The sequence below is a fragment of the Esox lucius genome, chromosome 1 (assembly GCF_011004845.1).
Source record: "Esox lucius isolate fEsoLuc1 chromosome 1, fEsoLuc1.pri, whole genome shotgun sequence".
Taxonomy (NCBI): domain Eukaryota; kingdom Metazoa; phylum Chordata; class Actinopteri; order Esociformes; family Esocidae; genus Esox; species Esox lucius.
This window is the reverse complement of record NC_047569.1, coordinates 30,627,880-30,699,968: the sequence shown is the minus strand read 5'-3', so window position 1 is coordinate 30,699,968 and position 72,089 is coordinate 30,627,880. Positions and strand designations below refer to the sequence as shown.

The 72,089-nt window shown below is 40.7% G+C and overlaps 1 protein-coding gene across 6 annotated transcripts; it reads right to left on the bottom strand.

The window, feature by feature from the left end:
* Positions 1–20,404: 20,404 nt before the first annotated feature.
* gpr4 (G protein-coupled receptor 4) lies at positions 20,405–61,041 on the bottom strand. 6 transcript variants are annotated; one of them, XM_020050301.2, is made up of 3 exons: positions 60,951–61,034; positions 36,793–36,869; positions 20,405–23,647 (listed from the first exon to the last, which is right to left on the bottom strand). In XM_020050301.2, exon 3 carries the CDS (start codon positions 22,418–22,420, stop codon positions 21,326–21,328), a length of 1,095 nt encoding a protein of 364 aa, XP_019905860.1. In that variant the 5' UTR covers positions 22,421–23,647; positions 36,793–36,869; positions 60,951–61,034; the 3' UTR covers positions 20,405–21,325. The 6 variants fall into 6 exon arrangements, with proteins under 6 accessions (XP_019905860.1, XP_019905851.1, XP_019905861.1 ...); XM_020050292.2 differs by lacking the exon at positions 60,951–61,034 and adding an exon at positions 57,794–58,475; XM_020050302.2 differs by lacking the exon at positions 36,793–36,869 and having other exon boundaries at positions 60,951–61,041.
* Positions 61,042–72,089: the final 11,048 nt, after the last annotated feature.

The following is a 72,089-nucleotide window of genomic DNA, read 5'->3' as shown; positions in this document are numbered from 1 at the left end:
CTGCATTGACAGATAATGCAAGTTCTTGTGCTTATGTTCAGACATCGATGAAGGGTATTTTCTCTGACTGTTTTAATACTATTTTCATTGTAAAGCACAGTGAATTTCTTCTATGAATGAATTGTGCTATATAAATAAACTTGCTCGCTTGCTATTGTACATTCTGACGGAGTGATTTACAGGTAATGTACCAGTCACGATGCAAGGTGATTTGTAGGTCGCTCAATCGCCCTCAGGTGCTTCAGTCTGTTCACACATGGCCAGGATCATCATTTCTAAACCCTGAGACACAACATTTGCAAAGCAGCCTCGACCATGGCGTGGGGTACGAAAACTGTAATGTAAAGGAGAAGCCTGAACCACACTTAAACTCCAAAGAATAACTGTAGGCAGAGCAGCAAAACCACTTATCTATTAGAAGAAAAAAAAATATTAAAGATTCCCCAAACCAAAAATATTGCAGCAGTATTCAATCATTTTAGGGGCAAGCAAATTATTACGGAAAAATAACTAGCCTTGATTTGATCACTAGGTTTAATTCATATCTACAATTAACCTAGTCATTTTCCACAAGTATAACAAATGTACATTTGCCACACGTTTATTGTTTGAAATTTTCAACCCGTACTAGTGGATATAAATTAATTTGTTACGAACTCTTCATTCTTGATTTACGAAGGAAGACTTTTCAACAAGGGATCCATTTTCAATCCACCAAAACATTTAACTATCATATTGATGTCCTTGCTATAAGACCTCTGCCTATGAGAGTAATCTCAATCTTTCCTTTGGGACCTGGAAACTGATGTTGTTGGCTGTTGGAGGTGATGTTTAGAAGTAGACTTTCATTGAGAATACTAATGTGCAGCCTACATTATTGTTTTAAAACATAATTTTCTCTTTTAAAAAGGCAGATTTAAAAGGGGCTGTGACAGACTTTCATTGAGAATATTAATGTGCAGCCTACATTATTGTTTTAAAATATAATTTTCTCTTTTAAAAAGGCAGATTTAAAAGGGGCTGTGACAGACTTTCATTGAGTATACTAATGTGTAGCCTACATTATTGTTTTGAAATATAATTTTCTCTTTAAAAAAGGCAGATTTAAAAGGGGCTGTGACGTCTGTTAAATCTGCCTTTTTAAAAGAGAAAATTTAAATCTGCCTTTTTAAAAGAGAAAATTATGTTTTAAAACAATAATGTAGGCTGCACATTAGTATTCTCAATGAAAGTCTACTTCTAAACATCACCTCCAACAGCCAACAACATCAGTTTCCAGGTCCCAAAGGAAAGATTGAGATTACTCTCATAGGCAGAGGTCTTATAGCAAGGACATCAATATGATAGTTAAATGTGTTGAGGCAATAAAGTGCTTGTTTACAACTATTGGAATGAAAACAAGCTCATGTTTGGGGTTCTGATGGCAGTTGAACTAAGTTCATGAGTCATTTATAATGTATAGGTTTATAGGTACAATCATTATGGTGAACTATTAATTCAAAACATTAAAAACTATGTTTCATGTGCAAATCATCAACACGTGATACATTTGTGTTACTTTTAGATGATTGTAACAAGACCCCCAAAACATTTTTAAATGGGACGTGTGTTGAGAATTTAATATAGTACAGGACATTTGAGAATTGAATATAGTACAGGACAATAAAACAAAAGCCTGGATTGCGATCACAGTTTGTCTGTAGCTTACATGGTAAATAAGGAAAAACCATAGGTAATTTTGCAACCTTTAAAAGTCTAAAACATTGACACATTTTTTTCTTCTTATGAATTCAGCTGTCATTAATAATTCAGTTGATTATAAAAAATAATAAAATATTCAGGGATATTAAGTGACATCTCTGTTGATATCATGTGCCATAGTCCAGGGCTGCCACGGTAACGATGAAGTCAAGTATTTGCTAGGTACATGTCTGTACACTAGGAGGAGCTCTTGTACCTTCTCCTTTGACAATGTTATGAACTTTGATTGTCGTGAATGTTTTTTGTACTATATTTTCAAATTTGTCTATAAAGATGAGAACAACATTGAAACAAGTAATTTCTAGATGTTTAGGATTTGTTTGGTTTTTAAAGGCATTGTTGGATCTATACCATACAGTATATAAAGGCAGATTCAAAAGTGTTTTGACGGATATAAAATGTTGTTTTGGCTCTGTAATGTATATTTTTTTACATTGGGTTCAGAAATTGCGGTAACCTTTGTACACAGGGAGTAATATGTAATTGACAAAATTCTGAATATGTGTTGTCATTTTGTAACATTTCTGTAACAGTATTGTAGCCCTCCACTCTCCAAAAGTGACACACAAGGGAAACAACTACTTCAAGGTCACATGCAGTTGTTTGACTCAACCTCTGTCCTGGTCTCAGCATCCAATTCTGTTCATGAGAACCAGTCGTTGGGCACATTGCTCGATCCAGCACCAGCTCTAGGTCCACTGATCAGTTTTGTCCTGGATTCACTGGATCTCTCCCTGTTCTCAATATTGACTGAAAATATGCTTGCACAGCCACTTCCAAAAGCCATGGCATGACTATGAACTGTCCTGACTCCTGACATTCATGGGGCAACAAGTGGGATGGGGGGGTGGGAGGGGGGTTCTCAGTTATATTGTGTTTCGTACATGTTGGAGAAAGCCCTTCCTAAAAACCAGAAGAGAAGTAATGCACCAGACAGAGGCAACCTCTGTGTGAATTTCTGCTGAAGCAGGTTGTCCACCAACCCCAGACTCTGTCTGACGTTATCACTCTGCAGAGAGCAGCGGTGCTCTGGGGGTGGGCTTTTAATTGGAAATTGTACACTCTGCCCCACAACCATTTCAACACCTCTGCTCTTCCAACAGTCTGTTGCCAGGGGCGACTGTCCGCTGAGCTGTGTCAGCTGACATGGGTCGGCCAATCATTGGCCCAGTCTGAGGTTAGAGAAGCCCCCTGCCTTAGAGAACCACAACTCCACAGCTGTTTCAGGAAGGGGGCAGGTTGTGGCAATCTCTAAACGCTTGTGCGCCACAGGGACTCACAGACTGGCACATCCACCACAAGTTGCTGCAGCTCTTTTTCATTAAGTGTCTTGGCATTTGGTAATGTTCATAATTCCAGGATAAGGGTCCAGGACTCGAAGTATCAAAATAGCTAATAGTAAAATGTCTCCATTTTACAAGCATCCCTGATAAATTGCACTGCAAATTGTGTGATTTTTCATTGTTAACTATGTAGCTTTGGTGTTCAAAAAATAATGTGTGTCTAATTAACACACCACTGTATTAACAGAACCCCACTATTGGTGTTAATTGTGTTGATTTTGTTTGTGTTAATTGTGTTGATTGAACTAATTGATTGAACAACTGTTGATTGTGAGAATATGATTTTGTCAAACTAACCAAAGGATAACACAACACTATAAAACATTCCCAGAATGCTATGTTGCAAGCTGATTTTGAGATTTTTTTATATATATATATTTGGTTCTTCATGCACATACATTTATTTTTTATGTGATATTTTAAAAAGCAATTAATAATCTTTATTTTTCTAACCTAATCCAATCTGTAGGCAGATTTATTGCATCCATTACTAAGACACTTTTTCCAGATGACATGGTTTTTCTAGTCTTCTTCAGTTTTGCATTCCTTGCAGTCGTTATGAAATCAGGTTCTAGGTGATACAAATAGCGCTGTTGTTGGCTATCCTCCAATTTATGTTAGATAACATATCACAAACCTCCTTACTGTGTGGTTCTTGACAATTATATTAATTGGCGTAAACTAAAAGCCATGAAATGTACCATCATTAATTTACTGTATTTGCTGAGTATTAAGCCACTTGGCGAAAGTGTGAGGGTTGTGAGGTATTGAGTGCAACACTGTCACTAACAAAAACACTCGCGTGTGGGTCTCTAGCTACCCTCTAAGCAGTTTATGGAGAAGGTTTACAGGATATAACTAGTGATGAGGCCTAAATACTTATGTTGAAGGAAAAGGGACATGTTAAGATAGTAATATGCCGTTGTCTTGCCTAGCTTCATCTTAAGATGATCGCACTAATTGTAAATCATTCTGAATAAGTGTCTACAAAATTACTGAAATGTCAGATCTAATCGTTTCTAAAGAGTTTCTTTAATATATCCATTTTACTGAAGCAATGTACTGTCTGTATTCAGTGAGAGTAAACATAACTGGTGGTAATGTAGTATCTGCCGTGGCAAAACAGGAGGGGTAGGACAGCAGGGAGTTTTGTCTCCAGTTTTTAGGCTTTTCATAACTGCTTGATTATTAGGGGAAAAAGGAAATTCACAGGTTTTAGCATCTTTCCGAGATAGCTCACAAGATGTTGTTTTCAGTGTGAGGCTAGTGAAGCTGAGTGGGCAGATAGTCAAGGTAACCATCTGCAGATATCAGACAGATATCCATACTGCCAAAAAACACTAAATGCTTGCTAAGATTAAAGTTAGGGTTAGGTTTAGAATTAATGTTAGGTTTAGGTTTAGGTTTATGAATGAGTGTTAGGTTTAGGCTTAGGTTCATGAATGAGTGTTAGGTTTAGGTTTAGGGTTAGGGTTAGGTTTATGAATGAGTGTTATGTTAAGGATCAGGGAAAGGGTTTGGGATACAATGAGGTTTAAGGTTGGGGTGTGTAGATAGTTAGGGTTAAGGTTAAAAAGATAGTTAGGGTTAATAGTCTGTAAAGCATCTAAAGATGAACTGTCCTAATGAAGTGTTAACACATTTTGTAACATGAAAATAATATTTGTTTGTGCTAAAAGGGAATAAGGGAATAATGTAGCCAAATGATCAGTTCCTTTCACCAGTCCGATTCTGTTTACCAAAAAAAAGATATTTGTAATTTGTTTGCAACCGACCCATTACTACCAAGCACAATATTCCCCTGTTCTAGCATGTTTCACTCTCTGAAGTGCAATTTGGTTTTCAACTTTAGCAAAGAAAAAAACCCACAGTCCACCTTGTTTTTAACACAGAAAAAGTTGTTGAGAACAGGTGTTCCATCCATGAGAAAAAGAATGGTCCCTGTTCCCTCATCTGCTTCTACTGCCTGTGAAGAGTGAAAATGCCAATGTGATGCTTCAGATTTATACATTGGTTGATCTAATAGGAAAAATATCTGAAATTCAGCCATTTATTTACTTCCTCAGTCAGATTAACTGGAGAATAACGGTTTTATATCTCTGTGCCATCTCAAGGAAGTTTCTATCCAGCATTGGTATGATTTTTAATTTATTTTTGTTATTTAACTGTTATTCAATCATTTTATCAAGTCAGGTCTTAAGAACACATTTCATTTGGCATAAATTTTGAAAGTCTAGAATGGTAGATGTTACTGTAAACATCTTTATGCTAAGCTAACAAGCACTTCCTAACAAAACACCATAGAAATGGTATCCAAAAGTTAATCTGACTCTGGAGAAGTATATTAGTTTAGCATTATGCCAAAATTCCAAACGATCCTTTAACAGAACTCAATGAAGCGGCAAATTACCCAATACTTTACTTCTGTATAATACTTTAGTCTGGGTCAATCAATCAATCAATCAAAATTTATTTATAAAGCGCTTTTTACAACAGCAGTTGTCACAAAGTGCTTTACAGAGACACCCGGCCTTAAACCCCAAGGAGCAAACAACAGTAGTGTTGAATTTCAGTGGCTAGGAAAAACTCCCTAAGAAGGTCGAATTTTAGGAAGAAACCTAGAGAGGACCCAGGCTCAGAGGGGTGACCAGTCCTCTTCTGGCTGTGCCGGGTGAGATATTAAGAGTCCAATTGGAATAATAAATAAATTTCTCTTGGCTAAATCCAGAGTATATTTCATTTTAGACTAGGTCAGAAGTATGACCAGGTGGACAAGGACAGGAACAGCAACGGTCCCCCCAAACCAGGTAATCCGCAGGTGTGGACCAGGACCTCATCTCCTTCTAAAATTTAAAATTGGAGGAAACTGAGAAAAGTTAGTAGTACATCCCTCATGTCCCCCAGCACAATAATATAGCAGCGTAACACCTTGGAAACTGAGACGGGGGGGTCCGGTGACACTGTGGCCCTACCCGGGGGAGGCCCCGGACAGGGCCCAACAGGCAGGAAATCAATCCAACCACATTGCCAGGCATCAACCAAAGGGACACCCACCAACCGCAACCCCCCTGAATGAGGGCCGAGTATTGCTAGTAGCGTACAGCCCAACTGCACAAGTGCGCAATAGAGAATCAACAACAAGCCAGTGACTCTTCCCCCGAAGGGCATTGGAGGGAGGGCATCCCAGTGGCGACGAGAGCCCACCTGGCAAGACAGCAAGGGTGGACAGTATCAAGCCTACTGGTCACCTTCACGCCCCCGGGCCAGGCTACACCTAATTATAAACCGTGCTGTAGAGATGAGTTTTTAGTAGACACTTGAAAGTTTGCACTGAGTTTGCATTTCTAACCTTAATTGGCAGATCATTCCACAGGAGTGGAGCTCTATGAGAAAAGGCCCTGCCGCCAATTGTTTGTTTAGAAATTCTAGGTACAATTAAAAGGCCTGCGTCTTGCGATCTAAGGTTACGTGTAGGTATATATGGCTGGATCATTTCAGCAAGGTAAGTAGGAGCAAGTCCATGTATTGATTTATAGGTTAAGAGTAAAACCTTAAAATCAGCCCTAACCCTAACAGGCAGCCAATGTAAGCATGCCAGGACAGGAGTAATGTGTTCAAATTTTTTTGTTCTAGTTAGGATTCTAGCAGCTGTGTGCAGCACTAATTGAAGTTTATTTATTAATTTGTCTGGATAACCAGAGATAAGAGCATTGCAGTAATCTAATCTAGAAGTAACGAAAGCATGGATTAATTTTTCTGCATCAGTTTTTGATAGGAAGTTTCTAATTTTTGCGATGTTTCGAAGATGAAAATAAGCAACTCTTGAGACATATTTTATATGTTCTTCAAAGGAGAGGTCAGGGTCAAGGGTAACGCCAAGGTTTTTTACAGTTTTTTGGGATACGACCATGCAGCCGTCGAGGTTCACAGTGAGATCTGCTAACAACGCTATTTGTTTTTTGGGTCCTAAAAGGAGCATTTCTGTTTTATTTGAGTTTAAGAGCAAGAAATTCTCTGTCATCCACTTCCTAATATCTGAAACGCATGCTTCCAAAATAGCTAATTTAGGGGCTTCTCCATGCTTCATTGAAATATATAACTGTGTGTCATCAGCATAACAGTGAAAGTTAATATTGTGATTTCGGATTACATCGCCCAGAGGGAGCATGTATAGTGAGAAAAGTAATGGGCCCAGAACCGAGCCTTGAGGAACTCCAAAGCATACCTTTGACTTGTCAGAGGATATGCCATCCACACTAACGAACTGATATCTTTCAGATAAATAAGATTTAAACCAGGCTAGAACATGTCCACGTAGCCCAATATTGGTTTCCAGTCTCTCTAAGAGAAGGGAGTGATCAATAGTGTCAAAAGCAGCACTAAGATCAAGAAGCAACAGGACAGATGCGGAACCTTTGTCTGAGGCCATTAGAAGGTCATTTGTTACCTTCACGAGTGCAGTCTCAGTACTATGATGGGATCTAAAACCAGACTGGAATATTTCATAAATGTTTTTTGTCTTTAGGAAGGCATTCAGTTGTTGGGAAACACATTTTTCTAAGATTTTTGAGAGGAACGGGAGGTTCGATATTGGCCTATAATTGTTTAATATGTCGGGATCTAGATTAGATTTTTTTAGAAGAGGCTTAATTTCCGCAATTTTTAGTGAGTTTGGTACGCATCCGGAGGAAAGGGAGCAATTTATTATGTTCAGCATTGGCTGACCTAGCACAGGAAATAACTCCTTAAGTAATTTTGTAGGAATCGGGTCTAGCTGAGAGTTTGTGGGTTTAGAACTCATTACAAATTTTGTAAATGTGTCGAGCGATACGGTATCAAAAAACTCAAGTGTCCCCATTGACACCTGATCAGGGAGGCTCCGGAAATTTTCCGGACAACCGAGATTTTTAGGACCATAACTATTTAGGGATTCAGTTATTTGTTTTCTAATGGTGACGATCTTTTCATCAAAGTAGTTCATGTATTCATTACAACTAAAGTGAAGACCCACTTCACATGCTAAGCTTTGCTTTTTTGTTAACTTTGCAACTGTATCAAAGAGAAATTTTGGATTGTTTTTGTTCGCCTCAATCAGGTTGGAGAAATAAGCTGATCGAGCAGACGTGAGTGATTTTCGGTATTGTACTGTACTGTCTATCCAGGCTAGTCTAAATACTTCCAACTTGGTGGAGCGCCACTTTCGCTCCAATTTTCTGGAGGCTTGCTTAAGTGCTCTAGTATTGTCGGTGTACCAAGGAGCAAGTTTCTTGTTGCGTATTTCTTTAGTTTTTAGTGGTGCAACTATGTCTAATGTATTTCGCAGTATTGAGTTTAGATCCTCGATTTGATCGTTTACAGATTTATTTACTCTGTCATTTAAGAGCGAACTAGTAAGAATATCAAGGAATTTATTTGTAATCCGAGAATTTATAGTACGGCTTTTGAAACTCATTGTTTGGGGGGCAAGTGAATTTCTTGTTTTAACGGTAAATGTAATAAGACAGTGATCCGATAATCCAGGATTTTGGGGGTAAATTATTAGATCTACAATATCTATTTCTCGTGACAGGACTAAATCTAAGGTATGATTGTGGCAATGTGTTGGACCTGAGACATGTTGGATGAAACCCATTGAGTCGATTATGGCTTGAAAGGCTTTTTGAAGAGGATCATGGGGGTTTTCCATATGGATATTGAAATCGCCCAAAATTAGAATACTATCTGCCATGACTACAAGGTTAGACAAGAATTCTGGAAACTCATTGAGGAACAATGTGTATGGCCCGGGGGGCCTATAAATAGTAGCTATGTAAAATGATTTATCGGCCTGGTTAACTTTCATGAGTAAAACTTCGAAAGAATGAAACTCTGTGATATGTTTGAGAGTAAGTTTATATTTACTGTCATAAATATTTGCGACACCCCCTCCTTTTCGGGATGCACGAGGGATATGATCACTAGTATAGCCAGGAGGAGAGGCCTCATTTAAGGCAGTGAATTCTTTAGGCTTTAGCCACGTTTCACATAAACCAATAGCATCTAGTTTATGATCAGAGATTAATTCATTTACCGCAACTGCCTTTGGAGCAAGAGATCTAATATTTAGGAGTCCCATTTTGAGATGCGAAGTGATACAATTATTTTTATTTTTGACCGAGGTGGAGGAAGGCTTTATCTTAATAAGGTTGTTTTTGTTAGCACTACCTTGTTTAACTTTTCTCAGCCTGGAACGAGTCACAGTGGCAATAGGTAAAGCTGTACTAACTACTCTGGCTATGCTATTGACAGACTCCACTATGCTAGCAGGCTGGCTAACAGCCTGCAGCCTGACCTGCACCCTATCTCATGTTAAAGCTATAGGAGTGAGACTCCTGTCAATGTTCCTAGACAAAAGAAGAGCACCACTCCAGCTAGGATGGAGTCCGTCGCTCCTCAGCAGATCAGGCCTGGCCCTATTTCTGGGAGAGTCCCAAAAAGAAGGCCAGTTATCTACAAACTCTACCTCCTGCGACGGGCAGAACTCCGTTTTCAGCCAGCGATTGAGTTGCGCAAGTCTGCTGTAGAGCTCGTCACCACCCCTAGCTGGGAGGGGGCCAGAGACAATTACTCGATGCCGACACATCTTTCTAGCTAATTTACACGCTGATGCTATGTTCTGCTTCGTAACCTCTGACTGTTTCATCCTAACATCGTTGGTGCCAACGTGGATAACAATATCTCTGTACTCTCTATACTTGCCAGTTTTAGACTTCGCTAGCACCAACCCCAGATTTGCGGCTACGTCGGTGGCTCTGCCCCCCGGTAAACAATGTACGATCGCCGGCTGATTCTTTAGTCTAATACTGCGTGTGATGGAATCGCCAATGACTAAAGTTTTCAGTTTTTCAAGTCCACCGGTAGAACATGCCTGCCGACCATTCCCCTCCGAAGACGGCTCGGGTCTTGACTCCGACTCCAGTGGGGAAAACCTGTTCAAAGTCTCAGTTGGTTTTAGCAACGATTCAGGTTTAACTGGTCGACGGCATTTCTTCCCAGTGACCAAGAGAAAGTTATTGCCCGGCTGCAGGAGCTGTGCCGGGGGGCTAACAAAACTATCGTTTCTACCTGGTGGCACTGACGCAGATTTTTCTATTTCTACACTAGCATAATCCTTGCCTGGCATTTGCGTCAGAAGCCGAGCCTCTAACTCTGCTATCTTTAACTTAAGACGAACATTCTCCTCCGTGTTGTTGCTACAACAATTACAGTGAAAAGGCATTGTAATGATACTTAGCCTCGGGTTTTCAGGGGTGAGTAGTTCTGTTAATTATGTCCAAAAAGAGTCCCGGTGTAGAAAAGTTGGGTAAGAGGTCAACAGATAAATATTGCGTTGGTAAAACTCTAAAATAGAATTTTGACCAATTAGTTTATATCGAGTAAATTCGAAAAAGTTTGGCAGGTAGCCAGGTAGGTAACAGCAGGCAGGGTACAGCACGTCAACAATGCAATGGGTAATGCATAAGTTATTGGTAAGACCCAAGGGAAATTCATTTAGTCATGGGTTTTAGGCAACATTCTTGTTAATTTGACAGCAGAGTGACATTTGTTTTTACTCTTTTGGGTATCAACTATGATAACACTAGACGATCATACAGGTAATTAAAGCAAGCAAAGAAAACAAAACAAACAATACAGCCCACAGATCTCTAAATAAAGGCCATTTGTGTGTGTAAAATATGTAATTCAATTAGGTTTGTGCCGTGCACTAAAATATGTACCGGGGATATTGTTTGTTTTTCTGGCCTATCATGTTTACGGGTACCGACGCCAGCCTGTGGCAGCCATGTTCACTGCTTCTGTTCTCAGTCTTCTTCTGCAAACTTCCCTCCCCCAACCTAAAGTGTCCAATCACAGCAAGACCCATCACTCGCCGCAACCTAATCAGGAGGATGTGATCATCGGCGATTAATTGCAGTGGAATTTTATATGTGATCTTATGGAGATCATTGTGAAATCACCATCAGATTTCTCCAAATGTAGTCAATCTGTAATGTAGGCCATGCTATGCAGTACAGTGCATGGTACCAGGCAGGAAATAGCACAATGAGAGGTCCCTCCCATCTCCGTATCGGTGATGTGTGCTGGACAGCTTTTCAAGAGGGACTCGTGTTTTCACATTCGCTCTCAACATACAGTAATTACTCATAAACGTAAGCACAACCTTCAGAGCCTGTTGATAACAAAAAGGCAGTCATGTCAAACCAGTACATACAAAAAACCTTTGTTTAGGGATGAACCATCCATCATTCGCCCTCTCTCTCTCTCAGCCCACCCCCTCCCTCCCACTCTTTATATCTCAGGCATTCATGGAGTTCTTGGAGGGTGTGTTTACAGTGGGGATGGGAATGCTGGATACATGAACTGGATCCCTGGACTCAACACCGTGGGACAAGCCTGAATCACCAGTCTCCAGAGTGAAACTGCAGTGTGATGGACCCAGACCCCAGCTGTCGCAATGACACTACCAAAATTAGGGCTTACTTCCTGTTCTTTTACTTTGGCCACATGTCTTACAGAGACCACCAAGATTGAATGGCCTATAATCTGACTCTGAGGCTGAATGGCTTTAAGGGGCAATACAAGCTTGGCTGCTAATATACAGTACATTGTAAATAAGTGCATTTAGCTCATTGATTTGTATACCATCAAACTAAATCACAATGAATAAAGCGGAAATAATAACAAAAAATCAATAGCTGGGTAAAGGCTACGTTCAGTTATATGACTAGAGAATTACATTTTCTGTCAAATTATTTCACAATGCAGTTATGAAAGTAATATTTTTTTCTAGCTGAATATCAGCTTTCGGGGAATGGTTAAGAATAACAAGCCTTTGATTTGAAAAAAAATTGTCATCTGGTGAAAACAACACGGTTTCCATAGATACAGCACTGTTATCTTTTCCCAGAATCCTCTCAACAGTACATTTAGGGAAGCAGAGCCTTGGAGCAGATTGACTCAAAGCCCCACTTTTATTTTACACAGTAGCTATATCCCAAAAGACAGATCCACACACTGAAAAAATAGATCCAAAACTGAACCTTGATTGCAAGGACATTGCAAAATACTACAATGAAGACAGTAATGAATGTGAAAACTGAAGCCAGCACAATGACAGTAATTACATTTGAAAAGCTAATAGGTTGTTTCTAGTGCTGGAAATTCACAGTAACACATAACTACTGTGTAGTTAACAGACTCACATGGAGGCCTAATTTATTTTCTCAGAAAATTCCTTAATTTAATAAGAGCATGTTGAGACCAAAATAACACACTAAGTACTATATTTTCATCCAGAATTAAGGCAGCGCAGTTCTCGAACACACACTTTTTGGTTAATTTCAACCTGTTGAAGACAAGAGTTCTATTTTGCAATCATATATACAGCTCCGGAAAAAATTAAGAGACCTCTTATGCAACCAGATTATTGTAAGGTTTTTATTTTTCATTTGTCCCCCTCGAAGATTTCAGTTTGTTTTCAATTGAATTGTTCACATTATAGGTCACATTAGAAGTGGAAAACGTTCTGACATGATTTATCTTTGTCTCATTATTTTACATCACAAAAACCTGGCATTTTAAAACATTTAAAAAAAAAAAAAGTTATTTTCAAAAGTCTTTAAATAGCTTTTATGGAAAAGGTTACATCAGCTACAACTACTGTTTAAGAATGTCCCATATTACGAAAGTTTGAAGCTTAGTCATAGACTTCCATGCAATATGGCAGACTGGTTTTTTTTGGGGGGGGGGGGGGGTGGTGGTATTGCGCACAAACTGCCAGAACAGGGTTTGAAATGGATTTCCAGTCAGAGGGCCATTACAAAATCCATGTATTAAGACCAAAGAAGACCCAGACATTAATAGTGTCCATTTAGATAGTTTTGCATGACAATAACCATATTAAATGTAAGTATGTTATGCCCCAAAATATCTCATTTCAGAAGATCAACAATAATGGCAGCATTTGATCTTAAAAGTGTAAAATACAAATATACATTTTAATAGACATAATAGACATATTAACCCAAACCTAGTATTGTTTGTGTTAATTTCATTTTCAAGTTTTATTATCCTTGTTATATGGTGGTAACATCCAAGATTTGCATGAAATGCTATTTAGGACCCATCAGCTATTTCTGGAGATGGGTAAGTAAGTGCGATCTGGACGACAGTTTCAAAAGGTTTATAAAACACGATATTTGGGGAAAGTATAACAGTGAGCGGAAATTGTCCCCCATCTCAACGCATCTTTGTCCAACTACTGTGAAAACACTCCATAGTCTTCCTTATTATATTTAAATAATACATACCGTAAGCCTGCAATGTTTTCTGAAGTCGCTTATGAGGACTTCGCAAGCAGTATGGAAGTTTATAAAATGACAATAGATTTATTTTCATCCGAACAATTTGTCCGGTGGTATAATAAAATGTATCGGCCCTGACAAACACAGATCTATGCCTGCACATTTTGCCAGACTATAGGACCCAAGGCATTCCATGGCGTAGCCTCTAGAATGACCTGGATATTTGTCTAGACTCCTGGAAGAATTGTTTTACAGATGAGTCAACAGTAGAGCTTTCTGGACAACATGGTCAAGTCAAACACTGCATTCCACAGTTAGAATCCCACATCAATGTTCAGGCATGGTCTTGGTAGTGTTAAGGTTTGGAATGCTTTGCTGCTCATTTCCAGGGGGAACTGTCATCATTGAAGGAACTATGTATTCTGTTCTATCAAAAATTCTTAAGGAGAATGTCCAGTTAAAGCTGCAAACTTTCTGAGTATGCAAAAAATCGAAATTACATGTGGAAGTCCAAATCAGAATGGCATAAAAGGAACACATTTACAGTTTTTCAAAGACCTAAAACAAATAGTTCAAGTTCAAAAAGTCCACAAATGTCAACAATTCCTTCAAAGTGATGTGAAAGACTGATTAAGCATTTGGTTGCAGTAATATGCATTTTGAAAAGGGGGTACCACTGGCAGTACGTTTTACCATGGTGTTAGGTCTGCTAAAATAGAGCCCTAAAAGTAGAGTTGAATTTAAAACACCATACAAAGGTTCTTTGATCAATGTTCAAAATTCATTGAGGCAAAACCAAATCTGATTATGTTTGCACACCTGTTAATCATGACATCATGAAAACAAGTTAAAATAAAAAAAATTCAAATGTACCCCTTTTGGAATTGGTTTATTTACAGGTAGGTGATATCCAAAAGTAATTTCAAGGAGAGAATTAGCATGACAACGTTATTTCATGCTGTTGGGTCCTCTGCATTGCCGCTACATAATGTCTGCTATTCGTGTATCAGTTTAAAGCTAGCAATTTGGTTGGAAGAAGCTGGACCACATTATTGAGTGCAGTGTAATATTATAAATAAAAACGTATTTAGCATCAAAAATATTTAGCATAATAATTTATTTATGAACCATGGGACAATGTCTTGAAATACAGGAAGTTTGCTGTTTACCCACCACAAATGTAATAATAATAACAATACTGTGAGACATTTCACTTGTGAAGGATGAACAAGTGTTTATACCAACATTATTCTCAGTATTCTCAGTTTGTTGGAGGGATGTTGGAGGGATGCTATTAAACTTTGGAGAGGCTTGTTTGAGTTAAGATCAATTAAAACTACATGATTTATCCCACTGACTCCAAAATGGACTCACAATAGCCAGAGGTGGGATGTCATGTTACCGGTACACAGACGTCATAATAGAAACATCTGTTTCTTTTGTACTACTGAACTTCAGAAAAAGCCTGTCAAAAACACAAACAAACATCTCTAGAATGGAATCGTCTACGTCTGTGATATTTCACAGAAGGTTCTTTACCCAAATATTTAATATTATTAGAAGTATCATTCTGTACTACAGTCTCCAGTCAAGCCTAAAATAAAATGACATGAGTTTACCAAACCCACACCCATCCTTTCCATGGTCAATTCCAAGTGGATTAACAGAATAGTTCTGTTTTTCAATACCTGTTTTTAAATGTGCATTGGTTAAATATTGTTATACTGTGCTAAACATACATTAAAAACTATCTAGAGGAAACCAGTTTGCAAGTGTTTAGACTGAACCTGTCACTGAGAAGGCTGCCTGTCAATCATTTGCATTGCAGGTTCCAGCAGGTGATAAAAAAATGAAAATGTTGGATACCCTCAATCTGAACAGACTCAAATAGGAATTTCACATTAAGGAAATAATGCATTTGTTAAACAAAATCAACATAAATGTTCACTGTACAATTTTATTGAAACTAACTGCAATAGGACTGAGTTTGCTCAAAAAAAATCCTATGGAACTTGATTCATTGTACAATTGTAGGTCACGAATCAGATATGCTTATTCATACAGTTATGAGACTCAGAAACCATGTTAAGATATGGCTCAATCTAATTTAGCCAGCCATTTCTAGGTCCACGTCGGCATAACAAAGTAGGTCACCAGGCTCACTTAAACACACATACATAAAGCAAAACATAACCTGCCTCTAGGAGATAAGAAGCCCATTGCGTTTGGACATTTAACCATAATCGCTTCCATGTCATTGCACAATAACTGTGGACCATGAAGGCAAGTTGACATGATACAGAGATGTTTCCAGTCATCTGAGAAACCTCTTAGAGGCAGAGCTGTGACCACAGCTGATTATGATTATCACTGGCTCATCATGCAGGTCTTGTGATGTCAAATACTGTGCAGACTGTTGCAAATGGCACTAGTTCATATTAAGCAGTTGTCATCTTAACTGGGGAGGAGGGGCTCAAATTAAAGAGTGGCATATCAAAATGGATGTCATGTATTTAATAGCATTCCATTCACTTGATTCCTGTAATTATGATGAGCTATCCTCCTCTCACCAGCTGTCGTTGAACGGGTTATGTTTCCCTGATATCTCAAGAACGGCCAAACACATCGGCAAACCTGCATCAGCCAGAGTCTGGGGGACGGAGGAATTACCCATCATCCTCAGCAGGGTTGCAGAGTGGGGTCTGATGATGAGGGGTGTGAAATTCAGTTTGCGTGTAATTTTTCAGATAACAGAGACACGATAAATGTGGTAATAGCAACGTTAATGAGTGTTGAGTGTTAGTTATCCTGTCAGGTCAGACAGGGACCAATTGTAGGCCAAACTACAGAAGCTTCAAGAGTTTCTATAGCATTCAACATCTACTGTACCCTGGGCCACACATTCTACATCACATACAATACGTGGCCCATGTTCTGTTCAGAACTGTTACAACAGACAAAGCAATAAAATTATTATACACATTTATTTCCCCATGAAATTGTTGACCAAAGACACAAACTGCTTCCACTCCGAACATATGATGTATGTACTATAAAGACACGGTTCAACTTACAAACATCCTACGCTTCACTATTCATCACATCTGTGCGCCTAAAATGACCGTAGTCTTTACTTCCTACTGTCTCATACCCATGATCCTTCTTGATGTGATTATATTCAACCCAGGCCGTGGTTCCACATTTTCTGGAGGCCAATTTTTGTGAGTGCAGGATTCTTTATACACAGTCTCTGCTCTGTTGGCTAACATGTAATGAATGAAGAATGGTGCTTGTTTAATAAACAATCAATGTCTGCAGGGTTAGAAGATGGTAGTCCACATAAAAATCAAACATAATAGCATTGATTTGATTGAAACCAATCTACCAGGACAACATATTTAATTAGCTAAATCCTGTCGACCAGTTCTCTTGATCTCACCACTGTTGTGAACACTGACATGACGTTAAGACTGAAACTTCAAGGAGTTTCAGTATTCTCCGTGTGGAAGGGTTAGTACTTTACTTTCACTGCTGGCCCACCAGCTTAAAACCGCCGTACATTTCTTTATAAATAGTGATGTTCTACAGTAATGTATTAGGCACAATGATTCCCTACTTAATTCAGTGTTATCTTTCTCCATATGAACCATAATCGAGTCAATCGTGGATTTTCTGCAACCAGGAAATGGCAAGGCATTTTGTTCTCTGAGGTCTGCCAGTGTTCGTCGGTTTACTTCAGGAGATGAACACCTCTTAGAGACACTATGCAAGAGAGGGAGGATGCAGCGTTTCCACTGGACAACATAAGCCGATACAGCTTTGTTTGTTCAGTGGAATGTCTGCTTGCTATGGAATAGGCAAGCAATTTAGTTCACTGACAAAACACTCCCAAAGCTGCTGGTCCGGATTCCTTGTGGTGTCTTCAGAGTGCGTGCCGACCAGCAGTCAGTTGTCCGCGTCTTAAACCTGTCCCTATCCGAGCCTGCACGTCCCGCTTGCTTCAAGTAGGCCATCGTGATCACGGGGACTTTCACAGAGCTCCACAACTGTGGAATGATCCGCTGATTAAGGTGAGAGACTCAGTCTTAACCTTTAGGTGTCTACTAAAGACTCCTCTCTTCAGCAAGGTCTATGATCGCGTTGCCCGGTGTAGTTTCACACAGCGGTGTTTAGGTGAATGGAAAGGCACTCAATTTACCAGCCACCCTTGCTTTCTTTCCCTGGCGGGCTCTCACCCCCACAGGGATGTCCTCTCTCCAATGCCATTCGGGAGCGGAGTCACTGGCTTACTCTTGTTCCCCCATGCCGTCCTTGTGTGATGGGAGTGAACTCTGTCAGGCAACTCTGCGGTTGGTTGGGTTCCCTTTTGGTCTGATGCTTGGCAAAGTGGGTGGAGTTACTTCCTGCCTGGTTGGCAGGAAGTGGGGTTACCTTCTGATAAGGCCCTAGTGTCTCTGGACCCCCCATATCTTAACCTCTAATTTTACACCGCTATATTATTGTAGCGACCTTGGTAGGGCCGCTCAAATGGGATATCCCTATTTGGAGCAGTGGGTAGTGCACTCGCCTGGGGAGCCAAAGGTTGCGGGTTCACGACACTCCTGTTTGGTGGGGGTAGTGTAACAACCTTGGTAGGGCCACTACTCGCCCCTCCAAATGGGATATTCCTGTTTGGAGCAGTGGGTAGTGTGCCCGCCTAGGGAGCCGAAGGTTGCGTGTTCGAGACACTGCCCTGCCAGATGCTACAATATTGTGCCAGGAGACTAGGGTCAGTCTGTCCTGTCTTAAGTCCCAAATGTTGCATTCGTTTATGTGATAGAGGACAAGGGTCAGTTGGGAAAGTATAGATATCCTTTTGGATCCAAGGAATGCTCTCTCTGACCTTTTTCACCTTAGGAGGACATGAGCCAATTGTCAATACCTCAGGACTACTTGGCCTGAGTGACTCACAGCCGTCCCCATCCAAAGTCATTCAGGTTGTGTTACAGATAATGTTGCTGCCTGATGATTCCCGCAGCCACTGCCCAGACCCCACCTGATTGTCCCTTTCTTTGTCCACCTGGTTATAGAGCTGACTTGGATTCTGTTTAAAGACTATGGACTCAGCCCATCAGCCTTTACTGACCTGCCTGTCATCTGAACATGCAAAAAATTTACATGACCCTAAATGTAATTTACTCTTATAATTTTCACCCAGCACGGCCAGAAGAGGATTGGCCACCAGTCTGGTTCTTTTCAAGGTTTCTTCATAAGCTTAGACTCTACTAGGGTGTTTTTCAAAGCCACTGCACATCAACTCTGCTGTTTTTTATTTTGTTGCTCTTTCGGGTCTCAGGCAGGGTGTCTTTAAAAGCACTTTGTGACAACTGCTGATTTAAAAAGGTTTTAGAAAATACATTTGATAGATTATTAACCTTTGCAGACGACACCACGGCTGTAGGCCTGATAACTGCGTCAGCAAAACAATACAGATAACTGTTGCCTTTAGGAAGCAGAGGAAGGAGCAGTCCATGCTCCCACTATAGAACGTACATCCCAAACAATGCCTGACACCAGTCTGCAACATTACCAAGGTTTTATCTCTGGGAGTATTCTTCTAGCATTGTCAAGCAGGAACCTGCAGGAATGGTAACATGATCACCCCCGTTTAAATTGGCTAGGCTCCCACAAACTCCCACTGATTCAAGTGCTCGGTAGATTTAGAGACGCCAATGTAACAGACATTCAGTTGAACACCTGATGGAGGACAAGTAAACTACTAGTGAGGAATAGGCCAGACTTGCAACTATTGGCTCAGCTTGTTAATCACAAGAAAGCGTAGCCATCGGACAAAGCCATTCCAACACTTGGAGTACCCGGACATTCTTGCAAGGAATAAAATTTAGGGTTTTCACAAAATTCAATCTCAAAATGTATCTCAACCTTGTATAGAAGTGACTGTTCCCCATCTTTGACATCATCATCAGTCCCAATTAAAGTAGACTGTCCCTGTTCTAATAGGCTAGAATAGGTTGCCACATTTATCTTCTAAACAAATGATTTGTTGGCAAAGTGGAGAATTTTAGATTTTTCGTTTTCAGAGGGATTGTTATGTGACCGTTGTTCTCTCACTGAATTAGAGAACACCTGGGTTCCTCTGGAAAAGACTCTCTGCTAAGTTACTTAAATGTGAAGTCTGAGTTATTGTGAACTAACAAACTCTTAAGATTCAGATTCAAGAAAATGTCTACTTATTAAATTCATTGTGAAATGTAATAACAATCCTATTATTGACTGGCCTTGAAAATGTTAATCTGTTCTTGACTAAATAAATCACTGCCTATGTTTTGAACCAATCAGTGGGCTACAGTATGGTCATGTTCTGGTGGAGGAGGGTCACAAAGCCTACAGACACACTGGCTATGATTTTCAGGCCTGACACTGGGAAGACATGTTTCTGAACAACATGGCATGCTTTGTAAAGGAGCTTTGTCGTATATTTTGCGAAACCTGAAGAAGAAAAACATTTGTAGAGTATCAAAGAAGGCTCCCGCTATTTAGAAATAATGACTCTCTCCTGGACCCCTCACTTAGTTTCTATTCCTTTTTTTTTGTTCTTTTTACATTTTCTGTTCTGTTCCCTGAACTGGTTCCAAATATTAATTACGCATATATAATGTAATAAATACTAGACTACAGACAATGTTCCAATTGTAATATTTAAGTACCTATTTTTTACATAATACAGGTCACTCCTTCTCAAACAGTATGCAAAAAAGCATAAGAAATGTGAACGTTAATTACCACTTTAAGAGAAGTTCTATTCATAGGCCTTCCCAATGACATGCAAAAGATGATTACATTCTAAAAGATGTGTATAATGTTTGTACGCGTAGGTGCAGAATGCTCTGTATATTCCAAAAGACCTGGGTTCCTGAAAATATGAAACCGCAGACAATCAGTTTATCAAACACAGTATATCAAACATAAAATTTAAATCACAGTTTACCATATGAGGTACATAACATGAGGTGTCATCCCCAAAATGTATGAAACAGCTACGACATTTTAAATGATAGTTAGAAAAGAATTGTCATCCTTTTATCTTCCTGTATTAACTGAATGAACCCACTTCCTTATAGCCAACTGTAGTCACTAATGGCCTCTAGATTTTAAAACCACAAATATGCACTAAAATCATCCGCAAAGCTGCTCTGAATTGCAATCATCATCAGCAACAGTTTCAGGATTATATTTAATTTCTGATTGAAACAATAAGATTTCTCCCCCCACATCTTGTCTGTCTTCTTATCCTTCCTTACAAGTGAAATAGGTAATTTATCTCAGTCATTTACCACAGTAAATAAACTATGTGCAATAAGCCATACTCTATACATTTATGAAAGGACAATATTATGATGTAAGGTAGCTTTTTTGTTTCCAATTAATCTAATCTGTTATATTATTGACAGGGGGAAAACCAAACATTCCTGTACTGTTGTCAACGCAACTGACAGTTGAAACATTGTGTTGTACTTTGAATCAAAGTATATTGTATCGTAAGTTGCAAAAATGATATTATTTGTTTTATTGTGTTTGTGGTAAGGCTGGCAGTAACATTTCCTAATCTTCTACAATGTGATAACAGTCAATAATAAACCTTTATATTTCAGCAGGTAACAATAACAATATACCATGCCATTTCCACTGTCCAATATCATGACATCTTGAAACAAGTAACAGCTTCAGATCAGCTGGTCCAAGAGTTGAATTCCATTTCTTTGGCGGGGGAGTGTTTTAAGAAATCCAGTGGCAACCTGCAGTAGCAGGGCAAGTTCAGCATGTTTGTAGCAACCGAGCAGTCTTGTCTCATGTTAAGACCCAGACACGGATAAACGTTCATTTTTTAACACTGAGTATGGTCATCTGAAGGCACTCCTCTTTGAGCGCTACCAGCTCAGTCTTGTAGGCGTTGGCCTTGACATCGCTGTCTGGCTGCTTCTTCGTGGACAGCGGTGTTTCCGCGCTGACAGATCCGGCTGTCAGCGCGTCAGAGGGCGAGGCTGAGTTTCTCTTTAAGGCCCCCATCACAGCAGAAAGGGCACGGCCCACATCGTTGCGAGCCCCCTCATTGACGAAACAATAGAGGATGGGGTCGGCCACACAGTTCAGGCTGGTGAGTGCAAGGGTCACGTGGTAGGCTGGAAACAGGCTCTCCTCTGCGCCACAATCACATGGCTTCCGGAGGAAGAGGAGGCTGCGCCACAGGAGGAGGACATGGTATGGGCCGAAGCACAGCAGCACAATGAGGATGAGACTCAGCGCCAGACGCTTTATCTTGGCCTTCTCGTGGCACTCCGTGGAGACGTTGCCGCGCACCGCCCACAGGATGCCCCAGTAGGCGAACAGCATAAGCAGCCAGGGCACCAGGAAGCCCAGGAAGCTCCTGTAGAGGTTCATGCCCGCCACCCAATCCTGCATGGGGTACTTCTCGAAGCAGAAGGAGTGGTTGAGTTTGTCCTGGAAGAGCTCGTCGTGGAAGAGGGGCGCAGAGTTTGCCACGATTTCTATGGCCCACACCACAAAACTGACCAGCACGGCGGTTTTGACCCGCCGAACCTTGGCAAACTTCAGTGGGTAGGCGACAGCCAGGTACCGGTCAATGGAGATGCAGCACAGGAAGGCGATGCTAATGTAGATGTTGGTGTAGAAGATGAAGCCGAAGAGCTTGCACGAGTTGGGGCCGTGGATCCAGTCGTCGTGCTGCAGGAAGTAGTCGATCCACAGTGGCAGTGTGCCGATGTAGAGGAGGTCGGCCACAGACAGGTTGATCAGGTATATCCCGAGCTCGTTCTTCTGCTTCACCTGCATGTACGCTGCCCACAGGGCCATGCAGTTGGTGGGAAGGCCCAGGACGATGACGATGATGTAGAGCGTGGGTTGGAAGTACTGGTCGATCTTCGAGTCCACATTGCAGAAGGTGATGTTGCACATTGTGCTGTCACCGTTCTTCCCACGCCTGCATATGGTTGCAAAGTTATAAGTAATCCACCAAAGTTACCAAAAACGTTTGTAGTTTCGGTGGTTATGAGGTAATCTGTGGTAATCTGTGGCAATCTATGATAACTGCTTGTGGACTGGCCATATAGTTCTGAGAACAATAATAATAATTTAGTCATCCAATGAACAATAACATTATGTATAATAAACGCTTCCAATTATTGTATTTTTTCACAACTGATGGCACAGCGATAATAAACATAGTAAAAATAACATAGTAATCTAATGAAATAAATTAAAAGGGGTATTATATATCAAGAGTATCAAATATCAATGGTTTTCACTAAGTTGATGATATTTATCATGTTTTACAGTTTAATCATTATAGTATTTAAATTAAAACAACCTCATTTGATTATTTCAAAATATGTTTTACTTTTGATAAGGCAACACAGTGGGCCAGAGATAATGACAGATAAGCGTGAAAATCACATGTTGCCAAAATGGCCATGTGATCTTGTCATCTGATTACATTCCATACACTCAGTTAAAAATACCAACAATCTTGTAGTTTGCCGGTAGACTTAGAAAGATTCCAGTAATACATCCATTCTTTGCAACCCTATGCCAAAAACATATTCCATGTATCTTTTCCACAGGTATGCTTGGAATTTTGGTCCTTTAAAGGTGCAGGACAACCTAACCACTTGTGGTTAATGAGATAGGAACTGGGAGAATCGACATCCCATACAGTGACGTTTCCTTGTTGTTTTTGGGTAATTCATTATATCCAGGTCTGAATGGTTTTCTCCTGGTGGCCTTCAAATGTCAAAAAGCCATCTCCCATTTCGCAGCTGGTTCCCAGACCTTTTGCGAATGAGGGGTGGAAATAAAAGAAGAGAATGAAAAAAGTAAAGGTGGCGAATTGAAAGTCCTCTTATCGACAGAGAGCCAGGCCTCCACTCTGGAACAGGGATGTCGTCAATCTTGGAGAGATTTATGTCCAGGGTCCTGTCGCTGTCTGTGTTGAGGGGAGCTAGGTGTTGGTGAGGGTCGCAGAGTCGCAGTGAGGGTGTGGCTGGAGAAAGGGGCCACTCTGTGCAGGATGAGAGTTCTTCAAGGGCCAAGCAACACACCTCCTACAAGACTGTCACTGACGATCAACGCCACGCACACAGCAGCAAGCCAACCGTTAACTCAGGCCCCCGTGGCTCTGCCCATCTGAAACAAAAGAAAAGGGAGTGGGTGAGTGGGTGCATTTCCAATGACAATTCGCTGGTCAGTCTGTTGCTTTTGTCAGTTGTCCAACCCACTCAGTCTTTCGCTCGCCGTTTACGTTAATTCGACTTGGATTCAACTGTCAGATTCACACAATTCTCAAGTTACACCAAAGTGTAGAGTTTAGGTCGCCTTCCGCGCCAGAGCAAACAAAGAATGGTAGGAGGGGTGTTCAACAACATGGAAAGAAATCCTACAAAAGCACTCAACAAAAAGCTCAGCTTTAAACCTTTGTCAGGACAGGTGAATGAATGTATACGTCATGCGCAGCTCTTCAGTGTGACCCAACACGTACTCAAATCCTATTTATAGCATAAGTGGCCTATTGGAACACAAAAACTGTCAAAAATAAACATGCAAATGGCTAATAATACAACAAAATAAAAAGACAATTCGGGCCTCCCATTGAGCAATAGGCCTCATCAGATGAAGTAGGCAATACTTGGAAGTCTGTGAAAACGGGTTAAGAATATGACTGTTTAGCCTGACATTACCCTGACATTATAAATGTATTAATTTTGGACAAGTTTCCTGTGATCCCCATGCAAAGACAATGAAGAAAATGTAAAAATAAAAAGAAGAATAAGGGAAACCATGCCAAATTCAAAGCTTCATAAATTCTAGCACCATACATTTTATATACTTTCTTATAATTGGCCAATGTTTTCACAGACAACCAAATATCCCCTATATAACTGCTCTGTTTATTTTGTGCTGTTTTTTGACATGGATGTTGTTATGTTTATTTGGAGTGGAGAGCAAGTATTTGGTAAGTCTGAGGAAGAAGTCAGTATGATGTCATTTTAACTGTTCAGCTTAACAATGGACTACAACGGAGAAAAATAAATTGGAAAAAAAATTACTCCTCCTACTTCAACTTAGTTATGTTGAAAATACTTCTTGGCAACCCCTTTTTAGGTTTAAAATTTCACAAAATTTGGCTGTAACCCTGAACTAACTCAGTTAGTAGTAATTTGATTCAGGTGTGTTAGCTCTGGAATAAATCTAATACCTGGCAGTAGGAGTTGCCAGGTTTGAGAACAACATCTGCGGCATTTGTCTGGCTTGCATGTTTTCAAGCAAACATTGTTTGTCCTTAGAGCATAATGGTCTGATTTATGTCTTCTTCAATTCTTTAGTCATAGTGTAAGCTTTACACAAGTATAATTGCATTACGAGACTGTTGACACACAATAAAATAATGTAACTGATGACTTGACACCAAAGGGTTTACTTTTCTGTATGAAACACAACAGTAAGCACAACCACATACCACGGTATGGCCCTGATATACCAACGGACTGAAGGGACATCCCTATTTTACCCACAGGTAATTATTTGTCAAATTAGTCATAATTTAGCAATTGTAAGTTAAGAGATGCACCAATCACACGCACATTTTAGTGGTTTGGAACAGCATTTATGTCCACAAAAGATAAAACACAAGAGTGATGAGTAAAAGAATATGTGGGTCACCCCCACGGTGAACTTGTCAACGGTAGTGAAGCTTCGGTGGACTCGTAAAAGATGCAGAATAACCTGGTCACAGAACACGTCACCGGCAGCCATAATCACAAATTGCTTTTTTTACGACTCCAGTAAGTAAACAAAACAGGAGAGATACAATGACACAGTTGTGGTGGGGAGGGACCACACAATCAGTTTTCTATCAGTTTCAAGTCTAATTTGTGTGATCGTGAGTGTGTGTGTGTGTGTGTGTATATGCCACCAGTCTTACGCCTTGACAGCCTTGGATACAGATGTAGGTTACATTCTGACTAACTGTACGCAGCTACGACCAGAGCAAGTAGCATCCACTGCTCTCTGTCTTAGCCTTTTGTTCCATTACATTAATATCAACCGAATTGTGCTCTGCCTGAAATACCCTTCATACAGGTTAGTTTTACCAGTAGGCCTGTTGTCTCTTGAGTGTCCTCAAGTGCCCCCCGTGGATAGGACAAGTACCCCCAGGGGTCCAATTGCCCTGGGTTGAGAACCATTAGTTTAAAGGACCACGCGTTTGTTGATACCATATGAAACTGATTTGAAGAAATCTTATCCTCTGATAGACCATAACAAACCATTTACAACTGTTTTATTGTTATGTCATTCCCTAGCGTGAGCCAACCAGGTCACAAAACAGCCTGGTCCCTCATTCAGTAAGTTTCCATAACTGCCAGTAAGACACGATGACTGATATGGTTCTAATTGTACTTAGAATTTAAGAATATTTAGGGGCTTGCAGCTGTGACCAGGAGAGGTGTGACTTGTGTTTTTTAAACCAAATTCACATTTTGGATGATAGTGACTAACATTTTCAGATTTGTGGTCTAGATTTGCATACATAGCATCCTATTTATAGTATAAGTGGCCTATTGGAACACAAAAACTGTCAAAAAATAAACATGCCAATGGCTAATAACACAACAAAACAAAAAGTCAATTCGGGCCTCCCATTGAGCAATAGGCCTCATCAGATAAAGTAGGCAACACTTGGAAGTCTGTGAAAACGGGTTAAGAATATGACTGTTCAGCCCCCAGACATCTACTGTAGTGAGTGGCTTCATAGTGACTTCATGAAAGTATTTTCAGATTTGTAGTCTAGATTAGCATACATTTGTAGACTAATAAATATTATATAATAAATGCACGATTAAGAAACATTACACTGAGCTTCTCTTCAAGATTAAACGCCCTGTTGATTCAGTTGAATTTAACACTGCATGTAAAAATCATGTTCTATTCTTAGGCCATGTTGACATCGCTTCCTTCCTGGCTCAGTGTCCACACTGATGCAATTGTCATACCTGAAGTTTGGCTGGTACGGTTGTGGGCACCTGCCAACAGTTTGCCTTTGAGTCTCAGCCAGCACGATCTAGACAAACTTAGTATCAGAAACCTATGTAGCTCAGTTGGTAAGAGCACAGGGCTTGAAATGCCAAGGTTGTGGGTTCAATTCTCATGGCAGGCCAGTATGAAAATGAACTTTGACGTGCATGCAGCCCTGTTAGTAAGAGAGTCTCCAAAACGACTTGTCCTGCCTCCTTGGCTGTCGCTATGCACCGCCTTTCTATTGCCTGGATGGGATAAACATGTTCCTGACAGATACATTAGTTGCCAGGCTGTTTTCGCTCTCACTTCACATATCAGTAGCTGCCCGGGACACAGGCAGAACAACAGCCAAGCTTTGCCATTGAAGAAGAACTGTGGGGCTCAAGCCAAGTAGCGCAGACTAGACTCGTGCAAGCCTGGAGCGGCCTGCCTGGCTGGATGACCCCGGGCTGGGGGCTCCGGATAAACCTGTGCCTCATTGGGGCCCATAAACGCTTGACGGTGTTGGAGCCAGGGATAACTGGGCGAGACCAACTTAACCTGGAACACGTCTTTCGACAAAATGTGGCGTTTGATTGGCTGCCAGCTGGGATTAGAGAAGCCCTGCCACACTAACCCCGACAATTTGGCTTTCACGCCCAGCACTCCTGCACAATGCATTAGCCCGTTGCTCCCATAAACGTGCTTAGTTCACAGTTTTTCCTAACTCTTACAAACTTCATTTCTATGCAACTGATATTATCTGGTAGGCCTTTTGTTTTCTTTTGTGTCACAAAGGTCCATTGACAAGGGGGTTATGTTGGATGTCTTTGCCTGGGTATATTCAGCTATAGTGTATGGGCGTGTGTGTGGGAGAGTGTGTTCTCTCACTACAGCACAATGCCCATAGGTTGACTGGAGCCGCGATGATGATGCATTGAGGGGCGTGGAGTTTCTGTACAATGGTGGGACTAGCATAATACCCTAACCACAGCACAGATGTCACTTCAATCACCAAACAAACATAGAAGTCCATGACACATGATGGATCCCAACCTAAACCAATGAAATCCCTTTCTGGTAAAGTCCACAACGATCCGTGTTCCACTTTTCTGAAGAACTCATCAAGGTTCTCTGACTGGCTGTTACTATGGTTACACTCTGGTATTTGGAGCACTCTTACTGTAGGTCACCCTGGCTGATGAACTATTATTTGCCCAGATAGTTCCATAAAGCCACAGTATGACCATTCTCACATTACGATTAGGTTCAAGTGGTCTTGTTCAAGTGGCACACACTGTGCAACAAGGTCAAAGATAAGGGAGTTCGAACATTACATTTACATCCCAGGAAGAATTTCTGCTTGTATATGTGATGTCAGTATGTGAGGATGCCAAAGAAAAATGCTCATCCTGGATGGACAATAAAGATATATTCTATTCTATAGGTTTAGCCATGTTCAATGCCAATGGTACTAACATAGAGGAAAGCCATGTTAGTTCATTGTGGAGCATTAGGAACTAGATGTCTCCAAGCCAAGCAATTACGTTGTCGTGAGCTACTGAAGAGAGTACACAACGCCTGACAGTTCATTGCATAACACAACACTGGCACATCCAGGATCAGTGGGCTGGAAAAGCAGATGTTGCAGAGCCCTACACATTAGAATGGAACAATATGCACACTACATTGTCTGCTTAAGCCATTAGACTATATTCTGTACCCCCATAGTTCAGTGACCTAACCAGGACAGAAACAATATCAGGAAGAAAAAAAACACTTTTATGCGAGTAGCATTTATTTGGTCAGCTTTGTTTTACTAATACTAAAGCCAATGAAAACAGGCAGATTACACAGTATTGAAATAATATATGGGTCTTTTATCATTTTATTTTATTTACACGTCTGAAGCACAAATTCCTCCATTCCTCTGTCAGGGTCACTAGTAATTTGATTAAATCAGAAATAACTTTCATTCGTTGTTGTTAGTTTTATCTATTTGGATCAATCTTAACATGTTTCATAATGGTGATTTGAGCTTTGCAGATTCAGCAAGAGTCCCTATTTTCCTGCATCTCATTTGGCCTTTGAAAAAATGAATTTCCACAGACCGCTGGACAGAGCATCATACACAAATACTTAAGGCCGCAATACTTGGGGAAGACTGAGAATCATTTGTCTATCATAACCTGGTCCCTTTCAGCACAGAAGAAATCGTCTCATTTGAATTGTGACAGAAAAGACATGAGGACAGTACCTTCATTCAGACAGCACCGCTGCAACACGAAATATTTACTTACTGACAGAACCGTAACTGAGCCAATTAAAACCACCCTCTTCGGGAATCTCTGGGAATCGCTGCTACGCGGGGACTGGGATCCAACCTCCTGGCGGCAGGTACACTGACCACTGGGGGCTCATTCACAATTGTTTCATTTTTATGACAGCTGTTGTAACAAACGGAATGTCTTTATCTGTAAGAGAGTGTGAACGTCTAGATGAATCACGAATTGGGTCAAGGGTTACCAGGTGGGGCATCAGTCTGGCATGCCGTTGTGTGTCTCCACGCTGATCACTACGGTCAAGGTTGGAAAGACCCTTGGGCAATGCAAATTGGCCAGCATCGCCCAGTGAGAAGGGAGGCATCGTCAGCAGGGAGTTTCCCACTTCGGGTGTCTACAAAGCTTATTGAAGTCGACTGTGCCCTCAGATATTTGTTGACCCATGTGACTTTCTGGTGGGAAGAGCAGTGTGGGAGAAAAACAGAATGGCTTGGTGGTGGTGGTGGTGGTGGGGGGGGGGGGGTTGCTGATTCAGACATCCAGTTTGACTGAGTCAGGACCTCATGTCAGATGTTTTGGAAGTAATACTGCTACAGGTTCACTCCCGTCAACAAAATAATGATTACTTTATTATTATGATATTACTTTATTAAAGATCAAGGCTACAAGTCCATCTCCAGAGACCTGGATGTTTCAGTTTCCACCGTATATGATGTTATCAAAAAAGGCCAACGCCACTTTATCCAACCTCGCTGGACGTGGCCACCAGAGAGAACTTGGTGGAAGATTGCCACAATGTACGACAGTTTCAACTCACGCCATCCATTGCCAACTCAATTAAACGGGGTGTCATGATAGGAGAAAATAACCTCATCCCCACTGTCAAACATGGAGTGATATTTTGGGGTTGCTTTTCTGCCAGATGGCATCATGAAATTATGGGTCTTCCAGCACAGCGAGGACAATAACCCATAACACACTTCAAAAAGCACCCAGAAATGGTCCAAGACAAAATGTACTGTGAAAAATGTCCAGCAGAACTAAATCCCATTTAACATTTCTGGAGAAATCTTTTTCAGAAATTCTATCTCAAACAAGCACTCAACAAACCAAATCCCACAAAGCATTTCTGAATTGTCAGAATAGAGCTCAATATACTAACTAGCTGAGTTTGATTGCTCTTTCCTTAGAACACCCTGTGACATAGCCAGTCGGGAAAATGTGTGCCTGGAGGAAGGCTGAATCGATTAAATTACCCAAGAATCGCAAAACCCTCTTTTCTGGATTAAACAGCCCACCAGCCTGGCACAGATCCTCGGCAAACATACAGAAATAACAGCGTTTGACCATATATATTATTGGGTTTAACAGAAAACAACATTGCAGACAATTAGCAGGCTTATTGGGAAGGGCACTCAACATGCTTGTTGTTGCTGACACAAAAGGCTGATGATTGCATAATAATAAGCTGGAGCTCTACTCTTCAGGCTCATATTAGGCTTTAGACATTTACTGATCATGAGCAGTTCCAGAATGAATACAAGTCCAATGGCTTAAAGCAATTCACCATATCTCTGATTGAGAGTTGCCTATTTATTAAGATATAGCAAGTTTTAATTAATCAAGGCCTCTCCACCAAAACCCCCATTACAGTACAGGGTACTACAGGAGGGCTAGCATTGTCCTTTATTGTTTTCAGTGCTTACAAATGACCTTCAAGTGATCTTGGATAGCGCTGGTGAGGGTACATTGAGGACACATGTGTTCAACTTAGCTGAAATATTCAAAGATGCAACTAAAACCCTGAAGAAAGAGCTTTGGTTAAAGTGGGTATCTGGCAATAACTTAGTCCTAATTATCAGAGAAACTATAAGCATTTTATTTGGGGAAAATAACTTGTTCAACCCTAAACCCTTATCTAGAGCTGGAAGGATGAAAGCAAACTGCGGTTGGCGCAGAGCTGTACATATGGCCTTCAAATGTACACAAAGACCAAATGTCAACTGAATGTCAACCTCTACTTACTTACAGGAGACTGACTGTATACCTATTGAGTTGTTTAGAAAGTGTTGATGTGTCAAAGGCACCCATCTATCCGCTCAAACAATGAACACACAGCTAAGACACTGAACAACAACACAAAAGACACGGTACCAGAGGCCTCTTCACAGTGCTCATGCCCAAAAACGAGGCTGGGAGATAAGGAATATAGCTATCATTACACGGAACTCAGCCCCTCTAACGTAAGAAAATGTAAAAAGAAATAGAATCATACTGAAAACGTTTGTAAGACTGCACCTAGTAAAATGACTGTGGGGCTTGAGCATTTCCTGAAGTAAGGGAAGAGCACTCCCCCTTCCTGCCCATTAGACAATCCCCATGGCCCTGTAGTGGATGCCAGCCTCATCTGGAAAAGAGTGCGTGGAGATGATGGGGGGGTTTGGGAAAGTTGAACACCAGGCAGACTGCAGCATTCCGCACAGGCTGCAGGGGTTTTGACAGCACAAGCGTAGAGCCCAGCTGAACCCAGCTGTAGTAGTTTAGACATGAAATGACAAGTGCCTGGTTAAGTATCTGCACTGCTTCCTGACTGAGGTTAGATTGTACTTCATGAATATGCATAAACCTGCAGAACTGTGTCGCTGAGATGATGTTTGCGGAGAATGATGGGCGTTGTCAACTGAGATAGAGTTTTTTTTTAGCGTGTTGTAATTGTACTGCTTGTTTAGTTGTGTTGTTTTGATATAGTATATTATGTAGTTTCTATTCATTCGGCTGCAGTTGATGGTGATCCTATAATATTAAAATAGAAACATACCATCACTAAACACCCCCAAGTGTAGCAGGGTAGCAGATATCTCACTTCAAAACATCGTGCCACAACAGAAACTATTAAAAATTTGCAGAGGAAAAAAAAATAGAATTAGATCAATGACTGCTATGTGGTAATGCATTACATTCTATTTAAAGTTTCTCACTAAATAGATTTTAATCTAATATATCTTTCTTTCATGTTATATTTTGTTTTCATTTTTGTACCTCATTGACATTCACCTTACACTGTAATATATAGTAAATCACGGTGTCGAAACTATTGACTGGTATTGATTTTTATCACCACTCTGTGAAAGACTGTGTGGGCAAATAGTGCAACATTTTAAGAATAATGTTTCTCAAAGTAAAATTGCAAAGAGTTTGGGGATCTCCTCATCTGTCATACATAATATCATTAAAAGATTCAGAGAATCTGGAGAAATCTCTGTAAGCGAGGGACAAGGCCGAAAACCAATATTGGATCTCCGGGCCCTCAGGAGATCAAAAAACAGATATGATAATGGGGTGGGGTCACTGCATGAGCTCAGGAACACTTCTGAAAACCCCGGTCTGTGAACACAGTACGTCACTGCATCCACTAAAAACTCCACCACGCAAAGACAAATCCATATATAAACAAGATCCAGAACCACTGCTACCTTCTGTGGGCCGGAGCTCATTTAAGATGGACTGAGGCTAAGTTGAAAACTGTCCTGTGGTCTGAATCAAAATGTGAAATTCTTGCTTCTTATCAGCGCACAGTTCAAAAGCCAGCATCCGTGATATGGTATGGGGGTGTATTAGTGCACATGGCATGAGTTACTTGCACATCTGTGAAGGCAGCATTTGTTTTTCCCATTTGCTAACGAACATCGGTCAATACTGAAGCAATTTTTGCAAAACTCTTCACACAGTCTGCATATCTAACATGCCTCTTGGCCAAACAGTTAATCTCATCTCCAAAACTCACTAAAACATACATGTTTCAAAATAAGCTTGTTCAACCATAAAACTGGCAAGAATTCTCACTCAGAAACACTTATAACAGGGAGCATTACATACATGATGAACTTTTATCTTTTTTGTTTTTCAAGATTTAACACATAAATTAGTATTTGATTATAGAATAAGAATAACACCTCATTTTATTGACTGTACTACAGTTTTTCTTGATTGCTTACAAGCATAGGTCAATACTGACACCACAATAACAAAAAACTCTTCACACACTGTGCATTACCAATATGCATCGTTGCTAAACAGTTAATCTCACCCCCAAAACTCACTAAAACCACCTAACCATTTCATGCATGTCTCAAAACAAGCTGGTTCCACCAACACTGGTAACAAATCTCACTCAGAAACACACACTGTCACTTATAACACACTGACCTAAAAAAACTGTAACAAAAAACATGTGCAGCGAATATATTGTTTTGCAGGTGGTGGAGTATGAATGAGAAAAGAGTTCTTAGAGAATGTTTTCACCGAATGCATTTTGTGTGAAGACAATGAAAAATTATTCACAGTTATTCACAATTCAAAATTGTCCTCATACACTTCAGTTTCACTGTGTGAAGAGTTTTGACAATGTGACATCAGTATTGACCGATGCTTGTTAGCAATCTGGAAAAACTGTAATGCTGAACAATATTTACAGGTTTAGGGGCAACATATGCTCCCATCCAAACATATGCTCCGCTCACATTCTTTTTCAGGGAAGGCATTGCTTATTTCAGCAAGACAATGCCAGACCACATTCTGCACGTATCACAACAGCATGGCTCACCGTAGTAAAAGAGTCTGTGTGCTAAACTTGCATGTCTGCAGTCCAGACCTGTCACCCATTGAAAACATTTGATGCATTATGAAATAAAAAAAATATGAAATCCTATGTGAAGCAAGAATGGGAATGCATTTCACTTTCAGAACTACAGCAATTCCCAAACGCTTACATAGTATTGTTAAAAGAAGAGGAGATGCACCCCAGTGGTAAACATGCCCCAGTCCCAACAAATTTAATATGGGCATGTATTTTTTCTAAAAACAATCACATTTCTCAGTTTCAACATTTGATATGTTGAAAAATCTGAACTATTTTCAATTAAATATACTGAGAAATGATTTGCACATTTCATTCGGTTTTTATTTGCATTGTACCCAGTGTCCAAACTTTATGGAAACAGGATTAGACATTAAATATTTGATGCCCCACTACAATTCATGTGAAATACAAAAAAACCACCAGTTTCACAAGTGAAATGACCATTTGGACAATATCAATGGCATTCACAACTCCATGTTTTGGACAGGCATCCCAGTGAATGGCCCGGTGGGGCCTGGTTAAATAATCAGTGTAAAGACACAGGCTTCCCCATGGCCTTGGCAAGGACCACTTGGCCACACCTCTTTTCCATCATCTCCCTGAGGTCTTGTGGGACTGACCCCAAGCTGCACAACAATAAACACAGTTGTGTCGGTGAGCACGAACCTGGCTGTCTTTTAATCAGCTACCAGCACTGCCTGGGAGGAGAGAGGGGCTGTTTCCCCCTCACTTAACAAAAGGATGGAAAGAAACTGGGAGAGAGAGTGAGAGAGAGAGAGGTGGAGCAACAGGATGAAGGATCTGAAACAGATCTGCTTGATTATTCATTAACTCATTAGGGCTGATCAGTTAGACGATACTATATGAACAGGCTTGGCAACTCTCCCGAACAGCCGACAAACACAAGGGTCATCTCAGGTTTACGTGTGTTTGGCTGAGCACACAGCAGAAGGACTGGTCGATAAAAGGATCATGTCAACTGTACCCCCCCCCTCCCCCCACCTCTGGCCTATGGAAGGCCTTGCACTCTGAAATTTGAGTGCAAAGTCAATCTAAACGTGACAAGAAGTAGGCCACTGTATACAATATCATGTGTGGTTTAAATTTTCATGAATGAAATACATTTTGTATTATTTTACTGTTTAAAGGTATAGCAGTGGTCAGAAATGCACAGGTGACACAAAGGGAGCCAGAGAGGAATGGCAGAGACAGGTTTCGTCCCCATGTCAGTAGAGGTACAGCACACAAGTCAAAATCCAGTCTCGGATGCATTCATTTATTAATGTATAGTTGATGACAGCCTGGCAATGACATATGCTTCATATATAGTTCAACTGGATTATGGAGTTGACAAAATGTATACAACAAAGGTAAGGCTATTTCTTTTACAGGTGAGTCACGACTGCACGACTGTGGTTGCATGAACATCCTCATATGTAGGGCATGTATCTCAATTTACGGTAGCTGGAACTATAAATGAACTGATAAGAGATGAAAACGTACAGCACACTGCCAAACCATATCAGAATGATAACAAGCAGTGGGGGAGATGACCAAAACATGAGTAGCAAAACAAGAAGCCCAGACTCAGTTCTGTGGCCAGGAGGTAGTTACAGTACCAGAGTCATAATAATCATTATTATTGTCACTCATTCTGACTGTACTGGCTTTAAGTATGTTGTTGACTGTTTCATAGGACCTAAGCTTTGTGCATGTGTGTGAGTGTGTGTGTCAGATTGTGTGTAAGAGTGTGTGTGTGAGAGTGTGTAAGAGTATGTATGAGAGAGTGTGTGTGAGATAGTGGGAGTGTGTGTGATAAAGTGTGCGTGTGTGTGTCAGATTGTGTGTAAGAGTGTGTGTGTGAGAGTGTGTAAGAGTATGTATGAGAGAGTGTGTGTGAGATAGTGGGAGTGTGTGTGATAAAGTGTACATACTCCCAAAATGGGGATGGGAATGTTTTGCCCATTTGAAGGGAACCAATTAACATCAACAAACAGTGCCTAGTCTTGCTGCATTTCAACTGTCGAGGGTTGACATTTGTCTCACTCTAAACAGTCACTAGTAACATTTGGACTGTAACATGATCCCAGACATCAAATCAGAAATGGAAATGAATAAGCTGATAATATGGACAGGAGATACTGAAGCATTTGGGTCATGTGATGTTGTGCCCCAGGAGACTCTCTGCTTTAAAACCAGGAAACTTTGGCAATATGGGACAAAACAGAGCATGAAAAATAAATGCACCTGCTAGGTTAGTAGTCAAAACCATACATCTTGGGGCAACTGGTGTACAGGGTTGTAAAATGCCCTTATTGAAAAATGTATTATATTTACAGTATACACACACAAACACACAGTTCTTGGGTATGCCTTTACCATCTTTTCAAACCTGAATTTGGGCAGTTTTTCCCATTCTTCCTTCTAGAGACACTTAAGCTGGGCCAGATTGAATGGGGCGTATCAATCTTTAGGTCTCCCCAGAGAGGTACAATGGGGTCAAGTCCGGGCTTTGCCTGGGCCACGCAAGGAAATTCACAGACTTGTTTTGGCTGTGTGCTTTGGGTCGTGATCATGCCGAATTATAAATTTTTACCCCCCTAGTTTGACGTCACATGTGCTCCAGATCAAGTTCTTCAAGGACCTCTGTGTATTTTGCTTTGTTTATATTTTCCTCAATCTTGACCAGTCTCCCAGTGCCTGCTGAAGAGAAGCATCCCCAGAGCATGATGCTCCCACCACCATGCTTCACTGTAGGGATGGCCAGGTGAGTGCTTGGAATTCAGACCTAATAGTTTGATTGTAGTGTCATCAATCCTTCAGGCGGTATGTCATGCCTTTTACTAAGGATTATCACTACCATAAACTCCTGATTGAGAGATAATGTCCTGGATGATGGAGAGTGCTGCAGAGATTTTCCTTCTGACAGGTTCTAACATCTCTGCAATGAAACTCTGAAACTCTAAAACTTCCATTATACAGTGCCTATTGTGTTCCTGGGATCTTTCAATGCTTTAGCAGTTCTTTCCCAGACATATACAGACAATTCATTGGACTTGATTTTTGCTCATACATGCACTTTGAATTGTGGGACCTTATACAGTCTGATGTGTGCCATTAGAAACTCCAGTCCAATAAAATAAATTTGCCATCGGAATCTCACCCTTGAGATTCTAGAGACATCTCAAGGATGAGTAATACATGAAAGCATGTATCAGAGGACAATTGTAATGGCAAAGTTTCTGAATACTTATGCACATGAGATATCTCAGATTTACATTCTAAATAAAGATGGACACAGATGAACCTTGTGTGTGACGTGTTATACACCATTCCATTCATTGTGCGGCACCCACCACTGCATCATCCTCCCCAGTTAAGATGCCACCAGCCTCCTGTGGTGTGCAGGTGCACTCAGCAGGCCATGTGGTTCCTGTCAAAGACAAGGTGTTTGATCAAAATACCCATATAACAAAAAGCCCCAACCAAACTACAGACAAGAATAGTCTACAGTGCAGGGAGATGGATGAGAGGCACTAGAACTAGGACAGGGAGAGTCTTATTACCCAGCCAGTCTCCACACCTAAAACAGTACAGCACTCTATGATACATCCTCAGTGGCCCTCTTACTCCAGTGGTCAAAGCCACTGATCTGAATAAAACACAAAAACTTTACTTTACGTCCAAGATTTTTTATTGGGTCTGGAAATAACATCAGTGTGCAGGCTTTTGACTTTTGATCTTGGCTTCTGACTTTGACTTAATTATCATCTGAGATTTGGGTCTATTACCTGCAGTGGGGCGCATAAAATGTTCTGTGGTAAAACAAAACTGTGTCTCCAGTCACGTAGAATGTCATTTGATAAGAGCATGGCGCTTAAAATGCCAGGGTTTTGGGATTGTTTCCAATGGTTGGTCAGTATAGAAATGCAGGCACTCTCTCAATAAGATCTGTTAAATCACTTAAATGTAAATAAAGAATTGCCTGACATAGCTATTGCCATTATAATATTGACTAACAAAGTGAGTTATCAACTGGAATTTCTTATAAGATAGGATTAAAATGTATATCAAAAGTAATTAAGGATCTTGTTTGAAGTTTCCTCTAAAATTTGCATAATTCAGGTTTACCGAATCCAAGCATTAACAAAATGTAACCAATGACCTATTTAAACTATATAACAAGCCCTGAATATTATAATGTTCTGGTGATCCCTCTAATGTTAGGAGCCTTTAAAAGCTTGACGGCGTCATCAATGTCAATTATCAAAGATAGAAAAGGGAAGGGACAAGTGCATACAGAACGTAATGGGAATCGGGGATGATGTCAAGGTAGGAAACTATTCAACTGCTGATGCCAAACACAGCAGGTCAACACCTGGCAGGGACACAGAATAAAGGCATGAAGAAACCCAATCTGAGCCAGGAGGAGCTCCGGTATGAGAAAGCTACTACCAGACCGTACCCTTACGTCAGATGGAAAAATACAATGGTCAGATCAAATCTGTTATTCTCAGCTGCCCTTTGACCCCAACTCCACCTACGATGAACACATGAAATCAGTAAATGAAAAAATCAGTAAATGAGAAAGCATTCCTTAATGTCACACTCCCACACACACCTGTTCTACACAATTCCTGAAATACACAACAGCCTCTCAATTTGGGTACATCCAATACACAATTATTTTAGGCACATTTTGTAACATAAGAAATGTTGAGATGCAATCTAGTGAGTCATACATTGTGTCTTTCATTGGTATCCAAGAATGAATCTGAAAATATAATTGATATTTGAAAGACATCTAATTAGGAATGTAAGGCCTTGCTTGTGTTTTGGTAGATGCTACACCATATTGTAGGATAAGAGGAAGCAACTGGACTACTGAAGTATTTCTGATGGGTGCAGTAAAATAGTTATGAGATCTGTTTAGTAATCCAATCATAGTTAGCTGTTATCCTGATGAAATCATCACTTGCATGAATAAAAAAAAAAAATCTGCTGTGTAATATCTGCTGTGTACCAAACAGCAGGCGATTTAAGAAACCACTTCAGTTAACTGTCGAAATCCTATTGGATATTTGCCTGTACCGCAGAAAACACTTGAACCTGACTGTGTCATCAGCATACAGTGGGGCAAAAAAGTATGTAGTCAGCCACTAATTGTGCAAGTTCTCCCACTTAAAAATATGAATGAATTTATGAATTTATTGGTAAATTCCTCAGTAAAATAAGTATTTGGTCACCTACAAACAAGCAAGATTTCTGGCTCTCACAGACCTGTATCTTCTTCTTTAAGAGGCTCCTCTGTCCTCCACTTGTTACCTGTATTAATGGCACCTGTTTGAACTTGTTATCAGTATAAAAGACACCTGTCCACAACCTCAAACAGTCACACTCCAAACTCCACTATGGCCAAGACCTAAGAGCTGTCAAAGGACACCAGAAACAAAATTGTAGACCTGCACCAGGCTGGGAAGACTGAATCTGCAATAGGTAAGCAGCTTGGTGTGAAGAAATCAACTGTGGGAGCAATTATAAGAAAACATACAAGACAACTGATAATCTCCCTCGATCCGGGGCTCCATGCAAGATCTCACCACGTGGGGTCAAAATGATCACGAGCAAAAATCCCAGAACCACACGGGGGGACCTAGTGAATGACCTGCAGAGAGCTGGGACCAAAGGCTACCATCAGTAACACACTACGTCGCCAGGGACTCAAATCCTGCAGTGCCAGACGTGTCCCCCTGCTTAAGCCAATACATGTCCAGGCCCGTCTGAGGTTTGCTAGAGAGCATTTGGATGGTCCAGAACAGGATTGAGAGAATGTCATATGGTCAGATGAAACCAAAATAGAACTTTTTGGTAAAAACTCAACTCGTCGTGTTTGGAGGAGAAAGGATGCTGAGTTGCATCCAAAGGACACCATACCTACTGTGAAGCATGGGGGTGGAAACATCATACTTTGGGGCTGTTTTCCTGCAAAGGGACCAGGACGACTGATCCATGTAAAGGAAAGAATGAATGGGGCCATGTATCGTGAGATTTTGAGTGAAAACCTCCTTCTATCAGCAAGGGCATTGAAGATGAAATGTGGCTGGGTCTTTCAGCATGACAATGATCCCAAACACACCGCCCAGGCAACAAAGGAGTGGCTTCGTAAGAAACATTTCAAGGTCCTGGAGTGGCCTAGCCAGTCACCAGATCTCAACCCCATAGAAAATCTGTGTTGCCCAGCGATAGCCCCAAAACATCACGGCTCTAGAGGAGATCTGCATGGAGGAATGGGCCAAAATACCAGCAATAGTGTGTGAAAACCTTGTGAAGACTTACAGAAAATGTTTGACCTCTGTCATTGCCAACAAAGGGTATATAACAAAGTATTAAGATTAACTTTTGTTATTGACCAAATACCTTTTTTCCACCATAATTTACCAATAAATTCATAAAAAATCCTACAATGTGATTTTCTGGATTTTGTTTCTCATTTGGTCTCTCATAGTTGAAGTGTACCTATGATGAAAATTACAGGCCTCTCTCATCTTTTTAAGTGGGAGAACTTGCACAATTGGTGGCTGACTAAATACTTTTTTGCCCCACTGTATAAGTGAACATGCAAAGTAGTGGCAATTCATTTCTGGGTACAGAACATAAGCAGTGGGGGCAATACTGACACCTTGAGGTACCACTCTACTGAGCCCAACATTTTTAGATTCCAGTCCTCCTATGAAAACACACTGTTTACAGTTATTAAGACACAGTATGGAAGCAATTTAGTGATCTCCTATGGAAACCAATGTTTTTAAGTATTCCTAGTAAGAATCATGACCTGAAACAAACGCTTTTGATTAATCAATAAAAATCTCACTAGTTAATTTGCCTTGGTCTGTTGAGGAATTTATATTTTCAGCGAGTGTTTCACTAATGCTGTAGTTGTAAAATGTTTGGGTCTGAAGATGGACTGAACTGGCTAAATTAAATGAAAGCGTATCTAGGTACTGTGGGAATGTGAGTTTCCTCTGTGACGAGGGGTCACTCGAGCCAATTTCCAAACATAAGGTGTTTCACCAGTCATTTACACACATGTTGAACAGATATACTGGAAGTTACAAACTGTAAGAACATTAGCGGATCACCTTATAAGTCATACTAATCAATCATGTCATTTTCCACCCATGCAAGGTCAGCCCTACGTTCCTCTAGTACATTGAGAATAAACACATCGGAGCACTTGATCTTGCATGCCCATTGAGTAGCTACAGGCATGCCAATTTTAAAGCAGGAAAGGCTGAGTTTGTTAAAGCAACAAAGAGGTGATTTTAATACAATAGGTTGGCTAACACACAAATATGACAGTTAGCCAATAATCTACGGGACAAAACAATAATCTTTCATCCCAAAGCCTGTTACTGGTCCACAGCATTAAAAGCAGTCATCTGGTCTTCCTGGATATATGAGTCACCAAACCAGATACCTTATTCACATTCAATCTATTGAGGAAATGTGTTAACTGTAGTCAGTGTAGACAATCTTCCAACAACTGTCTTGGTCCTAGTAGAGGCTGTGGGAATGGCCGTATGCACATGAACAAAAGAAATACTAAAAACGCTTGTAAGTGCAAAACAGAAACTGAAGACACAGGACATCACAGAGGGAATTTTTCATGATTTGGTAACAAGGTTGGGCAATGTCGGGATAGACACAGTCCCATTGTGTCCAAACATGATCTACAGATGATCGTACTGACTTTTTCATGATTTGGTAACAAGGTTGGGCAATGTCGGGATCGACACACAGTCCCATTGAGTCCAAACATGATCTACAAATGATCGTACTGACTTTTTCTTGCATCCATGCTCGGCCTTGTTGTTTTTTGGTCTAATCTCACCTTGTAGATACATAAAATGATCGACAAACAAATAAGCAGATATCAGTTATATAAGCTTATCTTTAGAATTGATTAGGTCTATTTACTAGCCTTATCAAGTATTTTTACTATCTCATCTTGATCATCTGGGTTAAGCATTTGTGACTTTTGGCAAACGTTGCCCAAAATAACTTCCCATTTGTGTACAGATGCAAAGTCTATCTGAAGCCATATTCAGTTCAGCAGGCAATATTGTCACTGCACTCCACAGTGTTCTTAAACCAGAAATAGAGGACATGCGGGTATTCCTTTTCATAACCTTTAGTTACCCCAAGCCCTAAAGATGGAAAAACAACTAGACATAATGATTTCTTATTGCTTTTGCCTGTTTAAATAAGGATTAATATGTTTCTGAAGTCATAGATTATTGATTATTAGGTATTCTGTCATACATTAAGACAAATCTTTAAGACAAAATAAGTTGGATCAAAATGTATTTGTTACCGACTTTTTTAAAGTAATTTGTGAGACAACCCAGGCAAAAAAAGAATTCTGCTTATGGTCAAGCTCAAGTTTATTTGTCATTGCACATTAACAAGAGCGTTACTGGCAATGAAATGCCTGGTTCCCAAAAACTTCCTCAAAAGTGCAGGCATAAGTAATACCGTAGAATAAAACATTTCTTAAAAATTATATAAAAGAAATGTGATCAAGTTTAAAAAAAAGGAAGTTGTGTTGCAAGCAGCATTAAGCTGGTTTTAGCATTCAGCTGATAATGTTATTTCCTTTAGTGCAATAGTACATTATAACAAAAGGATAAATTAAATTAGATGTGCAATAGATGCAATGACCATGCACATAATGCTACCAACAATTGTACACAGTAGTACCATGCTATTTAAAGAGGAATCACCTCATTAAATTATGTGAAAAATATGCATTTGAATGACTATGTACATAATAGCACCAACCAAAATAACAAGAGCAGTGATACCAGGTAAGTGTAAGGTGGCTGGGTATCAGTGGCGGCTGCTGGTCTTTCAAAGAGGGGAAGCTCATTTTCGGCCTACATTATAACCCTCTGATGGTCTTCCTTTGTAGTGACACTCGGGGTCTTTGGCTAGCATTTTTGCCAAACAAATATCAAGAAATATTGCAGCAGTTTGTCTTTCGAATACACTTGAGAAATCCGCGATGGGACTGAGCGCAAAATAGCTTCCGTGACTTCTTATTGTACAGACCACTGTCAGTCAAAATGAGATGCAGTTTGACAGATCGTCAGATCCTCCAATCATCACGCGGAAGCCCGGAGTCCGGGCCAGCCCACTCCTCATTCACCCCCAGAGACGCTGAACGTCCGTGGGCGGGACATAATCGCAGCATTTATCCAATCACAGTCTACTTTCGGAGCACTGAAAAAAACTGTTCTAAGCAGCCCCATTGAAGTCAATGGACGCTCGGCTTCAACAGGGAAATGCACTGTGACGCTGCGGGATTGTATGAGAAGAAAATCGAGTCAGCCGACCTGTAGCTGATTCTGAACTAACTAGTTTTAGAGATGAACGTGTTTTAACAAATTTTTTGTCAATAAAATTTTTACACAATAGTACATATTTGACCATTATTTTTTTTGACATTATAGGGGAAGCCGAGCTTCCCTTGCAGTCTTAAAGAAATCCCCACTGCTTGGTATGTATAAGGGACAAATGTATAGTCCAAGTGAATGGGTGCGTATGCAATGGCCCATATTAATAGGTATGGGAATCGTGGGCTGGGGGGCAGCTTGTGCTCAAGAGTTCAAAAGCCGTAAGGCCTGGGGGAAGAAGCTGTCTGAGGGCCTGTTTGTTATGGACTGGATGCCCCTGTCCCACCTGCCAGACAGAAACAGGCAGAACAGTTTATGACCGGGGTGACTGGGGTCCTTGACAACGTGCAGGACCTTCCTACTGCACCTCTGGCTGTATGGGTCCTGCAGAGCCAGCTGGTCAGTCCTGGTGAGGCCCATAGCCGTGACCACCCTCCTCACGGTCTAGGCCAGTGCAGCAGCCATACGAGGAAGTGATACAGCCAGTCAGGAGCCACCGAGTCCATGCCGAACCACCGTAGTGGCCGGGGAAAGAACGGACTCCACCTCCTGGCCAGCGGACCAGAGCAGATCGTCATTGACCTTGACCCAGAGGAACCTGGCGCCCGTGACGCTCTCCATTGGGGATGATCTCTAGACCTGTTTGACATGCAAGCAAACTGCAGTAATTATAATAAGACTAATTTATTGCATCTGCAAAGTGCTTTTCATTATAAAGGAATAATCTCAAAGTGCATGAAAAATAGCGGCCTTAAGTTGAGGGTAGAGAGGTAGTGATGGGTGTTTCGACTCAGCCCTCAAAGCACTTCACAACAAGGGGTTGGTAGAGTTTTTTTTGGGATAGGGAGAAGGGTGGTCTTCTTGAAATATGCAGGGACTGCAGACCTAAGCAGCGATAGATTGAGGCTATCAGCCAGTTGATCAGCACATGCCTTGAGAACGAGCCCGGACTAGGAGCCTAGGAGCGAGGGTTTATACTTTACCTGGTATTTGCACACGTCTGCCCGGTAGAATTTCAGTGGTCAGGCCTCCTGAACCATCTGTACATCCTTGGCTATCGAATCCCTCTCAAAACCTGCATAGAACGTGTTCAGATCCTCTGGCAGGGAAGCAGACAAAGCCCCCACAGAGCTCTTGTTGTCTGTAACAGTCCTTACTCTATTCCTCATGTTCCCGGCGTTTGAGCCCACATAGAGAGAATCCACATTGTTTCTTCTTTGCCTCTTAGCTGCTTTTATTGCCTTCCTAAGAGCATACCTGGATGTCCTTTAGTCATCCGAGTTACCACAGTTAAAGGCTGCAGAATGTGTTAGGGGCAAAAAGGCTGTGTCTGAATGGCCCCGGCAGGATCTGACGCCTGTTATGCAATCCCAGGACATTATTTAACAAATCTCCAATATTAGAAATAACTTATTAAATTACATTTTGTCAAGGTAAAATTTATTCCAACTGTTGTTACAGTAACCTTTGGTTCGGCTCTTTGGTTATCAAGGGGGGTTTTACAACAGGAGTGATTTGTGCTTTACTGCCTATTGTATGTTTAAACTTCCTATTTAATTTGTTTATCACTCTGTTCTCTTTCCCTTTAATCCTTCGTAAAACACCTAGTAATTACATTGTACTAGTAATACCATTGTAGTGATCTAAATCCTGTGACTAACACCTAGAAAAATATTAGGGTAACTTGGAGGAAAGGACATCTCACTTCATATTAAATAAATAACTTTGTCTAAATGACTACCTAGAACATTTCAGTTAACTATCTACTTAAACTAATCCTAAACTTAAACCTAACCCAAAGCTTAACATTTGTAAGCATATACTTTGCTTTTGATCGTGTGTTGATAGTACGAATATCTGTAGAGCTCCAAATAAAGTGTAACCCAGTGTACTTATGCAGTATTTTTGCACTAAATTAGTTGTATTTAGATGAACAAGACAGGTTCATTTCTTTAAAAAAAAAAAAAAAAGGATCATACAACCTACCAGTGAATGCAATTTTATACTCTTGGACTCCCAGCATGTCTGTCCACAAATGACTACAAAATAAAAAACGATTAAAAGCGCTTAAAAAACAATGTATTTGTAACATGGTAACAAGCATGGCAATTTCCACTACATGTGTTGTCATGACTTATTACACTGAACCGAAATATCTGTTCAAGGAGCCCTTGAGGAAGGCCATGTCTGCAAATTAGGTTTGCGTGTCTGCTTTACTCCTGCTTAGCCAGTGTTTGCAAGAATTCTTAGTGAACATGGATGTATTTATGTTGGCCCTAATAAATCTACAGTAATTTCAGTACCATTTGGACTGAGACAGATCAAATGCACTGAGACAATCATGGGGACCTGTTGTGAAAAACCAGTGTTTGATACATTTTTATCTCAACTGAAATCTAATATTTGGTTACAATAAGATTGAGAAATGTTGGGAGGTAAACGGCTGAAGTGCAGGCTTACTATTCTGCAACCCAAAATTAAACTGAAAATGAAACCTTTTAGAACCTGCCCAAACAGCACTTCAATAGGCTACAATAAGCCACACATATCCTGGCTCTCAGGCCAACCGCTCCCAATGAAACAAAGATGCACTCAGAGATTTTTTAAACAAACTACAAATGAAAATAACCGAATAATCCATGAGAATAGGGAAACTGCTAAATGCTTATATATGCCATAATGTGCCAACACTTGACACATTCAAATGTGAGGACACTTAATAAACCTTGTGTCCTCACCCTCCCTTCCTTCTGACCTCCTCCTCCTCCGATGGCTGTAGAAAAGGAGGTGGGGAGGCAGAAGACACCTCTAGTAGGATCCTGGCAAAACAGCAGACTTGAAACGCGAGTGGATGGGAGCCAGTGCAAAAGTGGAGAGACAGGCTTACTGCCAACCGCATCTGAGCCACACTAGCCTAGTGGATTATTTGGTTCTCCACTGGCTACAGCACAAGGGAACATACTTTAGCAACAGAGGATCTATAGCTCATTTGATTTTAAAATGCTGTGGTTTTATCACACTGAGACCACATCAGGATCCAGTCCTATCTGTCAGGAAGCTCCACCCCATTTTTATTTTTATTTCAAACCTCTAACCCGGGGCTTGTTCAGAACTGGGGCACCAGGTGGGTGCAATTAATGATGAGGTAGAACAGGAAAAAAACAACAGGCTTCGGACCTTGTAGGGAAAGAGTTGAATATCCTTGCAATATGCCATCCAATCGCAGCCATTGCTTGTGTAGGGCCTCTAGTTTGTCATGGTAACCTGTTACAGCTTCTACCCATAGGGCTTAATGCTGTTAAACAACACTGTTGAATAGTTATCAAATGTCTTTATCAATGTCTGTAATTATCACATTTTCGCACTGTCCTTTAACAGTGAGCACACACACACCCGTTCATATAGTAACATGAACACACAGTGTAACACAGACTTAATGTTCATCACACACAGTATTATGCTGGTACTGTTATTACCTATCCACTGCTACCCTCATCTATTGTATATGTACATAACAAACTGAAGACCTGTAACGCCCTGCACATAGACATAGTGCCAACTGTATATGCCCATGCTACTGTTATACAGTTTATCTTTTCCCTGTTATTATTAAATACAGTAGATATTCCTTGAGTTAACTACACACCTCACTGTTTGAGTCAAGCTGTTTTTTGTTATGTGGGGAGACCGTCACATCACAATATCTCAAAATGTGATCATTTTATAAGTATTTATTTGTTCATTTGTAATTATCATGTTTACCAAATATGTTTAAAAGGATGCATTAAGGTATCTACAATACAATAGTCTATATGTGGAACCAATTAATGCAGGCATTGATAAATATAATTCTGTAAGTGTACAGGAAAATGATTTTGGATGTCTCTTGCTACATATTCAGAATCTCTTGAACTCTTCAGTACAATTTATTTATTTATTGTCCACACACTCTTTAGTTAACAGCTGCTCGCGCTCTGATGCTCTCACTCTCTTAACTCTTCTTATGTACGTGCTGCAGAATTTCCCCTCTTTCTTTACTCACCATGTGACTGTGAGGATATAGCCTACATCTCTGCCTAAGCACAGACTTGCTAAAAAAACAACACCTATTAGACATCATGTCTGACAAAGGTCATGCAAGTAGGCTGCCACGCGATTTGACAGAGAGAGCACATGATTATAATACCTTTAGAGTTCCTCATCTAGGAAGCCACTTGGTAGCCACCGGTAAAAAGGGTTTGATCGGGGCTTGTAAGAATTGCATTTCTGGTCTGCAGTTGTAAGGAAGGCATGGTTGACTCAACGTGCATTTCAAGCAGGAAGAGGATGGTTTTTTTTATTGCGAACAGCCCAGCAAGAACAAAAGACCCTGTTCTTACTTTCAATCCTAATCTTAACCCCTAACCACTACCTAACCCCAACCATAACCCTTATACAACATTTTCAAAGTAAGCCGGAAAAATCTTTCACAAAAACCTGCGATAATGTGTTGACTCATATGGCCTAAATAGAATGCCTGTTCATATCATGCTGATGATGTTATATAAAACCGGCATGTTAGCAGATACAATCTTAGAAATCCAAGCATATGCGCAGAACATTCCAGATCTACCATTTCGGGAACTAAAGAGCTGAGAAAAGACGGATCCTCTGCTGTTCCTTTCATTCAATGATGGGGGAGCACCGAAAGTCTGTCGGCACAAGTTTAAACGGCAAAGTCATAATTATGGTTAAATCCCTTCCGTTTCTAAAATGTTCTTCTTAAAATACGATTTGAAACCTAACCAACTACCTTAACCCTAAACGTAATCTTACTGCTAAATTGATGCCCAACACTTATATCAAGACACAAAAGCTTTTTTTTTACAAAATAGCAATTTTTGACTCTATGGCTGTAACATTTATCTTTGAACAGCGTCAACATAGCATGTCTGATCTTTTAAGAAAGCTAGCTGATAGTCATGTCAGACCACAGGCGTAAAACTAGCGTCCAAGGAAAATTCTCGGAGTGTGACCCTACGGGTTTCTGTTCTAATGTCATCAATGTAAAGTAGCTCTGAAGGGTTTGTTGGGAGCTGGAGGTATGACGAAACAGGGGATCATTACAGCCTTGCTAACCATAGGGGGGTGGCTCGGTCAGCAGGACTGTTATCACAGTCTAGACTGTGTGGTCTGCTCTGTCGTCATCATGCACTTAGCCTCCTAATTAGGACCATGTCAGGACTTTGTCTTGATAGAGGTCTTAGTAGGAAACATACACATCTCCAGTGCAAAGCATGAAAACAAACACACACCCATCCATCACACACACACTCACACACACAGTATTTGGCTGGTGGCCTGGTGTTCTGTCATGAAAAATGTCAACTTACACACTTTTGCTATGGTGCTATTTTCAGTTTGTGTTAAAGTTTCACACGCCTTAGCAGATGGCAGCTTTCAAACAAGTGTCCTGCGTTTGTTTTGGCTATTGGATTAACTGGTTGGTAAAACAAAATATATTTTTGGAGATATCATGTCATGTTTTATTTTGGTTGTAAACTCTTTTTCTCACAGAATTTCAAAGGTAACTTTGGTAAATCAATGGTTAACTGGTGAAGGACATGTACGGACAAAATGAATGCCCAGTGAAAGGTTGAACTAGCCATATCATTCAGCGTCAAGTCTTAACGCTTCAGTATATACATTATGTTTTTGTGGGTATTTGTTAGTGCAAAAACGTGATACAAACAAATACTTGCTTGAATAAATAGTTAATGCAAACTATTCAAATGAGCAGTTGGTAACAGATGCAGGGACACAATTTTTGGGGGTTTGGGTCAGAAACTATTTATCATTTGATGCAATACGTTGTCCTAAAAATAGAAAATACAGACTACAGAAAATCCAAATAGATGTCCTCTGAGATTATCTGAAGATGGGTTGTTTTATTTCTGTGCAACTGTAATTTCATCAACAAACACTAAGCTATGTTTAGCCCATAGAAATGACATATGCTACATATCTACTAATATCTTTTTACAATTATGCACAAATGAATGATGCAAAGAATAATATCCCATTGAAGAGAATACTCATATTCATAGTTAGGCTCCTCTGTATAGTACAGATCAGACACCCATGATTTAATTATGTTATAATGTTACAGTTAATAGAGTCTCAGCGTCATGCTGTTTCCATTAAATTGCACATATCTTTTTCTCATCAGGTGTTAAGTTCAATCTGACTGATTAAAAGATCTGACTGATTTAAAAGCATTCACAGAAACCTAATATATATAATCAGCGTACATGCTTATGTGGGGAACATGCGTAACTCAGTAACGGAGGTACAAGAATATTAAAGGTCACACTGACGCACAGTCCCTACTAAATATTTTGCGCATCTTAAACTAAGTACTAATGATGTTACTGATATTGAAATGTTTTTGTTGTAGATGTTTATCGGACATGGATACAAAAAAAAGCGTGCTCAAGAAATAAAACAAAAACAGCATTCTCACTGTACACACTGTACATCAAGAAGTGACTCTGTGAAATGGATACTAACCTTGGCATGCCCACAAATTATAGAGGTCAGTTACCTATCTATATCAAGCATCCCATTTTCACAGGCATGAGGATGTGAAATACCATACTGTCTGTGAGATGAGGGGCAAGGCCACATTTTCTCTCTCCTTGGCCACCATGTCTGCACTGTAAACCAAAGCAGCACAATGTTCTTAGCTCCCCACATCCCCCCAGCACCCAACCCAGCCAGTGACTGATGAGGGGGGGGGGCAGCCGTGAGCAGCGTCGGCCACAGTGGCCTTCACTTGGTCCTGAGCAAAGAGCAGGTATTTAATCCTGGTCTAGCAGCCTGCTCATTTCACGCTCGGCTGGAGAGCCAACGGTTGGTCTCTAGAAATCCCAGGGCAGACATACCGCAGGGAAAATTAATGACTTCAGTGAAAGTGCCACATTTTCCCAGTCAAATTTCCATCGGGCAGTTTTATTGGCTGAGCCTTAATTTGGCCCAATCGGCTTGTTGCATCATAAAACGAATGCATGCATGTCAGGCCGTGGTGGTGTCTGCTGTTGACTCTTTGGAGGTTTCTACAAGACCACTGATATATTACCCTCTCATCTCTCTCGGAGTTGGGATGATGAAGTACCAGTCAACTCCAGGGACACGCCGAAACACTAAAGCTCACACATAAACAAGGGGATAAAAAAAAAGAAAGCTCTTTATGACAATGAGTTATCCCAGCCGAAAGCATTTTTTTTTTTTATTTCTTATATAATTATTTGTTTTTCCATCCAGCTTGTAAACCGTCCAGGAGGCTTTGTTAAGAACCATAGCCAGAGCCATGCTAGCCACAGTTATCACTGGGCGACGGACTTGAAGAGGCAGCAGATCCAGAGTGCACTGTTGGAGAATGCTGCTGACACTTCCTAGACAAATAGCACAGCTGCACGCAAGAGGAAATACACAGTGGTATCACAAGGCAAATGCCAGAGTGCAAACAGATCACTTCAATGTAGAGAGGTCTGGTAAGGGTGCCACTAAAATTTCTCGCTTCCTTTGTGACTTCCTGTTATGTCAAAAGGTGTTTAGTTTAGTTGATTAGTAACATTCTGTGGAAGTGGGCAGCTAGTCTTGAGGCTATAAATAGGGCAAATCCCAAATATTGCTTCCAATTCATATTGTTCATGTGAAGAAAGTTCTTGATAATACCAATTTTATAAAATTTCTGACCATGCTGGGAATTTTGGCAGTCTTTTTTCCTCAAAGGCATTTGTTTTATGCAATTAACCTAGTGATGATTTTGGTAAAGTTCTGCTTAGTATAAGAGGTGCCATAAGACTGAAGCAGGTGTTTCTATCATTATGTTCTTATGAGCTTATATCCTGTCACACAATGCTCACTTTTGGGGTTAGGGTTACACTTTGGTAAACTTGATCACTACATTTTACAGAGATTATTCCCATTCAACTAGATTGTTTACGGGTGAAACTCGTATGTGAAATCTAATGTGAAATTGTTTAGCTGTGTACAGATATTTGGGTAATAATATGTGCTTAATTCAGGCCCAGAAGCACTACACCTAGGTATTAGCAAGCCAACAAACATTATTAACCAACAGTATCTAGCTAGAAACACTAGCTAACCTAGGCTGTAAGGTAAAGTAATGCAAAATTCTCCTACAATGCAGAATTTCTATTTGTCCACAGAATGTGTATCGACTTCCATCAGAGTCACAATAACACATGGAAGCGAAATATCTCTGTCTTTTCCTGGTTGCTAATCTTCTACACAGTTGACTCAATTTATTTTCAAGTTGGAGACAATCTGGGAATAGTATAGGGAAACATTGCGCCATCTAAATTGCCTTTTAAAATATTCCAGAAATATATTTTAGCAGCTTTAGTTGGTTAGCTAGCAGCTACTGCCTATGCAATGCTGATTTGAACTTCTGTGCTGCAAGTCCGTGCTGCAAGTATCTTCTGTGCTGCAAGTATCTAAAAATAATTTACAGGTTATGTTAACTGTTCCTATAGGTAGATCCACAACACTGGGATACAACACTGAATAGACCATGGTAAACACATTTTTAATTACTGTCGACGGCATTGACTAAATGTAAGTCACAAGCTGATAAGAATGGGGTAAACATCAGTCTGTACAAAAAGGGATTGTCCTATAATTATTTATTTTTTTAAACAGAAATATTGAAATTCCTATCTTAAATGTAGATGGATTCTGGAATCTCGTGACTCCGGTTTGCAGGTGGGTGTTTTTTGTCATGACTGGCAGATTAGCCCTCAACATAGATTATGTGATTGGTGGACTCAATGGACAAAGCCTGCATACCAAACAAGTTGCATGCTCTGTGAGGACATTTGACCAGGTGTAGCAATTGTTCTTACCCTAAACCCAACCTCAAACCCCAACTCTTTCCTTCTAAATATAAACTTCAATGTGCATTTTTCATAGTTGTGACGTAAGCTCTGCCTAAATAATTGAGTTAACCAATCACATAATTTCTGCATTCAGGGTAGAGCTGCCCAGTAACTAGATTCATGGCAAAAAAAAGAGGCTAGTCTGGCGTTTAGGAGAGGGGCCAGGCATGCAGGAACCTGTACAGAGAACGAAGCCACATGAGACATGACTGTGGTGGGCTCACTCTGGTGTTGTTATGGCCCGAAGAGCTTGTGCGTTTGTGTATAACCAAGCAGCTGTACAAATCCCCATAGGGAGCCCAGAACCAGAATGAGATTCACAGCGTGTTACCAAAAATATGTGTGGTTGTGAAAATTAACCCTAAATTACATTCAATTAACAATCAACAAACAAGTCCCCAACAAGCTTTCCTTCATCCTCACAGTGAGAACATAGGTGCGGGTGATGGGAGAGGATATGATCTGTGCTGCTGTAGAGAAAACAGGTCAAGCCTACCAACAAAACATCCCTGAGAAATGGCTGCTGAGTATAAAGAACCATGTCAAACCGGGACAACAAAGTGTGTAAAGTTAGTACCTTCTATGACATGTAGAAATCCCATGACATGTAGAAAAGCCACTGGCCCCTGTATAAACAGTGCCTCAGAATTAGTATATTTCAAACATGATTTATAGCATTTTAACCAGTCCAGGGGCTCCACAGTGTCAAAACACAAATCATCATGAACGTCACAACACTGGACCCAGAGCTGCACTCACCACAGAAGACAACATCTTTACTTTTTTTTACGCCAAGGCTTTTTCCCCAATATCACATTTCATACACAAGCACTTACATTTTCAGAGCGTTGTGTTATTGACGGGCTGCAGATTAGGCAAAGTGCTGGTCGCAGGTGCAGACAGAGTGCAGACCACTCAGAGGCTTGTATTCCCTCTGTGATATCTGTGTAAAAGTGCTGACAACCTGACGCCGTCTCCAAATGCTTGTTGGCCATGAGCTCATCATCTCTGTCTCTGTGACCACAATGTGTATTACCGCAATGCTCCTCTCTAGGAGGCTGGCCTTTTGTTCAGTTTTTCAGTTTTTCCACAAAGGTGTACAGCAACAGTATTGGAATGTAAAAATTACAGTTCTGCATTATGAAATAAGATATGATTTTTTTTGTATTTGTATTATAGCACATAAACCATTGCATAATTAGGGACAGAAAGTTAATAGGATCCCAACATATTCATAGGAACTCTGGAATTCAGTTGTACTGTAATGATGTTTCCTTCTATGAAATTATACACGCCTTTCTTTTAAACCACATAATATTATTATATTAATTTTCACACATACAAAAACTGTGCGATTCAGTCAGATGTGACTGTTTATGTGATGGTGCAATTGAATGCAGATTTAATTAACGTTATCACATCACCTCACCAAAGGCAACACTCTGTTGTAAGTGAACTGTGTTATCTTGTCTCTTGTCATGTACGTGCTGTGTTACTGTGTTCAATCCCCAACCATACATGGGATCTGATTTACATGTAAGAAACACATTTTGTCCATTGTTGGCAAACCCATTCACATTTACAATGACAACCTGGCCAAAGGAATAACAATCGCAGGCAACACTCACTTACAATTTAGTACTAACTTAGTACTAAACTAAACACAATGGAAAAAGGTAAAAGGCCAATACATTTCTCCATGTGAGGTGATTCATAAAGCTTGATAAGGGGATCACTAAATGAGCTGATACATAAAGACATTTAAGGTGCTTGAAAAGTGAACTGATCAGGTAGTGGCTAATAATAAGGAATAAGGAGTGACGAAAGTGGCAAGTCTTTTGCAATCTGTCCCAGTCAATGGCAGCAGAGACCTGAAAAGAGGCCAAAGGTAGTGTCAACTGTAGGGATGACCAGGTACCTGGCGTAGTGCAGTGTTCTGCTGGGTCGGTAAATATGTGGAGATTTGCCTATGAAGAGCGTGTAGATAAGCCGGTACCTACCAGTGAGTCTGGCGTTGCAGATGCAGCGAGGGCCAGTGCACCAGAGTAAAGATGATTGGTGATAGGTTTGGTAAGGGGCACCGGTGACCAAGTGGGATGGGGTTGTGGTGAACTATGTATATATTTTGAAAGTAATCTGTAACCCTTTAAATTACAATTACTTGACAGAATTATAATCCATTTTGGAAACGGCACAGTGTTGGCAAAGAAAGGAGTTTTTTTAGGTGAGTTTGACTTTAGTCTTAATGTTTACAAAGACGGGTAGAATGTGACATACAGGTGGTATATTGTTTTGCATGTTAATGTAACTTACATGTAAGGTCCGCCACACGGGGGTGACCGCACAGTTAAATAAATTCCAATAGTAATGGAGTCAGTTCAGGATTAATTATTTTCTGAACTAAGTTAAAATGGAATTGGGCCCAGTCTAGTCAAGCTGGAATGTCAGGAACAACAGCAAGATTGAAAACAAAAGTGAAACCTTTCAATTTCCCAAAAATGAAAGATGTCTAATATGGCATGGCATTTGACAAATGCAAATGATGAAACAAAAACAAACCATCTCCAGGTATAACTTGTCCATGCAAATTCCAGGTATTGTTTTTTGAGGGCACAGCCACTACTCCATGCCAGCAATATAAGGAAATGCATCCTTTAAAAGGATTACATTGAAAGCATTGCCAGCCATTCCACCACCATGAGCTCTTTTCTATCTGAAGGCTTGATGTGGAATTTGAATGGATAGTTGTAAATGCAAAAATGTAATAAAACATTCAGCTGAAAATGTAATTATTTCCACAGGAGAGCCTTTAAAAAATATATTTTTCAAGGCTAAAGGTCTCCCTATATCTTGTACCACAAATGAAAGACTACAGTCCAATGACAACTCCAGCGAAGCATGCAATCCAACTCTGCCTGGAAAACAATATCCAATTTGACAAAGCTGTGGTCAGGCCAGCTGATTCTCCCTGCTTGTTATTTGGTGATAACCACTCTACTTGTCAGGCCATTAAGGGTTCCTGCTTATCACAGGTCCACTGTGTGAGACTATGAGCAAATACATTGGGCCAGCTAATACGCGGGGCCAGGAAATATGAGGGGTCAGGAACTACATGGGGTCAGGTAATACAAGGGGCCAGCTAATACATGAAGACATCTAATACATGGGTTCAAGAATCAAGTGGGGCAAGGAAATACGTGGGGTCAGGAAATACTTGGTGTCAGTAAATATGTGGGGTCAGCTCGGCTACATGAAATGTGCTAGTGCTTCCATCTGCATTGGCCCTGGATAATCAGGATTCCGACAGACAGAAAGGCAGACTGATAAACAGACCGGCATACAAACAAACGGACAGACAGGCAGACAGACAGACAGGCAGGCAGGACTTGAGTAGCTAATGGACCCTCATGAGTGGTTGACCTGGAAGAGATCATTCAACAGCTATTGTGTGTGGACATAATTTAATATGATGCCATAAAAACACAGGTGATGAGGCGGTAAAACCCTTCACAGCTCCAGTTCACTGGGTACAGTGCACTACAGTAAATAGAGCCCCAGCATGCAACACAGTGAGTGCATGAGAAAAAAAGCCCTTTTATGTGCTATGCTGTAACTCACAGTTAAAGGAGTAGTCCTTTTACAAATGCATATATATTTCCTAAGTTTAAATGGAGTAACAGAAACATTGATTTCACTATCCCTGTGTTGTTAATGGTTTACAGTGACTTAAAAAAGCCAAAGTTCAGATTGCAGTTATTTCTTTGCCAGAAACTACTTTCAGGTTAAGAAGACAATGACATGTAGCCTGGTAAATTTCTGTACTATCCCTTTTTACAGCATGAACTAGTGTGAGGTATTGAGTGGAGGTTTTCTTGACAGGTGCGGAACTTTCAAAACATTGCCTTCTAAAAGTAAGGGAGGTGGGCAGTAGCAGTTGAAATTCCTTGGTAAAACGACACAACCTGAAAACCAGGGTGAATAGCTCCAGAACCTTTAGCAAACCACACAGCATTGAGAAGAACGTGAGCATTGAAGGTCAGCAGATGAGAGGGTTAAAGGGTGACGTGTTAAACGTATTACCTGGAGGACTCAGCTTCAGTGTATTTTTTTATTTTTATTTGTCTCCAATTCATACATGGACAACCAGTAGATGGGACTCCTTAAACAATCAGTAACCTTCACTCATGAGTCAAGTACAAGGGAGGAGAAACCCGGCAGACAACTGGCCCTCTGTAGAGCGAGTCTGACACCAGTGTTCTAGTCCATACCACGTGCAGGGACCAGATCACAGTGTCCAACCATCCACAGGGGCAACTTGAACACCTGTTATATCATGAGCCGGCGACTTGCTAGGACATTAGGTGGTGGCGATGGTGGACTGGCTTTAACCATGGACTGTGGCTCTGACAGTTGAGTTTTTGGGTTGCACTTGAGTTTGACTGACAGCTAAGATAAGGCAAAATGTAATTATCGAAACTTCACATACAGAAGGCTTTACAAGGATCTGCATACAAGAGGCTGTTTATTTCTCCTGAATATAGTTCCTTAAGGTTTACACGCACGTGCATAGATTTCATACAAAGACTGTAGGCAGGAAACTCTTAACATGAAACTCTTGTCACTGTGTGACAATGGCTGAGTTTCACCCAGTGCCGGATCTTCCATGTTTAATCATGATGCATACTTGATAACTGGCAGACGCCAGATGTTTTGTTAAATCTTTCACCAACTCAAGCCATGATATGGTCACATAACTGTAAAGTCTACATCCCAATTTATCCAAACGTTTTCATGAGATGCAAGGCGTTTGTGGACAACTGCTTCACTACAACACAAAACAACGTAACAACTAGCCCATAAGTTGTAGCCGACAATTTACAAAGTTTTTTTAATATCTGCTTTACAGAAAATACTGTACAAGGCAGAAGAATAGGTAAAGATGTGTAAAGAGTTAGGTTCAGCCACAGACGGAGAATAAAATTTAAGGGAATACAAGGATGTGAGAAGTAACTAAGTAAAGAGTGTACAGAGAAAAAAGATGAGCAGAAGCCGATCCACACAACACCAGAAACTTCTAAGTGAGAGAGATGTATCTCACCTAAAGGAACGGAAATATCACAGTCAAAGACCAGCCACTACTATTTTAGATATCTAGGCGGGGCCCCTCCGGTCTCCTTATTGTTCCCACCCCATACAGCCGGTGCCTCAGAGTGACTCTATTCACAGGCTAATTCTTTTTGGCCCAGGAGGGGCAGGTGGAGCCAACAGAAAGGGACTAAAAGCTGCATTCAGTATTTCTATTTTACATTCTGGAATGTTCTGATAGATGTATGTGATGTAGTACACAAATGATGCTCATACGTACAGAATTTGTCATTACTTCTTCTCTATTGATGGATGATTCCATCAGTGTGGCCCTTGTCTGTATACTGCCACTGTTCAAACCAGACTAATGTGCCAGGGCAGGACATCTAATCAGACAATGGCCCTGTCTGGATCAAAAAAGTATGGGTCCAGTTTTTGCCAATATTCGCACTAAACAATCTTCTTATACATATGAAAGTCAGAAAAGAATTGGACCTGTGCCACAGCCAACTTAAAATGTTAAGCTATGTTATAATTCTGTTGCTGCTGTTACATGTTACAAGGTGGCATATTATTTGGAGATTCAGTTGATTATTTCTTACAAGAGACATTCTTGCTCTTGAATGATTGTTGAATAAGTTGGATTCATTTGATAAATCATACCAGAAAACTTTAAACATAGTAAAATAGCCATACAATACCGCCACATTTGAAAAGTTAGATCTTCACATTTCATTGTAATCCCAGCAACAATCCTAAGTAACTGAATTGCTTATCTCATGCGGCTGTAAATTAAGCTAATTCCTTTTAAAGCAAGTGATGACAGTCGCGCGGACTTCTATCGTAGTACATTGAAAACACGGTGAAACACTTACATTCAGGTCCGTTCGGTCTCAATTTCCATAACCCGATATTGTCCATACTGCAGCCGATTCGTTGAGTAAACTGTGTAATCCCCACTCCCTTTTCAAGATAATCGGGCGCTGTATCGAGTCCATAGAAATGACAATCCTTCGCTCTCCTTCTTAAAGCCCATGTGGATTGCGCCACTGTAGCTAGAAGTGCAGTAGCGGCATAGACGTCTGCACTCTGCACACTGTAACCTATCTGGCAGAACGCTTAATGTTGCAAGCAACTGTTTATCATCGGAAATCATACAAAGAACACTCTTAAGAAATGTTCCTTCAAGTTCGGTGGCAGACCAACGACATGAATCGAGAGGGAGAGTGTGCCTGCGTCCGTCTGTGAGCGTGCGTGTGTTTGTCTACGTGTGTATGTGTAAATGAGAGAGAGAAAGACAAAGAGAGAAAGTGATTAAATTGCTGCCATGGACGAGTCATACATGATTATAAAGTAATGGTAAACATGAAGGGAAAAAAATGAACTGAAACCTGTTGAAATAATGCCCCTTCTTTCCGTACATCACACTGCCCCACATCCTAGCAACAATGTCATTACAGTCCATTAAAAGACACATCTCCCTTATTTTACGGTGCATAGCTCCCTTTCAGGGAAACTCATGTTACACCAGATGAACTCAAGAGATAGTCTACAGTTGGCCTGGGGTTAAGATAATGACAGAGTAGCTTGGATGATAACAAATTTTGTTCATTTTGTATCCTGGAAAACAGTGAAGGTGTGGAGCGAGAACTCACATATTTCGGTAGCCTATTTACCGGACGTCTAAAAAATTTTTTGTAAAATGTTTTGGAATTAACGTGAAGGTGTAAATCGTATACAAATATATTAGCACAGTTTCAAATTTCTGTATGATCCCAATTATGTAGATATGTGCGGTTGCTGAAACTAATTGTGTTCTGTAGTAGCCTACTATAGTCGTCCGACGACGTCACGGCGACGATGCATGCGCAGAGGGGGCAAAATACACGTTATTCTGAATAGTAAAGCTATTTCTAAAAAAACAGTGGGACTTACAACTAGATGTCTGTAGTGTGCGACTCAATCTTTTTTGTTATTATTATAAAGATTGGATATAGAATAGCCTACATGATTGTATTGTCTTAATATTAACCTAAAATAAACCGAACAATCTTTCGTAAAGATGTTCAAGGTGTGTGTGTGTGTGTGTGCTCGTGTGCTGTTACCATATAGCAGCTGGGGTTTTAACATGATTTTTTATGAAAACAATTCCTCACATTCTTGAAACAATAATAATATTGGAATATTTTCGTTCACTATTTTCGTATACTTCAAATAAACTGTTACTCTGACACTAATGTAATGGGGTGGGGGGGGGGGGGAGAGAGAGAGTGGGAGCACGAGGTATCTACCCCGCCCACCCTGACCTGCTGCTGTGACAAATGGAACGCATCCAATGCGCGTGCATACAGATCTGATCAAACGCCCAGACGGATTGCTAGGGCTAAAATAATCTCCGTCTTCAAGAGTGCTACATACTAGCAACTTAATTACCAGAAAATATCTCAACACACAAAACAATTCTTAAAGGGATATTTCAGTTTTTCTTATTTTCCTCTTGCTCTAGCACTGTAGTTTAATTCAGACATTTGTTCTAGTCAATGTGGCATTGCTTAGTTATTTGGCTGGTTTAGTAGTTTACGTGAGCCATTACTAATCGTAGTGGATTGACATCAAAAAACGAATTGCAATGTGGTCCCAACAGCAAACGGCCCCACAACAAACTCAACAGCCATCTCATGTCTTTGTTGGCTATACACCCAAGTAAGTATCGAAACACTCGTGTATTTCCACTACTACATGAATGTGTTCATCTCAAACTGTATAACTGAAATTGCCCAACACAACAGCAAAACAGGAAGTACACACAGTGAGAATTTTACAGCTTTATACAAATAGTAGTGGAAATGTCACGTGTTTCGATAATGCGTGCACAGCCCACAAAGATATGACATGGCTGTGGAGTTTCTTGTAGATTTGTTTCAAAGCACATTGCTGTATTATATTTGTATGTTTTTTACCTCCCTCTCGATTATCCTTTTGAACTGTCCTATAGGTAGCAATTCATCAATTGTTTTTTTTTTATTCTTGAGATTGGCAAAAAACAACAGTTAAAACCTGATTTACTCAGGTTTAGCCAAACCCTCAAGATTGTTTATTGTATCTCCTGTAACTAATCAGTGTGCTGTGATAAACTGGATCCAATGATTTTAGTGTATTGGCAGTTGCATTCAAATAGCTAATGTCATTGTAGTCGACTGAATGATCTTAGAAGATTCATTAGCATAGACAGAATCAATATCACCACCATTCAAATCTGAGCCATAGCTGTGTGCCCTGGTAAACATGTACTTACAACTTGTTTGAAGTCAACAAAAAGGCAGAACAAAGGACCAACTAAAGATCAACAGGGGCAACAGATTTTGCAGCAGAATCATCAGGATGAGGAGGTGACTCACAAAAAACAGAAATAATATGGTTATTAAAAAGTACCGGGCCCAAACATGTATCCTGTTTGTCAGGTCCGTTTCAAACCAGTTACATTGTGCCAGATCCGGGCCGATTCCCGACAACCTATGCATTAGTAATGAAGCGTCCACTGTGTTGAATGCCTTCAACAAGCTAATGGTAAGGACAAGCACAATGCCTTTTTTTTGATACATTTAAATGTGCTGATGTAATAAAAAAACACAGTAGAAATAGTGCTATAATCTGCCTTAAACTAGATTAAGGACCTATAATGCATTTTGTAGCAAGAAAAGGTACACGCTGAGTGCTGATCAAAGATTATCTTTCCCAACCATGTTATAGGGCCTGTCATAACCTGACTCTCACTGGATCAGTTCTCATGCGATTTTGCAAGATGCGTTGTTCCAGCAAAAACGTATATTATTTTCAAAATGTTGTCTATTTTGTATGAGCTACTCCTAGCGAGTCACCCAGCATGATCAGGCTATGTGTCAATGCTATGAAAAGAGGAAGAAAAAAAATCTATTTTCAGTTGACATAATTGTATGCCCCCCCCCCACACACACACACACACTTAGCCTAGTCACCCATGAAATTAAAACCTGTTAGACAAATATAACTTACCTACAATGTACGCAGCAATGTATTGTAGCAGACAGACTGTAGATTTCCTTGTGAGATCAGATGCTAGACTGCCAGAGGCATGAATTTCATCACAATATATTATTTTCTCAACTTATATGTGCTCCTCCTGCCATGTCACCCAGCAAGTACTGGATATACGTCAACTGTGTTACAAGAGGACAATGAGTCCATGATAAAAATACACATTCAGTTTACACACAATATAATAGTGTAGCCAACAAATACTACATGACTCATAGCCAGGTTTCATCATGGGATGATTTCAGCACCAGAACATTCTTTACCAAGAGAACTTGGAGGATCTCAGCTGCAGCGCCTACACAAAGTCTACACAATGACTATACCACCTTGCTCTTTTTTCACATTTTGATAAGTCAGTGCTTCAGAGTTTCATGTATTTACATTAGAATTTCCACTCATCTTCACAACATTCTCAAAACTTTTAAATTACTTTTTTAAGTGTGTTTAACAAGTATATGTATATTTAAAAAACAAAAAAGAAATATTAAATTGCATAAATCTCTAACCGACCCACCACCACCAACTTAGTGTACAAGTCCTCGAGGAAACCAAGTTGGCCTTTCAGCATAACAATGACAAAGCTACTGTGGAGTCACAATGCAATAAAAAGCTAAATGTCCTTGACTGGTCCAGGCCGAGCCCCAATCAAAATTTACTGGAAAATATGGCACTTGAAAGTTGCAGTACATCAATGCTCCCCAATAAACCTGGAAACACTTCAGCAGTAGTAAGCCAAAGAAGAATGGTCAAATTTAGCAAAATCTAAGTGTGCAAGAAAGGCTATCTCAACAAAGCCCCAGCTGAAATCAATGGCAGGTGTTCTTCCATTAAGTATAAACTCAGGGGGGTGGACTTATCCAAGAATTTTACTTCTATTTTTTGTTTTTATTTCATAATTTCATTTCACAATACCAAATAGGGTGGAGTACAATGTGCAGATTAGTGGGGGGATAAAATCCTAATTTAATTGCATGAAACTCTAAGGCTCTGAATACGTCCCATTGGCATTGTTGTTTCCCCCTCATAAGTTGAATTCGGGACATTTTGCCAGTCAAACCTGTGAAAGTTTACTTGTTACTGTAACAGGGAGTGGGTCGAACATATGCCATGGAACTGTCTAACTTCAAAGCAGTGCAGTTTACTTAATGCACATGTTGTTGTGCGGTACAGCAAGAAGCAACATTCCATTTCAGAAGTCCACCTGTGCATATAGAGCCCCTGCAGTGACAATGAATAGATTGTTTGGTCATACATTCTTAGCCATGTCTGTGCCTCGGCCTTGGGCCAAACATGTCTCCCTTGTTTTGGGCTTGTTATATGAGTGCCCTGTTTTATTAATTTGATGTTCCATTTTCCATAACACACTCACATTGTAAACAAGTTGTTGGACAGCACGCAGCTGCAACCACACTGATTCAGGTCAGCCAGCCGCGCTCAAGCATCTGGAATCATAAACAACAAAGAGCACATGTTTGAATGAGACATTCGTGCCTTGTACAGAGATGTGCCTGCATATAATGATCATGACTTCATTAAGCACAGGAAGGTGAAAAAGTGCATCCTCTCAAATGTTGTCTTTATTATATTTTATACACATTTGGTGTATTTTGATATGCAATGTTCCCTTCAACTTAACAAATGACACTTATGGATTATACTCTGCAATAATTGTTTGAATAATTGACATTAGAAATCTAATATCAATTGTAATAACAAAATTAACACTATGCATTGACCCACTTTTCTTTAAAGTAACACTTTAAATGTATAATGTTTGAAAGCTTTCTTGCATGCAAGGCCCTCTTCAAGACCCCGGCAGCATTTAGATAGGAGAACTGGGCTCAGGCATTCCATAACCCTCCATTTCTTACTTTTGTGCCATTTTTATTGTAGCTTAACTTGTGTGTTTTGGAGCATTGTCCTGTTGCAAGATCCATGTTTGATTCAGCTTAAGTTTTTTGACAGATGACCTGACATTCTTCTTGCAAATGTCTCTGATAAATGATAGAAAGTTGGCCAGGCCCTAAAACAGCCCCAAGCCAGATTGCCACCGCTTACATTCTTTACAGTTGGTATGAGGTTGTTTCGTTCAAAGGCAGTGTTGTCTGGCAAATATCAGTTGTGCCTTGATATTCATTTTTCAGAGAGGAGACTTCCATTCCTGACCTACAATACATGCCAAGTATGTGAAGCCTCTTTCTGACAAATTATTCATGCACTTAGACATTGATCATGAAAAGAGAAGCCAGTAGATCCCTAGATGTTACCCTGGGGTTCTTAGAGAAGTCTATAAGCATCTTTGATCTGCTCTTGGGCTAGTCTAGTGGGATGACCTGTCCTAAACAGATTGCCAGTGGTGTGGAATTTTCTCTATTGTTAGGTGAATGTTGGACAGTGGGATGATGTAGGCTTTGTAACACCCTCTAGACTCACGGCCTCAATACTCTTTCTTCTGAATGCCTTGGTTAGGCATTTTGATTTGAAAAAATAGAATGTAAAAAAATCAAGGGAACGTGTAATTATCAAAGTATAACACCAAGTCAATTAAACTTCAGGAATATCAATCTGTCCAGTTAGGAAGCATAAGCGATTGTAAATCAGTGTCACCTGTTTTGGTGCAAATGAAAGTGACAACAGGTGTATTGGAGGGGCAACAGCAAGACAACCCCCAAAAATTGAATGGTTTTGCAGGTGAGGGCCACAAACAATTGCTCTTTCCTTATCTTTCCTGACTTTTTGATTCCTGACTTCTATAGTTTTGGATTTTGCTAGTGTCCTTGTCACTACAGGTAGCATAAGGTGGTACCTGCAGCCCAATCAGGTTGCACACGCAGTCCAGCTCCTCCAGGTTGGCACATCCATACATGCTGTCTCAAGAAAGTTTGCTGTGTCTCCCAGTACAGTCTCAAGAGCATGGAGGAGATACCAAGAGACAGGCCATTACACAAGGAGAGCTGGACAGGGCCACAGAAGGGCATCATCCCAGCAGCATGACAGGGATCTGCTCCTTTGTGCGAGGAGGAACAGGAGAAGCACTGCCAGAGCCCTACAAAATAACCTGCAATGGGTTACTGGTGTGCATGTGTCTGACAAAACTGTCAGAAACAGACTCCATGAGGGTGGCATGAGGGCCCGACATCCTCTAGTGGGACCAGTGCTCACAGCCCAGCACCGTGCAGCACGATTAGCATTCGCCAGAGCCACTAAAGTTGGTAGGTCCACCATTGGCATCTCTTCACAGATGAGAGCAGGTTCACACTGAATGTGACAGTGTGAACTGGAGACACCATAGTGAATGTTACAGTGGGGAGAAGAAGTATTTGATACTCTGCCAATTTTGCAGATTTTCCTACTTACAAAGCATGTAGAGGTCTGTAATTTTTGTCATAGGTACACTTCAACTGAGACGGAATCTAAAAATAAATCCAGAAAATCACATTGTCATCTCATCTTCATCCGCTTATCTGGTATCGGGTCGCAGGGGCAGCAGCTCCAGCAGGGGACCCCAAACTTCCCTTTCCCGAGCCACATTTGCCAGCTCTGACTGGGGGATCCCGAGGCGTTCCCAGGCCAGTGTCGAAATATACACTCACCTAAAGGATTATTAGGAACACCTGTTCAATTTCTCATTAATGCAATTATCTAATCAACCAATCACATGGCAGTTGCTTCCATGCATTTAGGGGTGTGGTCCTGGTCAAGACAATCTCCTGAACTCCAAACTGAATGTCAGAATGGGAAAGAAAGGTGATTTAAGCAATTTTGAGCGTGGCATGGTTGTTGGTGCCAGACGGGCCGGTCTGAGTATTTCACAATCTGCTCAGTAACTGGGATTTTCACGCACGACCATTTCTAGGGTTTACAAAGAATGGTGTGAAAAGGGAAAAACATCCAGAATGCAGCAGTCCTGTGGGCAAAAATGCCTTGTTGATGCTAGAGGTCAGAGGAGAATGGGCCGACTGATTCAAGCTGATAGAAGAGCAACTTTGACTGAAATAACTACTCGTTACAACCGAGGTATGCAGCAAAGAATTTGTGAAGCCCCAACATGCACAACCTTAAAGCGGATGGGCTACCCCTCCGGGTACCACTCATCTCCACTTCAAATAGGAAAAAGAGGCTACAATTTGCACAAGCTCACCAAAATTGGACAGTTGAAGACTGGAAGAATGTTGCCTGGTCTGATGAGTCTCGATTTCTGTTGAGACATTCAGATGGTAGAGTCAGAATTTGGCATAAACAGAATGAGAACATGGCTCCATCATGCCTTGTTACCACTGTGCAGGCTGGTGGTGGTGGTGTAATGGTGTGGGGGATGTTTTCTTGGTACACTTTAGGCCCCTTAGTGCCAATTGGGCATTGTTTAAATGCCACGGCCGACCTGAGCATTGTTTCTGACCATGTCCATCCCTTTATGACCATTGTTTAGCCCAGAACTTCATGGCAGGACCTGATCAATGACCTGAAGAGAGCTGGACCGCAGTCTCAAAGAAAACCATTAGTAACGCATTACGCTGTCATGGATTAAAATCCTGCAGCGCACACAAGGTCCCTCTGCTCAAGCCAGCGCATGTCCAGGCCTGTCTGAAGTTTGCCAATGACCATCTGGATGATCCAGAGGAGGAATGGGAGAAGGCCATGTGGTCTGATGAGACAAAAATAGAGCATTTTGGTCTAAACTCCACTCTCCGTATTTGGGGGAAGAAGAAGGATGAGTACAACCCCAAGAACACCATCCCAGCATGGAGGAGGAAACATCATTCTTTGGGGATGCTTTTCTGAAAAGGGGACAGGACGACTGCACCGTATTGAGGGGAGGATGGATGGGGCCATGTATCGCGAGATCTTGGCCAACAACCTCCTTCCCTCAGTAAGAGCATTGAAGATGGGTCGTGGCTCGGTCTTCCAGCATGACAACGACCTGAAACACACAGCCAGGGCAACTAAGGAGTGGCTCCGTAAGAAGCATCTAAAGGTCCTGGAGTGACCTAGCCAATAGAAAATCTTTGGAGGGAGCTGAAAGTCCGTATTGCCCAGTGACAGCCTCGAAACCTGAAGGATCTGGAAAAGGTCTGTATGGAGGACTGGGCCAAAATCCCTGCTGCAGTGTGTGCAAACCTGGTCAAGAACTACAGGAAATGTATGATCTCTGTCATTGCAAAAAAAGGTTTCTGTACCAAATATTAAGTTCTGCTTTTCTGATGTATCAAATACTTATGTCATGCAATAAAATGCAAATGAATTACTTAAATCATACAATGTGATTTTCTGGATTTTTGTTTTAGATTGCGTCACTCACAGTTGAAGAGTACCTATGATAAAAATTATAGACTTCTACATGCTATGTAAGTGGGAAAACCTGCAAAATCAGCAGTGTATCAAATACTTGTTCTCCCCACTGTATGTTGCATGCAACATCTTTCAGCATGTTTGGCGGTGGGTGAGTGATTGTCTGGGGAGGCATATCCTTGAGGGTTGTACATGCTAGCCAACGATTACCTGACTGCTGTTAGGTATCAAAGTGCAGTGGGCCCTGGGTTCCTCTTGGTGCAGGACAATGCCAGGCCCAGAGTGTGTAGGCGGTTCCTGGATGATGAAGGCATTGATATCATTGACTGCCCCTCACGTTCCCCAGGTCTGAATCAAATTTAGGACCTCTGGAACGTTATGTATCGGTGTGTCCGACGCCGCCAAGTAGCGCCACAGACTTTCCAGGAGCTCACTGATGCCCTGATCCTGGTCTGGGAGGAGATCCCCAAGGACACTGCCCGCCATCTCATCAGGAGCATTCCCAGATGTTTTCAAGAGTGCATACAGGCACTTGGGGGCCATACACACAACTGAGTCACATGAGTTGCCATGATAAAATTCACTCAAGATGGAACAGCCTGTGATTTCAATTGTTTGCTTTGATTTTCAGAGATTGAATCCAACACTCAATCAGTTGATGATTTTGGTTTCCAATGACCGTTGTTACATCATTTTGTTCTCAACGAATTACACAATACAGGAAAGATTTGTTTTAGGTGTTTCCTTAATTTTTTTGAGCAGTGTATATGGTTTCCGCTTTGCACGGTAAAGTTTTAACTTGCATTTGTGAATGCAATGGCATACTGTGTTCACAGACAATGGTTTTCGGAAGTGTTCCTGATCCCATGCAGTGATTACCACTAAAGAATCATGTCTGGTTTTAACGCAGTGCCTGAGTGGGACTGAGGGCCCGAAGATCACAGTCATTCAATACAGGTCTTCGGCCTTGTCCCCTCCCCATTCTCACTTCTGACCGACCCATCCTTTCTGGAATGATCTTTTTATACCCAATCATGATACTGACCAGTTGTCTATTGACCTAATTAGTTGTGATATTCCACCAGGATTCGTTTTTTAGCATTACACAACTTTTCCAGTCTTTTTTTGCTTCTGTCACAACCTTTTTGAAACGTGTTGTTGCCACCAAATTCAAAGTGTACAAACCCGTTTCCAAAAAGTTGGGACACTGTACAATTATGAATAAAAACAGAATGCAATGATGTGGAAGTTTCAAATTTCTATATTTTATTCAGAATACAACATAGATGACATATCACATGTTTAAACTGAGAAAATGTATCACTTTAAGGGAAAAATAAGTTGATTTTAAATTTCATGGCATCAACACATCTCAAAAAAGTTGGGACAAGGCCATGTTTACCTGGCATCCCCTCTTCTTTTTATAAGAGACTGCAAACGTCTGGGGACTGAGGAGACAAGTTGCTCAAGTTTATGAATAGGAATGCTGTCCCATTCTTGTCTAATACAGGCTTCTAGTTGCTCAACTGTCTTAGGTCTTCTTTGTCGCACCTTCCTCTTTATGATGCGCCAAATGTTTTCTATGGGTGAAAGATCTGGACTGCAGGCTGGCCATTTCAGTACCTGGATCCTTCTTCTATGCAGCCATGACATTGTAATTGATGCAGTATGTGGTCTGGCATTGTCATGTTTTGATTCGTCTGACCACAGAACACTTTTCCACTTTGCCACAGTCCATTTTAAATGATCCTTGGCCCAGAGAAAACACCTGCGCTTCTGGATCCTGTTTAGATACGGCTTCTTTTTTGACCTATAGAGTTTTAGCCAGCAACGGCGAATGGCATGGTGGATTGTGTTCACCGACAATGTTTTTTGGAAGTATTCCTGAGCCCATGTTGTGATTTCCATTACAGGATCATTCCTGTATGTGATTCAGTGCCGTCTGAGGGCCCGAAGATCACGGGCATCCAGTATGGCTTTCCGGCCTTGACCCTTACGCACAGAGATTGTTCCAGATTCTCTGAATCTTTGGATGATATTATGCACTGTAGATGATGATAACTTCAAAGTCTTTGCAATTCTTCTCTGCGAAACTCCTTTCTGATATTGCTCCACTATTTTTCACCGCAGCATTGGGGGAATTGGTGATCCTCTGCCCATCTTGACTTCTGAGAGACACTGCCACTCTGAGAGGCTCTTTTTATACCCAATCATGTTGCCAATTGACATAATAAGTTGCAAATTGGGCCTCCAGCTGTTCCTTATCTGTACATTTAACTTTTCCGGCCTCTTGTTGCTACCTGTCCCAACTTTTTTGGAATGAGTAGCTCTCATGAAATCCAAAATGAGCCAATATTTGGCATGACAATACAAAATGTCTCACTTTCAACATTCGATATGTTATCTATATTCTATTGTGAATTAAATATATGTTTATGAGATTTGTAAATTATTCCATTCCTTTTATACTCACAATTTGTACAGTTTTTCACTAAAATGTCAGTTTAAACATTTCATATGTTGTCTTTGTACTACTATTTGTTATTGAATATAAGGTTAAACTCATTGCATCCTATTTTCATTTGCATTTTACACGGTGTCCCAATGTTTATGGAAACAAGGATGTACATCAAAACAAGATTCCTGCTCATAGTATCTGATTTAGGCATACATTTTCCATGCCCAGGGTACGTAATAAAACCTGCATCTGTCCACATGACCTGTGACTCCACACTGTAATGGTGTGAGATCCAATTTGTTTGTCATCCAGTCTGCTGGGCTGTAAGGGCTGTAAAGTAAAAGAGAGAGAATGTCTTGGGTCATCTAAGTGAACAGAAATCTATAAATTATGAGGGAATCACAAATGGAAAACAAATCACAATGTATCTCTTCAGCGTATCTAGAGCTGGAGAGCTGTTTCATGCCAGCCAATGTTAATTCTGCTTACAAGATCTGAGAAATAAATGCATTATCCAAATCTTGTGTGTTGGAAAGTGATACCTGAAATAGTCTTTACTGTGTGGGAAGGGGTATGGCTTTAAAGTTACTGCCTTTCAGTACATCTACGTCACTGTGGCCATTGTTCGAAACCTGGTCATGGCATCAACACAGTGTCTGGAGGTCAAACAGATGCGTGGTACAAATTGTTTCAGCAAAGCCCTGGGTGGAAGCAAGGATGACAGAAATGGCTGCCTTGTCTTGTTGCACTCTAGCAAGCCCTTGTTGTAGGTCAGACGCCTGTTAGCGCAATTCTGGTTGTTGACCAAGGAATGTGTTCTCCTTGACCGTTTATGTACCCATGAATACTTCCTGGTTCAGCGAGTAGTGTGATAAGTAGTCCAAGAGCTTGGTGTGACGTGCAAACTTTACCTTTCCTGAACCTGATGTGGAGTTCTTGCAAGTCTATACTGTAACCCTGTGAACCGGACATTACAAAGAACAAACATGGGTTTACTTCTATGGTATGTTAACACGCTACAGTGAATGGGTGTACATTAATGGGCTTTCCCGGATTTGGGAAAGACCAGCAGGGCATAAATTCCTGACCGCTCTCTAGCAACTCCTTGTGGCCGTTTGAGTGCCTGCATTCTTACTAATGTAGTCAAATTAGGATTTTTTTCATAAAGTGTTGGTTGGACTGGTTTCCTGGATAAGTGAGCTGTGTAATGAAAACCAATGATGATGTTTTGGGATACATGCATCTAAATGTTTGACTCTCCCAAGCCCAGGAGTTGCTGCATTAAGACAATTTCATAACTGCAAATAGGAGACCACTAACTTGGGGGGGGGGGGGGGGGGGGGGGCATCGGAACGACAATGAAAAAAAGAAGAAACATGGTAAACAGACTCAGCATGAGATAGATGTGTCAGAGTCAAATAGATGTCTAGTGTCCTTTTAAGTCCTGTGGGAGACCGGAGTCAAATCCCTCCACTCGCCGTTGTTTGGTTTGGACTGGTTTGGACAATCTGCTTATTTTCTGTCCCGAATTGCCATTTCTAACGCATAAACATCCAGCTGAAGTTATTCCCACTTTCCTGTTAAAAATACTTTGTTTTTAGAGGACTCATTCGATTATAATTCTATTTATACAGAATGATAAATTATTTACACAATATAAAGAAAGACATCAGAAGTATTTTGGTCTTGAATGTTCCATTATACAACCTTGTCAATGGATCCTCAGAATTGACTATTGATTGAATTGCTTCTGGACATCCGATATGCACCGCATATAGGTCAGACAGGATATACAACCCCCTTGTGGTCTTGCTCAGGTCTAAAAATGTTAACCTATTTATTATTCATTAGACAGGCACCTTGCAGACAAGATTAAAAATAAACTTCCCAGGCAACGTTCTTGATGCATATTCAGACACGAAGGCAAATAATTGTATTTGCGTTGATACATCCTCAGTTATTGACTAAACCAGTAACTGATTTGGTTTATTAAAGACTGTTTAGAACTGGAACTAAACATTGATAAATATTTTTTGGTAATGGGTTTTTGAGACCATAGTCCTGGCAGCAGAGAAATCATTTATTTTGCTGATTCCTGACCCTGATGTTAGGCTGTCATTTCTCTCACACAGCATTCAATTTCGTAACTGTGTATCATGAAGTTATTAAAACAAATCTTACACTTACATAAACATGACATGACAAGTTACATGGAAGATTAAAGTCATACAGAAGGGGATTTTCCAGCCAAGGCAGTTATCAAAATCCATATTAGGTATGTATAATAACTAAAATAACTTGGGTAATGAGGTAACTCAAAGCTGAAGGTACTGTAAGATGAACTTGAAGACCTAGTTTATGGTAACGAAACTATTAATTCTTGAATAACTAATACTCAATATCATAAACAACATTTTTGTGATCAACATTTGCTGGGAAAGGGCTAGGGGGAAAGACTGTGACTTGATCAGTTCTATTTGTTCCCTGGGGTGAAAACATGCAAAAGCAACTTGACTAGCAGCTGCTTGGCAACAGCTGTGGAGTCCTCTCCGCCCAATTGCACTCCAACAACTTTAGTAAAAATTTAACTTTTCATAGGACCACAAAAGCACCAGCCTGACAAGGCCTCAAGGAGGCCTAGAAACAGAAAGATTAGTGTTCCCACACACCAGGTCTCTGACAGTCACTGCAGCATCAACCTAGTCGTTGCCCAGCAACCAATTACCTAAGATATGCACTTCCTCTTTGAAGATTAAAAACCACTAACCCTGCGGTTTTGGTTTGTTAGTTCTGTTTTACATAATACAGATCAGCACTTTTGGACAGTCGAGGCACTCAACAGTTTAGTTAGTGTACTGGAAAACAGGAATATCGACAAGGGTATTAATTCCAAGTAGCTGAAGTGTTTTGGGCAAAACACTCTGCAACAAAGCTTTCAGAAGTGTTCTCCTCAGACTATGACCCTTTCATGCGTTTTAGCAGTCACGTTTAACATGGTACTTTAATGGCCAGTGACAGGTTCGGCGTGGTTCACAAATAGCAAACATCCATACAGAATTAAAAAATTGGATCCAGAGTAGGACGTTAATGTCATGGAGTATTGACCTTCTTCCTCCTTGCTAATCAGGCACATGTTGACTGTCAACACTCACCACCACGCTCATGACCCATAATAACAACAGGTTAGGCTTCGACCCATCAAAAAATAGGTTAAGTTTATGTTATGGCCGCAAGCACGTTCATGGTCATAAGGGGAACCGTGCAAACACACGGCAGAGTTCAGTTGTGAAAATACTATGTTGTATACCATCTTGGGTGTGCATTGTATACCATATAGTCTCATGGAAAGG

Coding starts and splice junctions, on each gene's coding strand:
- gpr4 (XM_020050302.2), bottom strand. CDS start 22,420: ATGTGCAACATCACCTTCTGCAATGTGGACTCGAAGATCGACCAGTAC.